Below are 72089 nucleotides of genomic sequence, written 5' to 3'. Positions count from 1 at the left end.
GGAGGCATGTTAATTCCATTCTAGCTCCAAAGATGCAAGAAGAGTTAATGAAGATTAGGGATGGGGGAGTCATCAAGCCTATAAAGACATTCCACTTGGGTATCCAATTTAGTGCTAGTGAAAAATAAAAATGGTGATATCAGACTATGTGTGTATTTTAGAAACCTTAATATTGCCTCCCTAAAGGATAATTATGGTTTTCCCAACATAGAGGCTATGTTGAAACATGTTACTAGCTTGGAACTAATGTTTATGATGGATGAATTTTTTGGTTACAACCAAGTACAAGTGGATGAAGTAGAAAAATACAAAATTGCTTTAACTACACCATGGGGAATCTATGTATATTTTAGAATGCATCTTGGGTTAAGTAATGTAGGGGAAAATTGACAAAGAGCCATGGATTTAACCTTTACATAATACATAGAAAAGTTCATGGTGGTTAACCAAGATGATTTAACAACATATTCTAAGAAAGCAGAGGATCACTGCAAACCCTTGGAGAAAATCTTCTTGAAATTCTTTAATATGGGGTTTCCTTGAATCCAAGGAAATGTGTTTTTGGAGTTATAGAGAGGAATCTATTAGGCCACATAGTGTGTAAGGATGGAGTAAATGTTGATCCGAAAATGGTTGTCACTATTGACAAAGTCCTCAAATTAGAAAATTTCAAAGGTATCCAATCATTTTTTGGCCAAATGAATTTCTTAAGGAGATTTATAATAAATTTTGTAGATATTAGTAGGCCAATTTCCAATATGCTAAAAAAAGAAGCAATGATCAAATGGGATGGAGAACCTTCAATTTCCTATCAAGAAATACATAATGTAATCAAGGATGCCCTTGTATGTAGGGCTCCATATTATACCAATCCAATGCATATATTTTCATTTACATCTTTTCACATGATTGCATCAGTTTTTCTCTAAAAATATAAAGAGGGTTTTGAACAACCTATTGCATTCTTTAGAAAATCATTGCAAGCTGCATAGCTAAAATATGATATAAATGAGAAGAGAGCTTATGCTTTGGTAAAATTAGTCAAAGATTCCAAATGTTATTTGGTTGGTACTATTGTTGTAGCTTTTGTTCCCGGTGCTACTAAGAAAGACATATTTTATCAAAAATAAGTATCTAGTAGAAGATGTTGATGGATAAACAAGATTCAAGAGTTTAACATAGATGTCCAAATTACAAAATTGGTTAGAGATCAAGGATTAGAAAAGTTAATGGCTCAATCAAACTTGGATACTGACCAAATAAATCTTTCTGATGAAGACCACTAACCCTATATGTTTGGTATGGAATATTGTGAGTGGTATAACAATATCATCTACTATCTACAACATATGGAAACTCCACCTAATTTGACTAAAAAAAAAATCTATAAAGTTGCAGACAATTATATATATCTTTATTCATGGGAAGCTCTGGCAGAGAAACTTGAAAGGATATTGTTGAAATGTGTGAACTATGAGGAATCAAATTATATATTAACTAAAATACACTCAAGAGTCTGTGGGTGACATTGCATGGCCAAGACAACCATAAACAAGGTGATGAGAATTGGTTTTTTGTGGCTAGGATTATTTAAGGATGCTCATTGTTTAGTTAGAAAATGTGACCCTTGTCAGAGATTTGTTGGAAATTTGAAATTTTATTGAAACACCTCATTGAGACTAGTAGAAGTTCAAGCACCTTTTCAATAGTGGGGAATGGATTTCATAGGAGAGATAGAAAACAAATCTAGCACTAGCTATTCATAGATCCTTGTAGAAACTAAATGTTTCACAAAGCGAGTAGAAGCCATCCCCATCAGAAAAGAAACTAGCAAGGTTGTAACAAATTTCATGCTGAATAATATAATCACTGGATTTGGATGCCCAGAAAGAATTGTAACTGATAATTCCATGTGCTTAATATCATATTAGTTCATATAGTTCTGTGATAAATCTAACATCACTAGATCAATGTCATCTCCATATCATCCACAAGGAAATGGGTAGGTTGAATCCAAAAACAAGAGCTTTTTGATGATCATTAAAAGGACTCTAGATTAAAATAAAAAAGCATGGGATTCTAGGTTACCTCTAGTAGTTTGGATTGATAGAGTAACATAAAGAAAAAAATAGGAGTGTCACCTTTTGATTTGGTATACAAAATCTAGGAAAGAATGCCTTAGAACAATTTGATTGGTTTATATAACTTTTTCTAAAAGCATGATGAGGATTTTTTAGATGATATGCAAGAAAGGATGGATGAACTTATTGGTTTAAATGAGCATAGAAGAGAAGCCTCTACCAAGAATGTTAAACTACAGTTGTTGATGAAACACTTGTTTGATAGAAAGGCAATTAAGGGAAAATTTGAGCCTAAAAACCTAGTGTTAATGTGGAACAAAAGACTAGAGGATAAGGGGACAAATGGAAAGTTTGACCCTATATGGCTTGACACTTATTTAATAGACTCTAGGTGGGGGGAAGATTCGTACATCTTGAAAGACCTTAGTGGAGATATTCTTGAACTTACATTTCATGGACATTTCTTCAAAAAGTACTTCTCATAAAAGGTACTCCTTTTTCCATGAACAATAGTTAGGTATTTTACATATTATTTCCTATGCATATAGGTATGGACTTTTTCTATTGTGTTTGTGTGTGTGTGTGTGTGTGTGTGTGTGTGTGTGTGTGTGTGTGTGTGTGTGTGTGTGTGTGTGTGTGTGTGTGTGTGTGTGTGTGTGTGTGTGTGTGTGTGTGTGTGTGTGTGCGTGTGTGTTGCTCTTTGTAGTATATTCTTTTCACATATGTGGTATGCTTTGTTTAGAGTTTCTGAACCTTTTTTATAAATGAGAATTTTTCATCATCTCCAAATAGATCCACTATTATCTACTCTTTGAGTCCCTTTGTTTCAAAATGATTTTTGAATTTTGAATTTCAACAATCTTGTTTTTATCATTCAAGGCAAGAAGGTTACAATAAACCCTAGGTGTAATATTTTTTTTTAAACCCCTCTTAATATTTTAATCCTTTGTTAAGGTTGTTACTTTTCTTAGTCTTTATTTTTCGAAGCAAGTGGTTAGTTCTTTTTAAATAATTGGTTTTATTTTACCTGTGGTCATGTCCTGATTTATTTGTGTGTTATTTAATTATGCTTGGTTAACCCAAGGGATGGGTTGTTTTACAACCTTTCAATTTATCCTAGATCTATGGTTTTTGTTTTATCACTATGCAAAGGTGTTATTTCTTTATTTTATATGAAAAAATGAGCTTTTGACACTTGTCCAGTGGGACTAAAGAAATACAGCAACCCTAATGATCAATATCAGCCCTTAGATGCCAAATAAATCAATGCTTGTCACTTTTTCATCATGAAAACTTGTGCTTGTTTTGAGCATAGTGATGTAGTGACTGTTGGAATAATGATACATTTGTCATTAGTTACAACACTTATTTGATTCTGAATTCTTACCGAGTTCATCACTCAGTTTACAGTTCATATCGAGCATTCGTTGGTTACCAAGTATGTTCAGCAGTGTTTACCAAGTCAGAAAGGTAAACAAAGGTTTTAGTGTTTACCGAGTCAGAAAGGTAAATGAAGGTTTTTGGTGTTTACCGAGTCAGAAAGGTAAACGAAGGTTTTTGGTGTTTACCGAGTCAAGAAGGTAAACGAAGGTTTTAATTTTTACCGATTCAGAAAGGTAAACGGAGGATTTAGTATTTACCGAGTCAGGAAGGTAAATAAAGGTTTCAGTGATTACCAAGACAGAAAGGTAAAAGAAGTATTCAGTGCTTACCAAGTGAATCAAAGGAGTTAGTTTCTACAGAGTGACACAATGTTTACCGAGTCACCAGTGGTTACCAAGTTCCAAGCTACTCAAAGTGATTAGTATGGACCGAGCCCCTACCTCTACCAAGTGCATGACGATGCCATGTAATGTAGTAGATGCCAAGTGTCAGAAGGTCACTGAGTGAGTTTGAGGAACCTAAGTTTTCTACTATCTGGCCGACTTAGTAATGTTTTGTCCACTTGTGTTTGGCCGACCTTGTTGCTGTAAATATTGGAATGGTATATATGTAATGTATTGTGCCATTTGCAATATAAGAAAATAGATATGATGAAGAGAAGTAATAGTGAAGTAAGAGCGAATTGAAAGAGAATCAGCAGCGGAGTATTCAACAAGGTTATGAAGGAGCAGCAAAGATATATCCATCACATCAAGTGATCAGTACATAAGATCTAATCAGCAAACCAGTTGCAAGTAGATCCACTGCTTCATCCTAACAGCTGAATCAATTTTGTAAATCCTTTAATAGGGTAGACTTAATAGTCTTTTGTAAATCTCCTAACAGAGTGCATACTTCATTGTATGTTTGTAAATCCTCTAACAAGGTGGATCTAGCAGTCCTACTTGCTCCTAACAGGGCAGATCACCAGAAGTGATCACTGTAAGCCTTAACCGGCCAACTTTATACTGCAGTATTGAAGTTTCATGGGCATCATCCCCACCCCAGTTTTACTTTCAATTTGAAAGGTTTCTGGGTCACCAAATCAGTGTGTTAATCTTTTTCATGCATACAGTAAAGTAGATGAATGCATGGTGAATTTGTTATTATGCTGAATTGGTTTAAATTTTAAAGCTTACTGATTCACCCCTCCCCTCTCAGTAACTTTGTTAGTCCTAAATATTTCCAACAATTGGTATCAGAGCTTTGTGGTTCTCAGGATAGAGCTTGATAGCTTGAGCAAAGATCAAGGACAATGGAGATATTCAGACTTGACAAAACTATTGAGAATGAGAAGCTAGATTTGGAGATGGCCATGGTTCAACTCAAAGAAGCAAAGGAACATCTTTCTCAATCTCTAAAAAGAAGAAAGGAACTTGCAAGACAAATAAATGACCATTTTTATGTTGAAGAAAGGATTGAAGATTTGTTACAATCAAGTAATACAGAAGAAGTTGACAAAGCAATCAAAGAACTTCTAGAAAAGAATGGATCACTATAAGAAGAGGTAAGAAAGCTTAAAAGAGAGCAAGAAATACAGTCAATTAGGCTATGTGAAGTTTTGGAACAAAGAAACAAAGCAAAAGAAGAGTTGGAAGATAGAAGTCATGAAACTCAAAATCAATCCCTTGAACATGAAGATCTAGCAGATCAACTATCCAATGCAAATGAAGAAATCAGGATTCTCAAAGCACAAAATGAAAGTCTACAGAATGACTTAAGAAATGAGAGACAAATCAATGAAAGCTTGGAAAATGATCTAAATATTGAAAAACAAGTCAATGAAAGGATGATGAAATCTCAAGCAGACATGAATCAATTAAATCAGCAAAATGAGCAGAATTTCTATAAGCAAAAAGATAAAGCTGGTCTTGGATACAAGGAAGAAGGTGAATCTTCTGAACAAGGTACCCAAAGGAATCAAAGACCCACTTGTAATCATTGTGGCAAGATAGGTCATACATCTAACAAATGTTGGAGTAATGGTAAAGGTAAATTCAATGGCAAATGTTTCAATTGCAATCAGCATGGTCACAAAGCCAATGAATGCAAGGAGAAACCAAAGTTTGAAGGCAAGTGTCACAAATGCAAGAAACAAGGACATAAGGCATCTGAATGTAGATCAAAATCACTCAATCTAGCAAAACAAATTGTCAAAGCAATATTTGGTTGGGATTACAATACTTGGTGTAGATGTCACTATTGTGGAGAATATGGACACATAGGAACAAACTGTAGAAGGCATCACCTAAGGAAGAAAGATACAACCATAAGATGTTATACTTGTATTGAACTTGGTCATATAGCCAAGAATTGAATGAATATAGGAAAGGTTGAAGATGAAAAGAAAACTAGAGCTGATAATATTCAAAAGCAAATGAAACAACAGTGGATTCCTAAGTCTACCGAGCAAGAAAATTAAAATGATGGAAATGTCACTATAAGAATGGGTGACTCCACCATTCCTAATTAGACTTATCAAGAAGGATAAGGGACTACATCTTCAAGCCATATCCTAAGTAGTTCCAAAAAGAAGGAGTGGAAATGATAAATCAGTATTGCAGATACAAGTCATAATTCACAGTGTTGCATCTACCGAGTAAGGTTGATTTTCAGACTTTACCGAGCTTGGTCGGGAAGATAAGAAAGTTTTGTGTGTTCACCAAGTTGCAAGGTTTACCGAGTAAGTCGGTGACCATTTATAAAACCCTAATTCTCAGCTACCTTCATACCTGAGCATTAATGACAGGATTTTGATCAAAAAGGCAGAATTTGATCTCATTTTTCACCGCGAATTCAGAGTTCACAGAGAAAATATATTTTCAAGTGCATCCAAGCGAGTTCAAGTGATTTGAAGTGATTTTCCAGCAAACAAATTGTGTTACAAAATCATTCTCTCACCGAGTAGCAATGGCATCCGCAAGCACCAGTGGCAGCAAGGCGAAGAAAGGTTCTGAAATGCTTGTGAAGGGAGTCGAATGGAAGGCGCCCAATTTCAAAATTGTTCCTGCCATCGCTGAATCACTCGACCTGCATGGAGCTCAATCACAGATCCCTCCAAAGGTACTTCTAATAAATGATATTCATACTCATTTCAAGTGTACTGTGCAAGAAATAGGGACACTAGATATGGATAGTACCCTAGCCGAGTTATGCATGGATGGAACCCTAAAACCCGAGTTCAAACATTTGAAAACCAAAGGTTTAACCCATATCCCGCATCTGCCAAGGAGTTTCCAAGTAAAATGGGTAAGGTATATCTTAAGCCATGTGCATAATGGACAATTGTGGTTAGAACAACCCATCCTCATAACAAAGAAGATGATCCACAAGATCAAAGGCTTATCAATGTTGACCAAAGCCAAAACCAACAAAACCCTAGGTCGAGATGACCTCCAGAAATTAACCCAAGTTGAATGGGATGGAAGAGGTTTAAAGCTCAACAATGTTTCAAATATAGAACTAAAATTTGGTATTTGTGTTATTGCATACAAACTGTATAGTTCTAGTAGGCTGAATAGTGCACCCTGTGAGGCTATAGATTTGGCATATAAGATTGTAAAGAAAAATATGGAGTTTGACCTAGCTGATGTGCTATTAAAATAATTGAATAAAAACAAGGATAGCGTAAGGACTGCAAAGACAAACCCTTGTAAATTTGGCTCTTTGCTAGTTTGTTTATTTTTCTATGTACAGAAATTCTTTCCATCTAAGGGTGCAGTTGTATGGAGGAAAGATACTCCAATTTTGTATCAAATAAACGAATTCATAGCAGAAATGGGTATGAATTTTTATAAGGTAATGGATAATTATTTTTAAGATTTCAAGGAAAGGATGAACAACAGGTTCAGGATACCTCCAAAACTTGTTGAAGAGTATAAGGATGATGTTTGTTTCATGGTTGACTGTGACAGAGTCTACATCTAGGTAGTCAAACCCCGAGTGGCATGGGTAAAACCATTTCCCTATGAGCTAAATATTGATGATGCCAGAGATATCATTGAGGCACTGGTAAATGAACTAGTGGATCCCAAGCTGCCTACATTTGGAACCTATGAAGAGGCAAAGATTAGAATAGAGCTTGAAATCAAGCTTCCTCAAGCAATATCTAAAGGCAGGAGAAAGATAGAAAAGCTAAAAGCCGATACTGGACCTCTCATGATAATAGAAGGGAGAGGAGAAGATGAAGAAAAGGAAGAAGAAGAAGAAGAGCCTCAACGAAAGAAAGGTAAGGTGACTGTCACCAAACCTACAAAGCAAATCACTGTAGTATTCTCCAGGAGAACAAGACAGGGAAACAAGGAACCTATATTTGTTAAGCCTCCACTCACCTTTGAAGCAAGACTAAAGCAATTAGATGAAGGAGGTAGCTTCACAAACTTCAAAGCATTAAAGTTCGAAACCAGAATAGATCAGGAGAAAATGCAGATTGAGGATCTGGTACTGAACAAAATGGGAAAATGGAAATACTCCCCGGACCAGACAACCTCTCTAATCTCCAAAGATCTATTGGAAAGATTGCAACCAAGATGGGAAGCTGTAACCAAAACTGTCAAAGACATTTATGAGCAGACCCTGAGGAATCTCCTGCCAAATCTCTCTAATGCTGAAGTGAAGAAATCACTGAAAGATCAGGAAGGCAATATGATGACTAGATTCCACACTTGTTTGATACTCGTCAAAGATATTGAGCATGTGGTAAATGATGCTACAAACATGTGGAAAAACATCTATCATCTACACAAACCCAATGAGGATACTGTTGAAATCACGGACAATGACTGCAGTGATGATAATGATGATGATGATGAGGGTGATGACATTGAAGAAATACCAGAAGACCTGCAATCAATAATGTTAGAAGTTGAAGAAGAAGCTAGAAAAGAAATTGAGAAAGAAGAAGCTAAAAGAGAAATGGAGGAAGAAGCAGCCTCTACTGGTGAGATTGTGAGCTCAATAGCCTCATCAATTGATCAATTTCCACCTGTCTCCTCTTAGCTCCAGGTTTCTGCAATGCAGGTGCCAAGCACTTCATCTACCGAGCTAGCAGTCACTTCTTCAGTTACCGAGCTTCCAAGCACATCATCAGCCACCAAGTCATCCACTGCAGCAGCTACTTCACTAAGTATATCTCTTCCACCTGCAGCTTGTACAGTAAGTCTTCCTAGTTTCTTACCAATTTTATCTTCCTCAGTCACATTGGCCCCAATTTTTGCTCCAGTCAGTTCTCCAACTGTAAATATACCAATATGTACATCATTTTTGAGTAGTACATCATTTTTGGGAAGTACATCAAGTTTTGATATAGCTAGCACTTCTCTTAGTTTACCTTTAGTTGGTCCCATTCTAGTTTTAACAGCCAGTCCAGCATCATCAACTATTGTTTCAATTTCAAAGGGCAAAGGTGCAGTCACTACAGAAAAACCAAAGAGATACATGTTTTCCAGTAAGGAAGTAGATGAAGAAATAGATCTGGATAAGGACATTGCCATTCCTAAGATAGATCTAGATATTGCATCAGTTGATGAAATGAGAATGATCAGTCAGCTATTAGAGTAGAAGGCTAGGCAAAAACAACTCAGGCATGAAAGAGACCAGGAGTATAGCATTATTGAAAGTGCTAAAAATATAATAACAAAGGCTATAGGTGTTGATGTGGATTCATCTCAATAAATTTTGTTACAACTAGAAGAAGCGGTGAATAAATTCAATGAGGATATCTCAGGACAAGAAAAATTAATAGAGAAGGCAGAGAAGAAATTTGACAATAAGGTGCTTGAGCACATTGCTCAGCATATTGCATTAAAATAGGTTGAATTAACCTCAATTTTGTTTGACATTGAAAATTCTTTTAATAATGTAACCTCATTTTTTACAAAACTTTGTGATGTTACCGAGTATACAAAGGAAGTAAAAGAAAAGTTGAATAAAATTGATGCAGATATGAAGGTCAGTGTCCAAATGCTGCAATCTGACCACAGTGCAAGTTTATCCCATCATCTGAGAATCAAATTTTTGTCAGAGAAATAGGCAGAATTATTGAGAGAGGAAGCAAGGATCAGGTCTACTCTGATTGACATCCAGAATATGATCCTTCCTATCATGAACACAATGCAGAAGCACATTGCATATTCAAAAACATTGATCCATGACAATAATTTCTCTATTGTAGACCATGTGATTGAACTTTTTGCAGAAGTTCAAGTATCTCTCTCCACATGTAAAATCCTACAAGACAATTGGGTTAAAACTCTGCAACTAATTCTTCAGGTACATTCTGAGTTTATCACACATTTTGGTGTCTCCATGTAAATACATTCTTTATTCTTTGGCATTATTGTCAAAAAGGGGGAGAAAGTAATATATAGAAGAAAATCAGACACAAAAGGGGAGAAGGTAATAAAGTAATAAAGAATAAAGTCATATAACTCATGTAAAAACCTTGTGTATATTGTATGGGGGAGTTATATGTAAGGTAGCCCATGTATATTCAGCACAACAGAATCAAATCAGTTTGTCAGATCTTGTATATAAATTTTGGCTCATAAGTGTTTTTGTCACTAATGCCAAAGGGGGAGATTGTTGGAATAATGATACATTTGTCATTAGTTACAACACTTATTTGATTCTGAATGCTTACCAAGTTCATCACTCAGTTTACAGTTCATACCGAGCATTCGTTGGTTACCAAGTATGTTCAGCAGTGTTTACTAAGACAGAAAGGTAAACAAAGGTTTTAGTGTTTACCGAGTCAGAAAGGTAAACAAAGTTTTTTGGTGTTTACCGAGTCAGAAAGGTAAACGAAGGTTTTTGGTGTTTACTGATTCAAGAAGGTAAACGAAGGTTTTAATGTTTACCGAGTCAGAAAGGTAAATGAAGGATTTAGTATTTACCAAGTCAGGAAGGTAAATAAAGGTTTCTGTGATTACCAAGACAGAAAGGTAAAAGAAGTATTCAGTGCTTACCAAGTGAATCGAAGGAGTTAGTTTCTACCGAGTGACACAATGTTTACCGAGTCACCAGTGGTTACCAAGTTCCAAGCTACTCAGAGTGATTAGTATGGACCGAGCTCCTACCTCTACCAAGTGCATGACGATGCCGTGTAATGTAGTGGATGCCGAGTGTCAGAAGGTCACCGAGTGAGTTTGAGGAACCTGAGTTTTCTACTATCTGGCTGACTCAGTAATGTTTTGTCCACTTATGTTTGGCCGACCTTGTTGCTGTAAATATTGGAATGGTATATATGTAATGTATTGTGCCATTTGCAAAAGAAGAAAATAGATATGATGAAGAGAAGTAACAGTGAAGTAAGAGCGAATTGAAAGAGAATCAGCAGCGGAGTATTCAACAAGGTTATCAAGGAGCAGCAAAGATATATCCATCACATCAAGTGATTAATACATAAGATCTAATCAGCAAACCAGTTGCAAGCAGATCCACTACTTCATCCTAATAGGTGAATCAGTTTTGTAAATCCTTTAACAGGGTAGACTTAACAGTCTTTTGTAAATCTCCTAATAGAGTTCATACTTCATTGTATGTTTGTAAATCCTCTAACAAGGTGGATCTAGCAGTCCTACTTGCTCCTCATAGGGTAGATCACCAGAAGTGATCACTGTAAGCCTTAACTAGCCAACTTTATACTGTAGTATTGAAGTTTCGTGGGCATCATCCCCACCCCAGTTTTACTTTCAATTTGAAAGGTTTCTGGGTCACCAAATTAGTGTGTTAATCTTTTTCATGCATACAGTAAAGTAGATGAATGAATGGTGAATTTGTTATTATGTTGAATTGGTTTAAATTTTAAAGCTTACTGATTCACCCCTCCCCTCTCAGTAACTTTGTTAGTCCTGAATATTTCCAACAATTGGTATCAGAGCTTTGTGGTTCTCAGGACAGAGCTTGACAGCTTGAGCAAAGATCAAGGACAATGGAGATATTCAAACTTGACAAAACTATTGAGAATGAGAAGCTAGATTTGGAGATGGCCATGGTTCAACTCAAAGAAGCAAAGGAACATCTTTCTCAATCCCTAAAAAGAAGAAAGGAACTTGCAAGACAAATAAATGACCATTTTTATGTTGAAGAAAGGATTGAAGATTTGTTACCGTCAAGTAATACAGAAGAAGTTGACAAAGCAATCAAAGACCTTCTAGAAAAGAATGGATCACTGCAAGAAGAGGTAAGAAAGCTTAAAAGAGAGCAAGAAATACAATCAATCAGGCTATGTGAAGTTTTGGAACAAAGAAACAAAGCACAAGAAGAATTGGAAGATAGAAGTCATGAAACTCAAAATCAATCCCTTGAACATGAAGATCTAGCAGATCAACTATCCAATGCAAATGAAGAAATCAGGATTCTCAGAGCACAAAATGAAAGTCTACAGAATGACTTAAGAACTGAGAGACAAATCAATGAAAGCTTGGAAAATGATCTAAATATTGAAAAACAAGTCAATGAAAGGATGATGAAATCTCAAGCAGACATGAATCAATTAAATCAACAAAATGAGTAGAATTTCTATAAGCAAAAAGGTAAAGCTGGTCTTGGATACAAGGAAGAAGGTGAATCTTCTGAACAAGGTACCCAAAGGAATCAAAGACCCACTTGTAATCATTGTGGCAAGATAGGTCATACATCTAACAAATGTTGGAGTAATGGTAAAGGTAAATTCAATGGCAAATGTTTCAATTGCAATCAGCATGGTCACAAAGCCAATGAATGCAAGGAGAAACCAAAGTTTGAAGGCAAGTGTCACAAATGCAAGAAACAAGGACATAAGGCATCTGAATGTAGATCAAAATCACTCAATCTAGCAAAACAAATTGTCAAAGCAATATTTGGTTGGGATTACAATACTTGGTGTAGATGTCACTATTGTGGAGAATATGGACACATAGGAACAAACTATAGAAGGCATCACCTAAGGAAGAAAGATACAACCATAAGATGCTATACTTGTATTGAAATTGGTCATATAGCCAAGAATTGGATGAATATAGGAAAGGTTGAAGATGAAAAGAAAACTAGAGCTGATAATATTCGAAAGCAAATGAAACAACAGTGGATTCCTAAGTCTACCGAGCAAGAAAATTAAAATGATGGAAATGTCACTCTAAGAATGGGTGACTCCACCATTCCTAATTAGACTTATCAAGAAGGATAAGGGACTGCATCTTCAAGCCATATCCTAAGTAGTTCCAGAAAGAAGGAGTGGAAATGATAAATCAGTATCACAGATACAAGTCATAATTCACAGTGTTGCATCTACCGAGTAAGGTTGATTTTTAGACTTTACCGAGCTTGGTCGGGAAGATAAGAAAGTTTTGTGTGTTCACCGAGTTGCAAGGTTTACCAAGTAAGTCAGTGACCATTTATAAAACCCTAATTCTCAGCTACATTCATACCTGAGCATTAATTACAAGATTTCGATCAAAAAGGCAAAATTTGATCTCATTTTTCACCGTGAATTCAGAGTTCACAGAGAAAATATATTTTCAAGTGCATCCAAGTGAGTTCAAGTGATTTGAAGTGATTTTCCAGCAAAGAAATTGTGTTATAAAATCATTCTCTCACCGAGTAGCAATGGCATCCGCAAGCACCAGTGGCAGCAAGGCGAAGAAAGGTTCTGAAATGCTTGTGAAGGGAGTCGAATGGAAGGCGCCCAATTTCAAAATTGTTCCTGTCATCGCTGAATCACTCGACCTGCATGGAGCTCAATCACAGATCCCTCCAAAGGTACTTCTAATCAATGATATTCATACTCATTTCAAGTGTACTATGCAAGAAATAGGGACACTAGATATGGATAGTACCCTAGCCGAGTTATGCATGGATGGAACCCTAAAACCCGAGTTCCAACATTTGGAAACCAAAGGTTTAACCCATATCTCGCATCTGCCAAGGAGTTTCCAAGTAAAATGGGTAAGGTATATCTTAAGCCATGTGCATAATGGACAATTGTGGTTAGAACAACCCATCCTCATAACAGAGAAGATGATCCACAAGATCACGGGCTTACCAATGTTGACCAAAGCCAAAACCACCAAAACCCTAGGTCGAGATGACCTCCAGAAATTAACCCAAGTTGAATGGGATGGCAGAGGTTTAAAGCTCAATAATGTTTCAGATATAGAACTGAAATTTGGTATTTGTGTTATTGCATACAAACTGTATAGTTCCAGCAGGCTGAATAGTGTACCCTGTGAGGCTGTAGATTTGGTATATAAGATTGTAAAGAAAAATATGGAGTTTGACCTAGCTGATGTGCTATTAAAACAATTGAATAAAAACATGGATAGCATAAGGACTGCAAAGACAAACCCTTGTAAATTTAGCTCTTTGCTAGTTTGTTTATTTTTCTATGTAAATAAATTTTTTCCATCTAAGGGTGCAGTTGTATGGAGGAAAGATACTCCAATTTTGTATCAAATAAACAAATTCATAGTAGAAATGGGTATGAATTTTGATAAGGTAATGGATAATTATTTTGAAGATTTCAAGGAAAGGATGAACAACAGGTTCAGGATACCTCCAAAACTTGTTGAAGAGTATAAGGATGATGTCTGTTTCATGGTTGACTGTGATAGAGTCTACATCTAGGAAGTCAAACCCCGAGTGGCATGGATAAAACCATTTCCCTATGAGCTAAATATTGATGATGCCAGAGATATCATTGAGGCACTGGTAAATGAACGAGTGGATCCCAAGTTGCCTGCATTTGGAACCTATGAAGAGGCAAAGATTAGAATAGAGCTTGAAATCAAGCTTCCTCAAGCAATCTCTAAAGGCAAGAGAAAGATAGAAAAGCTAAAAGCTGATACTGGACCTCTCATGATAATAGAAGGGAGAGGAGAAGATGAAGAAAAGGAAGAAGAAGAAGAAGAGCCTCAACGAAAGAAAGGTAAGGTGACTGTCACCAAACCTACAAAGTAAACCACTATAGTATTCTCTAGGAGAACAAGACAGGGAAAGAAGGAACCTGTATTTGTTAAGCCTCCAGTCACCTTTGAAGCAAGACTAAAGCAATTAGATGAAGGAGATAGCTTCACAAACTTCAAAGCATTAAAGTTCGAAACCAGAATAGAATAGGAGAAAATGCAGATTGAGGATCTGGTACTAAAAAAAATGGGAAAATGGAAATACTCCCCGGACCAGATAGCCTCTCAGATCTCCAAAGAGCTATTGGAAAGATTGCAACCAAGATGGGAAGCTGTAACCAAAACTGTCAAAGACATTTATGAGCAGACCTTGAGGAATCTCCTACCAAATCTCTCTAATGCTGAAGTGAAGAAATCACTGAAAGATTAGGAAGGCAATATGATGACTAGATTCCACACTTGTTTGATACTTGTCAAAGATATTGAGCATGTGGTAAATGATGCTACAAACATGTGGAAAAACATCTATCATCTACAAAAACCCAGTGAGGATACTGTTGAAATCACGGACAATGACAGCAGTGATGATAATGATGATGATGATGAGGGTGATGACATTGAAGAAATACCAGAAGACCTGCAATCAATAATGTTAGAAGTTGAAGAAGAAGCTAGAAAAGAAATTGAGGAAGAAGAAGCTGAAAGAGAAAAGGAGGAAGAAGCAGCCTCTATTGGTGAGATTGTGAGCTCAATAGCGTCATCAATTGATCAATCTCCACCTGTCTCCTCTTAGCTCCAAGTTTCTGCAATGCAAGTGCCAAGCACTTCATCTACCGAGCTAGCAATCACTTCTTCAGTTACTGAGCTTCCAAGCACATCATCAGCCACTGAGTCATCCACTGCAGCAGCTACTTCACCGAGTATATCTCTTCCACCTACAGCTTGTACAGTAAGTCTTCCCAGTTTCTTACCAATTTTATCTTCCTCAGCCACATTGGCCCCAATTTTTGCTCCAGTCAATTCTCCAACTGTAAATATACTAGTATGTACATCATTTTTGAGTAGTACATCATTTTTGGGAAATACATCAAGTTTTGATACAGCCAAAACTTCTCTTAGTTTACCTTTAGTTGGTCCCATTCTAGTTTTAATAGCCAATCCAACATCATCAACTATTGTTTCAATTTCAAAGGGCAAAGGTGCAGTCACTGCAGAAAAACCAAAGAGATACATGTTTTCTAGTAAGGAAGTAGATGAAGAAATAGATCTGGATAAGGACATTGTCATTCCTAAGATAGATCTAGATACTGCATCAGTTGATGAAATGAGAATGATCAGTCAGCTATTAGAGTAGAAGGCCAGGCAAAAACAACTCAGGCATGAAAGAGACCAGGAGTATAGCATTATTGAAAGTGCTAAAAATATAATAATAGAGGCTATAGGTGTTGATGTGGATTCATCTCAATACATTTTGTTACAACTAGAAGAAGCGGTGAATAAATTCAATGAGGATATCTCAGGACAAGAAAAATTAATAGAGAAGGCAGAGAAGAAATTTGACAATAAGGTGCTTGAGCACATTGCTCAGCATATTGCATTAAAATAGGTTGAATTAAACTCAATTTTGTTTGACATTGAAAATTCTTTTAATAATGTAACCTCACTTTTTGCAAAACTTTGTGATGTTACCGAGTATACAAAGGAAGTAAAAGAAAAGTTGAATAAAATTGATGCGGATATGAAGGTCAGTGTCCAAATGCTGCAATCTGACCACAGTGCAAGTTCATCCCATCATCTGAGAATCAAATTTTTGTCAGAGAAATAGGTAGAATTACTGAGAGAGGAAGCAAGGATCAGGTCTACTTTGATTGACATCCAGAATATGATCATTCCTGTCATGAACACAATGCAGAAGCACATTGCATATTCAAAAACATTGATCCATGACAATAATTTCTCTGTTGTAGACCATGTGATTGAACTTTTTGTAGAAGTTCAAGTAGCTCTCTCCACATGTAAAATCCTGCAAGACAATTGGGATAAAACTCTACAACTAATTCTTCAGGTACATTCTGATTTTATCACACATTTTGGTGTCTCCATGTAAATACATTCTTTATTCTTTGGCATTATTGTCAAAAAGGGGGAGAAAGTAATATATAGAAGAAAATCAGACACAAAAGGGGAGAAGGTAATAAAGTAATAAAGAATAAAGTCATATAACTCATGTAAAAACCTTGTGTATATTGTATGGGGGAGTTATATGTAAGGTAGCCCATGTATATTCAGCACAGCAGAATCAAATCAGTTTGTCAGATCTTGTATATAAATTTTGGCTCATAAGTGTTTTTGTCACTAATGCCAAAGGGGGAGATTGTTGGAATAATGATACATTCGTCATTAGTTACAATACTTATTTGATTTTGAATGCTTACCGAGTTCATCACTCAGTTTATAGTTCATACCAAGCATTCGTTGGTTACCAAATATGTTCAGCAGTGTTTACCAAGTCAGAAAGGTAAACAAAGGTTTTAGTGTTTACCGAGTCAAAAAGGTAAACAAAGGTTTTTGGTATTTACCGAGTCAGAAAGGTAAATGAAGGTTTTTGGTGTTTACCGATTCAAGAAGGTAAACGAAGGTTTTAATGTTTACCGAGTCAGAAAGGTAAATGAAGGATTTAGTATTTACCAAGTCAGGAAGGTAAATAAAGGTTTCAGTGATTACCAAGACAGAAAGGTAAAAGAAGTATTCAGTGCTTACCAAGTGAATCGAAGGAGTTAGTTTCTACCGAGTGACACAATGTTTATCGAGTCACCAGTGGTTACCAAGTTCCAAGCTACTCAGAGTGATTAGTATGGACCGAGCCCCTACCTCTACCAAGTGCATGACGATGCCATGTAATGTAGTGGATGCCGAGTGTCAGAAGGTCACCGAGTGAGTTTGAGGAACCTGAGTTTTCTACTATCTGGCTGACTCAGTAATGTTTTGTCCACTTGTGTTTGGCCGAACTTGTTGCTGTAAATATTGGAATGGTATATATGTAATGTATTGTGCCATTTGCAATATAAGAAAATAGATATGATGAAGAGAAGTAACAGTGAAGTAAGAGCGAATTGAAAGAGAATCAGCAGCGGAGTATTCAACAAGGTTATCAAGGAGCAGCAAAGATATATCCATCACATCAAGTGATCAGTACATAAGATCTAATCAGCAAACCAGTTGCAAGCAGATCCACTGCTTCATCCTAACAGGTGAATCAGTTTTGTAAATCCTTTAACAGGGTAGACTTAATAGTCTTTTGTAAATCTCCTAACAGAGTGCATACTTCATTGTATGTTTGTAAATCCTCTAACAAGGTGGATCTAGCAGTCCTACTTGCTCCTAACAGGGCAGATCGCCAGAAGTGATCACTGTAAGCCTTAACCGGCCAACTTTGTACTGCAGTATTGAAGTTTCGTGGGCATCATCCCCACCCCAGTTTTACTTTCAATTTGAAAGGTTTCTGGGTCACCAAATCAGTGTGTTAATCTTTTTCATGCATACAGTAAAGTAGATTAATGAATGGTGAATTTGTTATTATGTTGAATTGGTTTAAATTTTAAAGCTTACTGATTCACCCCTCCCCTCTCAGTAACTTTGTTAGTCCTGAATATTTCCAACAGTGACATGATGATATGTGGATATGGTGGGTTCATAAATCTCTAAGGATGTCACATCATCATAGGGTAGTTATCACATTGCAGTTGGTTCACAACTCAAGCCAAGCAATTTTAGGATGACTCCATGATCGTTGATCAAGATGAAGATCCACATATGTCATGTTATTGCCATGGAAAACTACCCAGGCTTTAAGAAATTTGATAATGCATTAATAAATTGTCACGTGTCTAGTGGGTCCCCAAGAGATAGTAAAGTATGCCATTTTATTAGCCATTGATATAAATGAAGATCAATGATAGTCGTATGATCATAAATTCAAGCTGCATGTTATTTAACTAGTGTGATAGAGTGACTATTTGGCATGTGTCCAGTGGGTCCACATAAGTGCAATGATGTTAGTGTTGAGTATCAATTATTGGATGGAGGCCAAATCTATGATAGTCTTATAATTGCCTAAGGAAAGTGTATGACCTTTAACAAAAGTGAGTAAGAGAAATGGTGATATGTGTCCTTGTGGGCCACACAAAAGGGAACAAAACCAAAGACTTATGACCTGTCCAATCAAAGAAAATCTAGGGTAGTCACTTTATCTAAATAAAATGATGCTCAAAAGATACAACATTTGAAAATGTGAGGACAAGCCATGTGTCCTTGGTGAGCCTCATCCTAAAATTAATTTTTTTTTTCGTTAGTCAAAGATAGATCAATGATTGTCATTATGTCGTTACCCAAAGTTATGTGGATTTTAGTCATAGTGACTATGTGAGCTTGTGATGCATGTCCTTGTGGGCCAGTGATATGATACATCAATGATTAGAACTGGACCTTCCAACATCCATTAGATCAATAGTAGTTGCATAATAGAAAAAGGAACATGGAGGATGTTCAATAGAAGAAAGAAACTGATTAAATGACACGTGTTCCCAATAGGCCTGCTTTATAAAGAAATACAAAAATAATCACAGTTATTCCTAATTTTATGATCAATAAGTGATCAATGGTTGTCGCTATATCACTGATTTAAGGTGCATAAGTTTTAAGTTTTGTGCAAATGTAGGAGGTTCTCACATGTCCCACCACTAGAAAGATGAATTAGTGACAATTTTGAATCACAACAGTTGAAAATATTTTAGATTAATGACTAGTTTTAAACTCTTTTGCATTGCATGCACAATCCAAATGTTGTAGACATTAATGATGAATTAAGACATTCCTCATGTGAATGATTTTAAAATTAAATGTATAGAGTGTTCCTCATTTCTTACAATGTGTGTTAGAGAAAGACAATGTGGATAGAGCTTGAGTTTTTGAGTATTTAGATTATAAATTGCTTTGATTAAGATGGTATTTGTTGTGATCAGAGTTGTGCAAGGATTGTCAGTGAGTACTTGAATGTTGTTGTAGAAGAATTTATGTTAAGCACTTTAAGTTAGTAAAGATTCCTCCCCAAAGGGATTTCTCTGGGAAGACAAAATACAACACAGGAATGTCCATGATAACTTCCTAGAGCAATTGGCCACTTCAAAAAATGAAACTGCCAAGGGTAGGGAATTGGTTCCAAAAAACCCTAGATCGAAGATTAATGAAGATTTATATGATAGAAGAAACTGGTTGAGGGATGCAAAGACATCAAGTGGTAGTTTGGAATTATTTAAGAGGTTGTTTTCATAGAGAAACTAGGACACACCATTTAACAATGTTTGGGATTTTGATGTTGGTAAGCTTTTTGTCCTACATTTATTTATGGATATTGATATGCTAACTATGTTGGATAAGAGGTATGACCCTGTGCTATAGGTCATGAAAAATTGTTTAAGAGATGGCCTTTTTAAATTTATAGCCAAATAATTTAGGGAGGTGTTCATGCTAAACCACAATACTACATTTCTTGAGAAAACAAACCTTGATAAGTTTCAATCAAGCTACAAGGCACATAAAGTATGTGGGGAAATTGACACTTGTCACACTGTCAACCCAGGTGCCATTGTTGAAGAAATATTTTAGCCCCAAGGCATAGGCTTTATATTTGTCTATCTAGAGAATTTTTGCTATGGATAAATATGAGCATGTCCTAGTGATAGCTCAAGTTTTGCAGTATGGGATGAGCTCCATTTTTTATTTTTTTTCCTATCTGGCTAAAGAGATACATAGGAGGTTGATTGTCATAAGCAAGGGTAAGGTAGATAAACTCTTTGGCTAGTATTACTTTCTTATGTACATGTGTATATTCAAAGGTGCTTCTATCTTTGGAAAGACATGAAATTGAAATGAGAAAGAGATGGTGAAATGATACTAGCCCAATTATAGAGTTTTTATATGACTTGGAAAGGCACCGATCTTGCTTTGTTTGATTTGATCAGTATTTTACATTAAAGATGAAGGCATTATTGGTCCAAGATAACTCTCAAATCCCCAAACATTTGCTGGAGTTGATAAGACCTAGGGATCATGCTAAGGGTTTAAAGGTTAGCCACAATTGGGGAGATATTATCCCATGCTTTATTTACACTAATTTCAAAATATATGGTTTCAAGGGAAGCCTCATGTCCTACCTTAACAAGTACCATTAAAGGTGGGTGTTGCTGAATTTTTATGGAAAATTGAAGGGTTTGAAGAAAGAGAGTTGGTGGGAAGATCTAAAGGAACAATTTTTTTGAACTTCACAATGACTCACATTTTGTGATAACAAAGAGAGGATGGAGACATCTAGGTAAGTTCCTAGACAAGTATTGAATGGCTTAATCTCATCCTAGGTTTATAGACCTAGAAAGATTTTATGAAATGTTTAAGGAAAGAACTAAGGTAGAAATTACAATCATGAGAATATAATTAGAAATGAGTTTTCTTTACAAGAATAGGAAGTAAGGAAGAAAAATTGGCGAGTTTTTATTAGAGTTCTTGAATTTGTTAATGCTTTAGATAGTCAGGATGATCCTTTTGGGGACATAAAATTTTGGGGATACAAAATAAATAAATTGATGATACATTTTGCTGGAATTATGAAAATATTAAATGAGAAAAAGGAGGTATTAACAAAGACATATCTAGATCAAGCCAAGGAGGTGGAAACAAGACTAGTAAGAAGAATTGTCATTAGTTTAGGACAATACACCCTCCAAAGAAAGGCTAGATATGTAATTGCAAGAAATGTGGAAGCACATCCTATGCCATCTTATCAGAGGAAATACTCTTAGATCCCACTTTTAGAACCATCAACTAAGAAGAAAAAATTAGAAGGGGGATATTTTTCAAGGATAGAGGAGTATCCATCTTCCTAGACTCCCATACATTTTGATAATGAGGATACATTAAGGCATCAATTAAAACAAATGGGAGGCCAAGAAGATGTTTTAATAAGAACATCATACATAGAAGAAGGAACACCTCAAGAACCCCCAATGCCTCTCTTAGACCTCATAGTAAAGGATTATAAGGGGAGGGAGATGGATCTTTGTTAGAAATAATAAAATTGAAATGAACTAAAGAATAAAGAATTATAATTTAATCCAAGAGATTTTGTGAGAACATAATTACCATCATTTATAAGAGCTTTCCAAGATCAACACAAAAGAGGATATAAGGATTTTGAAAGGGAAAAGTAAAGAAAACCCCTTGTGAATAATATGAATGAGGTAAATGCCTAAAGAATGAAAGAAAGAGAGAGAGGAGAGAAAATGGAGCCATAGGCTCATTACAAGAACTACATAGTGATTGTGTGTTAAGAATGAGAGAGAAACATCTCTTATAAAGAGATGAGAAGAGGAGTTATTTGTAACTCCCAAGTGAATGATTGCCACATTCATAAGTGTGTGCATAACAAGTGTCATAATCCCCACATGTAAAGGAGGAGTGAACAATAAAATTAGTTAAAACAATGTAATAAGAGACTCATGCAAGAGCTCACAAGGCAGCGTAATAACATAGACAGAAAACATAGAATGCAAGGAAAAATAATGCAGAGAAAACACACTTTAAAAAATGAAAAAATATAGGGCTTATAGTTTATTTTCTTAAAACTACTGTACAAAAAATAATGGGCTTATAGTTTATTTGCTTGGCTACTCTTCCGCCCATCCCCAAAATCACCCTAGAATAAAATATTGTTGAGTGAATGTTAAGAAGCTTTTGTAGATCTCCAGCCAACCCTAATGGGTTTTTTTTCAATTATTATTGGGTTTCTCACATTTTCTATCTCTACGTTCTCATATGTTATGTCACTTGCCACTCCAAACCTCCTGGCCATGTTTTGATTCTCAATTCATTCATTGTTGATTTCTAGTTGGCAATTTAGATTGATACTATATAGATGAATCTAGACTCTAGGAAGCTTCCAAATCAAAACATACAAGGAGTCTTATACTATATAGAGTACTTGATATAGATAGTGAAAAATTTGCACTCATGAATAAATAAGTAATTGATTTCAACCTACTTGTTGATAGAAAGGATAAAAATAATTCATTGATTTGAACACTAGGCTTGAGAAAGTGCTAGAATCCTATGATGAAAGGGGAAGGAAAATATATGAGATGGAAAGAATTATTGAAAAATTGGAGAAACAACAAGGAAAGAGGAAAATGGTGAAGTCTAGCCAACTCATGATTGCAGCATCCCCTACTCCACTTCCTCTTGTTGGACCTATCATTGATATTCCAAATACACCTCAGTATCAAGAGCTCTACACTGCAGATGAATTGAGTGAAGAAAAGGATAAACTCAAGGTAGCTCAGATAGAAGTATAGTTGAAATCTAAGATCAAGGATAGGGGTTAGGAATACAATTTTATTCTTAGTTGATAGAATAAATTGGCCTTTGTTCCATATAGAAATGTCAAAGCTAGTGGAGATTTGGAATGAGTTGAAGAATAATGAAACTACCTTGAAGCAAATTTTGGACAAATGGATTAGTAGAGAAAATGATATTACTACTTTATGTAATATTGTTACTGAAAAAATTGATGACCATATTGAAAAGACATATGATCAAGCTACCAATCTATTGGATTTTGATCTCAAGAGGGGAATGTTGTAGAAAAGGTTGAAAACATGTCTTTCCAGGTATCTTAGTAGAAGCTTTGATCTTTTTCCCCATATGATAAGAGACCTTAGTACTATTAATAGAAAAAAGGAATGGGGAAAAGAGTTAAAAGAGATAATAAGTGTAAGGATGAATGATGTTATCAACAAAGAAAATGACATCTAGTTTACAACAATTGTAGAAGAAGTGGTTAACATTCAAATATTTTTTATTCTTTCCACCAAGATTTTAAAGAAGTAAAGAAGCTTGGAAGAGATGTTGTGAATATAGAGAAAAAAAATTATTAATTTCAATTGGTAGGTGATAACATAGTTTTCAATAAGTGGATGGAAGAATATTGTTCAGCTTTGAGAGTTTTATAGTTGGCATTCAAGAATGAATTAGTAGACAAAGTTACAACCACTGAAGAGAAACAATTGATTTGAAAAGGTACACATGTCATAATTTAAGAAATAGAGAGGGTGGTCCACAATTGGCACAAAATGATTAAGACAAATCATCAGAAGTTGTTGAAGGACAAGATAGAGAAAAAATAGAAGAAACCCCTGTCCCACCACAAAGCACCTCATAAGTGGCTATCAAACAAAATAAATTATCATAACAAGATACTCACATGGGTATACCTTCATAAAAACTCAAGAAAATACTTTAATATCAAGTAAAGGATGCCACATATTTTCTTTTAGTTTCCTGTGTTGTGTGGATGGTGATGTTTTGTCCTTTTGTAACCTTTTTGTCAAAAGGACAATTGTCATTCTCCCTCTATGCATGAAGCTTTTTGCAAATCATTCTATATAAATGAGTTCCCAAGGCTAGAGGAGGGTTTGAATTTTTATTTATATGATGAACACATACTTTTATTCATTCTAGAACTATATTTTTGTATTTTTGTCTCAGAGAAGCCATTAATAGAATATATGAAGTCACATTGTTACTCATTATTGATTCTTTTTTTATGGATCCTGACATCTAATTGTATATTTTCAAGGGAAATAATACAAGAAGTATTCACATTATAATTACTTAATTTAGATCTTATCTCTTCTTGAGTTACTCTCAATTTGCTAGAACTTGATGATAATGTCTTTTAAGCTTTAGTTATAATTCATTCGAGTTATATTCTTTTTCCTATTTTGCTGATAATCTAATGGTTATTTAAATGATTGATATGAATTTGTTTAAGAATATTTTCATAAGAATGAGATCTACATTGAGTCTCATTCTCCTTCTTCACAAAGTGATAGGATAGATCTAGTCATTTGTGTGCTTTTTGGTGAGAAATAGCCCAATGGATGAAGCATTGGTTATTTTCAAGAGTTAGTGGATCTTGGGGATAAATTTATACAGTGAAAAAGTAATTAATCAAATCATTTTACTTTTCAATATTATGAGTTAAATGTATAAGATCACACTTGATTCATAATTTAGAGGTAGTGGTAATTAGCCATCTCTAATTTTCCCTCATTAGGTTTTTGAATTAGAAGAAGATAGGGCATATTCATCTCCTAAAATAGAATTTTTATTGTAAAATATTGACTATGAAGATTTATATAGTCCTAGGTGTATCCAAGTGAATTTTGCAAAGATCAAAGAGAAGAAGATTAGAGCAGTTTTGTTAGTTGGTCCTTTTAATATTTGTATTGGAAAACCCACTATGATTTCTTTTGGATAACTCCTAGTTTTTCCCTTGGATATTAAGAGGTAATTTAAATCTTGTCAAATTAGGAGCCAACAATTTCAAAAATAGAATAGATTTTTGTTCATTTTGCTCCTTATTTGGCTTTTGTCTTCATGCACAACTACTCTTCATGATGTACCTACATTCCAATATCACAAAAATATCATTATTATGATTACATAATAATAATTTAATTGAGTTTAAACAAGATAATCATCGGTTCACCGAATCATTATGAACAAAATAGCATAAGAAGTAAATATACCTAGTCAAGTGTTCATGTAGGGTCCTTTCTATGTTTTAGGGTCTCCAATAGGGCTTCATGATCAGCATTACTAATAGTAAAAATTACTTTTACTTTTGGTCTTCATTGATACTTCAACAAAAAAATTTCTACTATAATAAGATGTGAATATATGAGAATTGTTTTGTGCTTATGATAGTCTTCAAATGCGAGAATTCCACTCTTTCTAAGTATGTATGTCCACAGCCATGTTCCAACCAAAACAACTAAACCAATAGGATATATGAATCCATCATCATCTATAATTGGTTGTGCAAGATTTTGTTTACCTCTTATACAATGTACTAACCAATAATCCGATTTCTCATCATTCCCTTATGGTGCAACCAATGTAAAGACCTGTCTCGGCTGAAGAAAATCTAATAGATGGTTATGCTCAACTAAAATTTCCATGTCATCATTTATGACAGAGGGTATGATAGATAATGGAGTAATATAATGTGGATCCCATGTGTCCACCTACTCACTTGACTCATAGTGATCCCAATCAGACTAAAAACAACTAGGACAAAAGAAAGCTAACTATCATGTCAAAATGGTCCATGTATTAGAATCAAAGCTCTAGAATGAATGGTTTTTTTTATGAATCTCTAAAATCTTATCTATCACCTATGGAACCCTCCTCAACCAACCAAAATAACTTGTGTACTACTAAATGAAGAGTCCTCCTTGTGATAATGTTGAGCTACACCAATCAATAATGCTATGAGTGCTAAGAAGCTTTGCTCTTGAAATCTTCAATTGCTCCTTAAATAGAGCTCTCTTCACACATGTCCCTACTCCATGATGTTCCACTTTCCCATGGCTAGACTAAGAAAAACTCCAAATATGAGGCACCCCCCTCTCTATGTGCATCCTACACAACCAATAAACATAAGATCATTCTTGAATTGACTTGTGCAATTATCTAACCAAATGGTATGTCTATCCATAGCAATATCATGATCCTACAAGAAATCAAAATAATTCTCAAATTAATATTGCACAAAATTGTGAGAGTGAGATCTATCATCACTCATGTAAAAATGATACTCTTTAATAATCTACCGATTATCTTCCACACTATTAGGGGCATGTCTATATGTTATGTGAAAAAAAAGAGAAATATGAATAGAGTTGTAATACTGAGATTGTGTCTCATTTTGGGGCTACAATGTGCAGTTCTCTACAAAGTCAACAACTAATGTAATAGTTCCAATGGGAAAAGTCTCTTTACACATTCTAAATTGATGATCCAACCACTAAGACCTGTGACTATGCCTTGCATACTTATAGAAAATATTTGTCTTGAAATATGAAATAAAATTAGCCACATTGATTTCTTTTGCAATCAGATCACATCTAGAGTCCTCACATCCACTCTTTAATGTGTATTTCACCATTTCATATACCTCTTGTTTACTATTGTCCTCCCAAGATCTTGTTTGCACCCCTCATGGAAACATGTCTCAAACTTGGATAAGCCACCACATTCTAAACACTTCTCATTTAAGAAAACACTTCTATAAAAGAAACAACCATCAACTCTAGGACATAAAAAATTGATCTATCAAGTCTCTTGTATATGTTGGAACTCCACCAGCACCACAATTCTCCAACATTTCATTACTATGAAAAGTGGAATGGATGGAGCATATTAGTTTTTGTTATGTAGGAAAATCCACATGTATTTGCAACAACATGTATTTCAAAACTTAATTGGCACACAATAAAATGGCTTCAAGGATTCAAAAGTCCTTTGTGATACATGAAATCTTGGATGACTCTCTCTAAATTTTTTGAACACCATAGTTTGAATCACCTCCAAATAATGTTTAGGATGTGGTGTGAAATCTCTAATGCCAATTTTCAACTTTAACATGTCTTTAGCATTTGGTGAGACTCTTTAGCTAGAGTGTTGCTTTGCATCATCGGTTAGCTTGTTATCAAAACATGGAAGTCTCACACCAAAAACCCATGTATCATTTTGAAGAGGATCATCAATTATTTATTTTCTAGTAAGTTCTCTTCTCAAAGTAGTATGATTTAGGTTCAAGTCAATACAAGTTTCGCTCATATATCTACCCTTTTTCAAATGATGACTTACCAAAGAGGTTATAATAACCCTTCGATTATCTCTCTTATCCTTCTCCCTGCTATTTTTCCTAATTCTATTAAGAGCACTGAAAAGATTCTTCACAATAATGGAATTTCTTTCCATTTTCTTATTGACACAAACCTTCTATTTGGAAAGCATAGGTCTCATGTTTTCATCTTTAATAATTGCATAAAAAGTTGACATTGCTCAACCACTATCTTATTTTCATGAAACATCTTATATAGTATTGAAGCCCATAATCGAATGGTTCTTTGTGATTTTTTTCCTTCCAAATTATGAATAATCATTTCATCAATTTCAAATAATCATTTTGATTATAATTAGGAGATATGTAACATTCCTATGCATTTTAATTTTTGACATGGTCAATCTTGGTATACATGATATTATGAACTAGTAAATTTTCATCCTCCAAATTTTCAATCTCAATATTGTCATTATCAATTGTTACATTTTCATTCCCCAACTAAATGTATTCATTTTCTAACTTTATAATTTCACCTTCGATCAATACATCATCAACTTGATTGACATTTAACATACCTTGTCTCTTCCTTTTGTGATTTATCGTATCTCTTGCCTATATGTTTCTATGTCTTCATTTGATACCTTCCTTTTCTGTTTAGCCTTTTGACAACTACTACTCCCCATTTAGAAAATAATACTAGACACCTTATCAAGTTTTGTAGCCACATTTTCAAATAATGGGCCTCAAACAAAGTTTTATCTATAAAAACATAGTTGAACCCTGTGAAAAAGCCAAAAAAATGTGATTGATGGGTCTACAGTGATAGAGAATATTTTGGTAAAATTCTTCTAGTAAATTGATTTGGGTACCCACTCCCATTTTGGGTATCCAATCCCAAATCAGATACCCAATCTTATATCATGTACCGAAATTCATGCCCAAAATTTAGAGTGAAATCAAGTGGGAACAATTATATAAGTATCTATAATTACTTATTCTATATTATTTCATTTGGGGGTAAATCATGTGGGAACAATTATATAAATATATATAATTTACTTATTATAAATTATTATATAGTATAGTTATTATATATTATAAATTATTATATGCATTTATTATAAATTATTATGTATATATTATATAATAGAATACTAATATCATATATATTAGTATTTATTAATTCATGTAAATGTATATAATCACATATTTATATGTATTTTTAATCATACACATATACATACATACATACATACATACATACATGTATGTATGTATTTATGTATGTATGTATGTATGTATGTATGTATATATGCATTATAATCACATATTGTGTTATATATAAGTATTAATTATGATTATATAATTATTGATTGTATGGGTCAAAGGGGGCCATAGGCTAACCTATGACCCCCTTCGACCCATTTTTTCATGACATGTATCCCTAGAGGTCCTAGGACTCTTAGAGAAATATTGTCATTGATAATATGGGTTGAATGGGATCATAGGCTAACCTACGACCCCCTTCAACCCATTTCATCATGATATGTCTCCCTGGGGATTCTAGGACCCCAAGGGACAAATTGTAATTGATCATATGAGTTGAATGGGGTGATAGGCTAACCTACCACCCCCTTCAATTTATTCCATCACGACATGTGTCTATAGGGGTTGTAGGACCCCTAGGGACATATTGTAATTGATCGTATGGGTCAAATGGGGTTGTAGGCTAACCTATGACCCCCTTCGAGGGACATATTGTAATCTATCATATGGGTTGAATAGGGTCAAAGGCTAGCCTACAATCCTCTTTCGATCCATTTCATTATGACATGTGGCATTGGGGGTCCTAGGACACCTAGGGACATATTGTAATCAATTGTATAGGTCAAAAGGGGTTGTAGGCTAACCTATGACTCCCTTCGACCCATTTCATCTTGACATATGTCTCTAGGGGCCCTAGGACCCCTAAGGACATATTCTAATCAATCATATAGGGCAAAGGGGGTCATAGGATAACCTATGACCCCCTTTGACCTATTGTATCATGAAATGTGTCAATGGGGGTCTAAGGAACCCTAGGGACATAGTATAATCAAGCATATAGTTTGAAGGAGTTTGTAGGCTAACCACCAACCCCCTTTGAACCATCTCATAATTACATGTGTCCCTTGGGGTCCTAGGATTCCTAGGTACATATTGTAATTGATCATGTGGATCGAAGGGGGTCATAGGCTAACCTATGACCCCCTTTGACCAATTTCATCATGAAATGCATCCCTAGGGGTCCTGAGACCCCTAGGGACATATTTTAATCAATTGTATGGGTTGATGGGGGTTGTAGGCTAACCTACCACCCCCTTTGACCCATTTCATCATGACATGTGTCCTTGGGGGTCTAGAACCCCTAGAAACATATTATAATTGATTGTATGGGTTTAATGGGTTCATAGGCTAACCTACAACCCCCTTAAACTTATCTCATCATGACATGTATCCATGGGAGTCCTAGGACCCCTAGGAACATATTGTAATTGATCGTATTAGTCGAGGGGGGTTGTAGGCTAACCTACAACCCCCTTTGACTCATTTCATCATGAAATGTATCCCTAGGGTCCTAAGACCCCTAGGGATATATTATAATCAATCATATGGGTTGAAGGGGGTCATAGGTTAATTTGATAATGACATCTATAATGCCCTACCAAGGAACCCAAAAGAAATCAACCTAAAGTTTCACTAGGTTTGGCAAACATTTTTTTAAGATAATAACATAATAATAGATATAAAATAGTGAAAGCGATAACATACACATAAACACATACCACAAAACAAATTACAATTCTTAGGGGTCCCACAAAATTTAATCACATTTAAGTTTAATTAACACTAAATCCAATATATAATAAATCCACATCAATGAATTATGTACAAATATGAGTCCATTTAAATAATATAGAATTATCTTGAATGTCACTTGGCAATAATCATAATGTGCCATCATCCACTATACAGGTCATAAGGTATGAAGGGATGAAAGAATATACAACATAAAAATAGATTAGAACAACATCTTATAAGATTCACAAAATCAAATATAATACAACAAGAATAACCATCCATCATAGTACACAAGAAAAGAATGAAAGAGATACCAAATAGGGAACTTGAGCCATGACAATCAAACTATTAGATCTCAATGGTAAAAGTAAATAGCACTACCACTTGACCTTGTGGTAACCCAAAAAGGTCTACTCCCACCACACTTAGGAGATAGTCTCAAGTCCTAAATAGGATAACAAACTCAAAAGTCAAATTCAACATCTAAGTAAAGAAAAACCTAAAAGCAATCTAACTCAAAGGTACTAAGATACAAACGACATTTAAACCTAGAGGAAACAATGACATGTAGGAAATCTATTATGCAAGTGGGAAAGCATCATCACACGAGCCAAATCTAAGGTTAGCTGACTAGTCTTTTAATCCTCTAGCCCCCTAGTGACTCTATGTGGCACTAGTATTCGTTTGTATTGACAAGGCATACTAATGATGCAAGGTCACAACCAAGCATCCTTTTTAGTCCCATCCTAGCCTATACTAGCACTAGAGGCATGGGTGAGAAAAAATAATAATGGCTCTTTTTAATTCATTTTACTCTCATTTAATGTAGTATTTTCACTTATTAAACAACTTGTACAATGGGCTACCCACACAACCATGTGGGGCTCTAGCCTCCATTGCAAGCCACTTCCTGACATCACATACAAATTATGTATCCTAGGATCATAAAAAGTACAACTTAAAGAATAACAGTTTTCACCTTAGCCCTAAACAAGTGACTAAAAAGCATCAAAAGACAATTCACAATAACACCTCAGTCCTTTACAAGAAACTGGAAAGCATCCAAAAATAATGAATTGAGGAATCAAAGGTTATATTAGAAGAGATACACCATTCACCTTAGTTTCACATAAGATCATTGGAAAACAATAACCATCAATAGATCAAACTCCTCATAGAAACACATGACACATTACCAAGGTTGGGTATAAAAGATAAGATTCAAAAGCACCATCATGACATCTCAGAACAAACTCCCAAGCCTTTGGTAACATCTTGATTTGGTCAAAGCACTAAGTCAACCTAAAACCCAAAGTAAAAGTAGTTTTGATAGTGTTGTTTTGTAGTTCTGTTTAGTTTTGAAAACACACAATTTGAATTTACAGTAAGGTTTGTGTCTTATATTTTGTTGCTAGTTTTCAATTTGCTAAATTTTAGAAATTTCCAAATTTACTTTTCACATACAATATCATAATCCATTTATTCCAAATCATAATTAAATATTATTAATTTTTAATCAATAGTCATTAGATTACTAAAGATGATAATCAATAATTTATTAATAAAATAACATAAATTAAATTATTAATAAAGTAGTTATTGATCTAATAATAAAATAATAACTATTAAAAGAAAATAATAATAATATTGTTATGTTATATCATTTAATAATTATAAACATTTATAAAATTTAAAACTAACATTTATTAATTTAATAATTTTTTTTTAAATCACATTTTATACAAATACTATTAAATTATATTAATTTAATAAATTTAAATTTAAAAAATTAAAAACAAAACTTACCATAAAACTTTTAAAGCTCATAGGCTAGGTCCTTATCATGGCAACTCTAGTGTCGCGATAGTAGAGTATTGCCTATGATAGTACCTTTGGTGTCATGTCAGCAGGGTCTACCATACGTAGCCATCAATGGCCACCGACAACTGATGTAGGAGCTTTTAGTAGTTTTTAAAAGCTTTTAAATTTTTTTATTTTTTAGAAAGTTGGTTTTTATTAATAACCTCAAAATATTAATTCCAATTTTGAATGTTAGTTGGCAGTTCATCTTATCTCAGTTTTAGGAAGCTTCATGAAAAAAATCAGCTTTTTTCAAGTTGTTTTAAAAATTACCAAAAATGCTAATTTTGGATTTGTATTTAAAACTGTAATTTCTCACACTGTAGGAGGAAGAGAATTGGGAAGATAAATAAAGAATAATTTGGAGTTTTATTATTTATTTTTATGTTCTTCCTCTCTTATGTTTTTTTTAATTATTTGAGGAATTTTGGTTGCATCATCTAGTATCAGAGCACAAAAGTTCTAAGAAATGGAGATTTTTGTGGTTGTGTGGTTTTGAGTTTATGTTTATGTAGGTTGAGAAGAGGAGCTAGTTTCTTGAAGACTAGATAGAGAAGATAAAATACCTAGGTTGAGGCAAAGGAAAAGAAGAAGCAAGGTTAATGGACTCGTTTGAAGAACTAAATTTATTGATGAAGTATTTGCATAAGAGGAGAGAAGAAAATAAAATAAAAGAGAAAGAGAGGAAGAGGAAGGAGGAAGAGATGAGGTGATTAGAGTTGAAAGAAATGTTAAGAAAATTACAAGAAAGTTGGCAACAATTAAGAAAGCCAATGGAATTAGAAATGTAAAAATGGTACCTACTAGTCAAGAAGAAGATCACATGGCCTGTTAAAAAGATTTTTTAGAAGAGGAAAATGCAGGAAAGAAAAAATAAAGTATTGCAGGAGGAAGAGGTAGAAAATGAAATGAAAATTATACCTATGATTTTCTCGACATCAAGCACTGAAGAAGACATGGTAAATATAGTCATAGAAGAGTCTTCCTATCATTCTCAAATATTTGAATCTTATGTTCAGAATGAGAAAGTGGAAGTGCATGTTTATAAGAAGGTTTCTAATAATGATGTTTCAAAATTTTTTTTTGATATGGAATATATATATTTTCAAGAATATTGTGAAAATTGTGGCAATGGAGAATATGTTGATATATTATGTGTTGAAGACATAAATGATTATGATGCAAAGGTTTATATAGAAGAAATGGAATTTTGGATTTTAAAGGCTGGGAAGATGTTGAGCAGAATATGGTTTAAGAAAAATAAGAGGAAGAGGGATCTTGTGACAGTTGCAAAGGTGAATGATAAAATGCCAAAAAAAATTGGAAGACCAAGAAAAAGGAACAAACTTGCATTCCTCTCAGTCAATAAAATCAATGTTTGGTACAAGGAAGGAAAAATTCTAAAAAGAAACTACACACATTAAAAAACAACTTGCAGAAGTTGTGTTCTTTCAACCAAAGGAGAATTATGTAGGAGCTCTTAGTGGCTTTCTATACATGAGCTTTTAGTAGTTTTTAAAAGCTTTTAATGTTTTTTTCAATTTTTAGAAAGTTGGTTTTTATTAATAACCTTCAAATATTAATTCTAATTTTGAATGTTAGTTGCCAGTTCATCTTATCTCAGTTTTAGGAAGCTTCACAAAAAAAATTAGCTTTTTTTGAGTTGTTTTAAAAAATACCAAAAATGGCAAAAAATAGTTTTATGAAAAAATTACAAAAAATGGTAATTTTGGATTTCTATTTCAAACTATAAGTTCTCTTACTGTAGGAGGAAGAGAATTGGGAATATGAATAAAGAATAATTTGGAGTTTTATTATTTATTTTTATGTTCTTTCTCTCTTATTTTTTTTAAATTATTTGAGGAATTTTGGTTGCATCAACAACACTCTTGCTTCTGTGGCTAGGGTAGGGAGAAAATGAGGTGGGTGGAGGGTTGGTGGCCCCGCCCACCAAAAACATATTTTATTTTATTTTATTTACTTTAAAAAATAGTGCGCCCCCCATTTTAATAGTTTATATATATTTTTTTTAATAAAACTGTGAGCAATACTTTGATAGGGAAACCTGGAAAAAAAGCATTCGAATTTACATTCTAAAATTTGATTTTAAAACCAAAACTCATTTGATTAAAATTTAAAAGAATGAGGGTTTCAAAAAAACTTCATTCCTCAAACACAAATAACCTCAAAACAAAAATAAACTAAGATTCACAACAAGAATTTATCAATGATATCAAACAATCTACAAATTTTTGAGAGTGGATTATCTAGACACAAAGCGGATAGAAGATTAGCAAGATGGAAATTTTTTTGCATAAATTAATTAGAAGATTCTACTTGAATCTTATGCTAACACACAAATACAAAATCCCACAAAGAACACAAGAAAACCCCTTTCTTCTAAAAACTTCCTTCTCTGAAAATTGCTTCTCCAAATCTCGGTTATTGCAAAAATGAGCTCTAGATCTCTAATAAAGAGTTCTCCCCTAAATTTTGGGCTTCGATTGTGCAATCACATAAGAAGACACATTGATCTTTATTAATTAATTAAAATTTAATATTCTTGCACAACCTTTTAGATATTTAATTACAAAATATCTTTATTTAAATAATTAGCGTTCTCTCTTTACTTGATTTTTGAAGCATTTTTGATAAAAATAGTTATTAACTTAAGTAACAATTATATTTAACATTTATTTAAAAATGATCTTCTAAATATATTATTATTAAATTAAATAACTATTAATACACTCCAACATTAGAACTATAACTTTATCTTTAAATTTAATTCATTTATTTAATTAATTTTTCAATTAATTAAATATAATTAACTATTTAATTTTCTTAATAAAATTCCCATTAAATTTAATCATTAAATATTCTTTTAGTTCGATTTGATTATAATAGAAAATAATCATAGACCCAAAACAATAAAAATGAAAACCCATAATAAAGTACAGAAACTAGATCAAACTTAAGGGTTATAATCAAGAATTTACGTCACTTGATAAATTTTGAAGGTAGAAAACTTAGATTCTTGCCCTACTATTTAGGAAAAATGGTTTAAGGATATGATTCAGACTCAAGAGTTATCTCCCCTCTCTTACCATTGAGATATTACAATAGGGTACGTTCATCCTGGCAATTCAAGGAAGTCAATACCTAGTACCTCCAATCTGCATAAAAACCACATATGTACAAACATATATATTCTAAATTAAATAGGAAATGGTAGGAAGTGGTACATCGTGTAGATCCTGACTAGCATGTGACTATGACTCCCTTCCTCAACCACATCAAAAATGTCAAACATAAAAAAAACACACACACGCGCGCGTGCGCACGCACGCATGCACACACACACACACCATACACTTGCAAGTATGAGGTAAGTATCCATAGAAACCACATAAAAATCATTCATCTAACTAACATCATTAAATAACTAAAAATCACTACATGAACATATATATCATCATCGAACAATCATGAGATAACTTAAATAACATACCAACTCAATATATATTTATCAACTGAATATGAAGTAATATCCACCAATCTAGAAAATAAATGTCATTGATCATCAAGCATAAACATAAAGCTAGCCTGAAAAAGTTTGGCAATAAAATCAAAAAGGTTATCTAGTGGTAGGCATTACATCCACCCCCCTAGACTTAGGCTTACTCCTACAAGCCTATACAAAAGATAGAACAAAAGAACTCACTATACAAGTCCCATTGGACCCTTCCCCCCAATAGGAGGATATGACTCATCTAAGAACACTCTCTATGACCTACACATGTCTCTAGGTGTGTCAAACTAGTGATAACTACTCCCATTAGCAAAAGGTTAAGTACTCTATGATGAATGGTCAAACTGGTTGCATTTTTTATCCTTAGCATTCCTAAAATAATGACCATCTCCACCTCTTTGCACTGAAGGATATGATCCTCCTTGATGCTTCTATTGATTACCTCTAGAAGAAAGAGGCTTCCTACCACTACCCACTCCCTAATTAAATTTGGACCCTGAGGTTACAAGTGCTCCTACAAAGCCACCATATCCAAAGGTAATGCTCTACTCTACTAGGATAGCTTGATGTACTGCATCCTTCAGGGTTTTAGGTTTGAAAACTTTTACACCCCAAATAAGATGGTTCTTTAGACCTCAAATGAAGTGATGAGCCATCACTGGTGAATTCCCACTAGCTCTGGAATAAGGCATGATCTCATAGAATTTCTACTCATACTCTATTATGGTCAAAGTAAACTGTCATAGGCTATGAATTTCATCATCCCTTTGTAGGTGCCATTCCTTTGGTAGGAAACGTTCAAGAAAGTTCTTGAGGAATAAATCCCATGTAATGGTGCTCATGTTTATACCCTACTTCTTCTCTTTGATGTCCCACTAAGTTGCCCCAAATAATTTTGAGGTTGGTAATGGAAAACCTTGCTTTGACATTATAGTAAGAGTCCTAAATAGAAAAACAACTATCTAGAGCCTTAAGCCATTTCTCGACTACATAACCTAAACCTAGCCCATTGAAAGATTTGATCTTGGACCTTTGAAGGTCCTTCATCTACTCAACTATGACTAACCTCTTTCTAACAAAGTGAAGGTCCCTTTGATGACTCCTAGACCTATTCCTTTTCTCATTCCTCGCATGGTGTGACTCCTGATGATTAGCACCAAAAGGAGGAGGCAAGTGATGCATGATGATCCTCATCATCTGTTGCAAGTCAAGTTCTTTTGAATTGACCTAATACTCACTATGGTGCACTTCCATGTTCTCCTCTTGGACGAGACCTTCATGGGTAGATTCATGCACACTAACATCCGTACCTTGCCCACGACCTCTAACTATCAATCTCATCCCAAGTACCATCGTACAATAATATCCAAGAACAATGAGATGCTAAAATAACCATAAGAACATAATACTATAAAGCTTACACATAAGGAACATGTTTTTAATACGGTACAATATTTCAATTCAGTTTATCTACTTCTATGTTTAAGTACATTTCAATTTGAAGTTCAAGTGTTTAAAGTTTGTAATAGATACATAACAGTTTAAGTCTGGTTTCAGTTTGAAGTTCAAGTTTATAATATATATATATATATATGTATGTATGTATGTATGTATGTATGTATGTATATATAATAGTTCAAATTTTGTTTTAATTCAACTAGTTAGCAACTAGTGGCATTCCAATATACCTAGAGCTCCCAATATAGAAACTTAGGCTCTAATACTAGATGTAATGCCCCACCAAGGAACCCAAAAGAAATTAACCTAAGGTTTCACTAAGTTTGCCAAAAAAAAATTTTAAAGATAATAACATAAAAAAAACATATATAAAATAGTGGAAGCAATAACATACACATAAACACATACCACAAAACAAATTACAATTCTTAGGGGTCCCATGACATTGAATCACATTTAAGTTTAATTAACAGTAAATCCAATATATAATCAATCCAAATCAAAGAATATTGTACAAGTATGATTCCATTTAAATAATATAGAGTTATCTCGAATGACACTTGTTAATAATCATAATGCACCATCATCCACTATACAGGTCACAGGGTATGAAGGGCTGAAAGAATATACAACATAAAAATAGATTACAACAACATCTCATAAGATTCACAAAATTAAATATAATACAACAAGTATAACCATCCATTATAGTACACAAGAATAGAATGAAAGAGATGCATAATAGAGAACTCTAGCCATGACAATCAAACTACTAGATCTCAATGGTAAAAGTACTACCACCTAACCTTGTAGTAACCCAAAAATATCCACTCCCACAAGGCTAAGGAGATAGTCTCAAGTCCCAAACAAGATAACAAACCCAAAAGTCAAATCCAACATCTAAGTAATCTAACTCAAAGGTACCCAGATAAAAACAACATATAAACCTAGAGGCAACAATGACATGTAGGAAATCTATTATGCAAGTGGACTAGTGTCATCGCATGAGCGAACTCTAAGGTTACTCGACTAGTCTTTTAATCCTCCACCGCCCTAGTGACTCTATGCAACACTAATATCTTTTTGTAGTGACAAGGTGTACTAAAAATGCAAGATCACAACCAAGTGTCCTCTCTACTCCCATCCTAGCCTATACTAGCACTCGAGGCATGGGCGAGGAAAAAATCAATGACTCTTGTTAATTCATTTTACTCTCATTTAATGTAGTGTTTTCACTTATTAAACAACTTACAATGGGTTACCCAGAAAACTAATTAAAGCTCTGACCTCCATTGCAAGCTACTTCCCAAGATCACATACAGATTACCTACCCTAGGCTCATAAAATTACAACTCAAAGAATCACAGTTTTCACCTCATCCCTATACAAGTGACTGGAAAGCATCAAAAGACAATTCACAATAATACCTCAATCCTTTATAGGAAATTAGAAATCAACCAAAAATAACTGATCGAAGACTCAAAGGTTATATCAAAAGAGATGCATCATTCACGTTAGTTTCACATAAGAATACTTTTAAGCAATAACCACCAATAGATCAAACTCCTCATAAAAACACACAACACATTACCAAGGTTAGGTATAAAAGATTGGATTCAAAAACATCATCATGACATCACAGAACAAACTCCCAAGCCTCTGGTAACATCCTAATTTTGTCAAAGTACTAAGTCAACTCAAAAACCAACATAGAAGTAAACATACAATAGACAATGTAATTTTGTAGTTTCGTTTGGTTTTGAAAACACATTGTTTGAATTTATAGTAAGGTTTGCGTCTTATATTTCATTGCTAGTTTTTAGTTTGTTAAAGTTTACAAATTTCCAAATTTACTTTTCACATACAATATAATAATCCATTAATTCCAAATGATAATTAAATATTATTAATTTTAATCAATAGACATTAGATTACTAAAGATGATAATCACTAATTTATTAATAAAATAACATAAATTAAATTATTATTAAAGTAATTATTGATCTAATAATAAAATAATAACTATTAAAAGAAAATAATAATAATATTGTTATGTTATATCATTTAATAATAATAAACATTTATAAAATTTAAAACCAACATTTAATAATTTAACATTTATTTTAAAAAATAACATTTAATACAAATACTATTAAATTAATTTAATTTAATAAATTTAAATTTATTTTTTAAAAACTAAAAATAAAACTTACCATAAAACTTTTAAAGGTCATAGGCTAGGTCCCTATTGCAGCAGCTCTACTGTCATGATACTAGAGTACTACCTACGACAGTCTTGTGCTATCATAGCAGTAGGGTGTGCCATGCACAGCCATCAATGGCCATTGACAACACTCTCACTACCAAGGTGGGGGTAGGGAGAAAATGGGTTGGGTCAAGGGTTGGTGGCCCTGCCCACCAAAAGCATATTTTATTTTATTTTATTTACATTTAAAAAAATAGTATGCCCAATATTTTAATTGTTTGTATATATATATATATATATATATGATAAAATTATGAGCAATACTTTGATAGGGAAACTAGAAAAAAGCATTCAAATTTATATTCTAAAATTCAATTTTTAAACCAAAACCCATCTAATTAAAATTTAAAAGCACAAGAGTTTCAAAGAGACTTCATTTCGCAAACACAGATAACCTTGAAACAAAAATAAACTAAGATTCACAACATGAATTTATCAATGATATCAAACAATCTACAAATTTTCAAGAGCAAATTTATCCAGACACAAAGCATACAGAAGATTGGAAAGATGGAAATATTTTTGCGTAAATTAATCACACAATTCTACCTAAATCTAATGCTAACACACAAATACACAATCCCAAGAAGAACATGAGAAAACCCCTTTCTTCTAAAAACTTCCTTCTCTGAAAATCGCTTCTGTAAATCCTAGTTATTACAAAAATGAGCTCTAGATTCTAATAAAGAGTTCTCCCCTAAATTTGGGGCTCTGATTGTGCAATCACATGAGAAGACTCATTGATCTTTATTATTTAATTATAATTCAATTTTCATGTACAACCTTTTAGCTATTTAATTACAAAATATCTTTATTTAAATAATTTGCTTTCTCTCTTTAATTAATTTTGTAAGTGTTTTTGATTAAAATATTTATTAACTTAAGTAATAATTATACTTAGCATTTATTTAAAAATGATCTCCTAAATATATTATTATTAAATTAAATAATATTAATACGCTCCAACATTATAACTATAACTTTACCTTTAATTTTTTTTTTTTATTGAATTAATTTCTCTATTAATTAAGTGTAATTAACTATTGAACTTTTTAAATAAAATTCCCATTAAATTTAATCATTAAATATTCTTTTAATTTGATTTAATTATAAGAGAAAATAATCACAGAACCAAAACACTAAAAATGAAAACCAATAATAAAGTACAGAAACTGGATCGAACTCAAGGGTTATAATTAAGAATTTACGTCACTTGACAAATTCTGAGGTAGAAAACTTAGACTCTTGCCCTACTTTTTAGGAAAAATGGTTTAAGGATTTGATTCAGACTCAAAAGTTATCTCCCCTCTCTTACCATTGAGATATTGCAATAGGGTATGCTCATCTTGGCAATTCAGGGAAGTCGATACTCGGTACCTACAAATTGCATAAAAACCACACTTGCACAAACACGTATATTCTAAACTAAACAAGCAATGGTAGGAAGTGGGACATCATGTAGATCCCAACTACCAGGTGATTGCGAATCCCTTCCTCAACCACTTCAGAAACATCAAACATAAAGAAAACATACATGTACACCATACACATGCAAGTATGGGGTAAGTATCCATAGAAACCACATAAAAATCATTCATCTAACTAACATCATCAAATTTCTGAAAGTCACTACATGAACATATGTATCATCATCAAACAATCATGAGATAACTAAAATCTCTCTCTCTCTCTCTCTCTCTCTCTCTCTCTCTCTCTCTATATATATATATATATATATAAACTAAATATGAAGTAATATCCAACAATCTGGAAAAAAAATGTCATTAATCATCAAGCATAAACATAAAGCTGGCCTAAAAGAGTTCAACAATAAAATCAGAAAAATTATCTAGGGGCAGGCATTATAATTGTAATTGATCGTATGGGTCGAAGGGGGTTGTAGGCTAACCTATGACCCCCTTTGACCTATTTCATCATGACATGTGTCCCTAGGGGTCTTAGAACCCCTAGGGATATATTGTAATTGATCATATGGGTCAAAGGGGGTCATAAGATAACCTATGATCCCTTTCAACCTATTTCATCACATGATCCATTTCATCACAACATGTGTTCCTGAGGGTCTTAGGACCCATAGGACATATTGTAATCAATTTTATGGGTTGAACAAGGCTACAAGCTATTCTATGACCTCCTTCAACCCATTTCATCAAGACATGTGTCCCTAGGGGTCCTCGGACCCCTAGGAACATATTATAATTGATCATATGGGTTGAATAGGGTTGTAGGATAACCTAAAATCCCCTTCAACCCATTTCATTGCGACATGTATCCCTAGGGGTCTTAGGAACCCTAGGCACATATTACAATTGATTGTATAGGTCAAATGGGGTTGTAGGCTAATTGTTAACAAAAAATGCCTTCTCACCAAAACATTGAATTTAAATGCCAGAGCCCACCCAACGGTCACTTCCACATTTGAATATTGAATACCAATGGAAATACAAAATAACCAAACAAAAACATTATTTTATTTCCATATGAATATAATTTTATTTCTATGGGGCCACAACTTTCCCTACTGTTAGATCTTCCTAGATCTATGACCATTGCTTTGTTTCTTTATGAAGTCACAAGGGTTTTATGGAAAGTGACAAAGTGATGTTGTGACATGTGGACCTTGTGACTTCATTCCCCTTGGTGGGCCAATAAAGTAAAGACTTGTTAGACTAGGTGGATTAGTGTTAGACAATTGGCCAAAAAGTAGCATTCTCATTGGTCAAGTTCTAACATGAATTGGTGTGTTTTTTGGAACTATTAGATGGATTATAATCAAGTTGTTGTCACCTTGTCACTAATGAAAGTTGCATAAAGGATACCCATAGTGACATAACAAGGTTTTGACACGTGTCTAGGCTGGTGAAGGAGTAATGCAATCTTACGATGTAGACTATTTTCATGAGATCATAGGAAGAAAAGTTTAAGTTATCAATGTTATGATATCTATCTATCGTAACATCATAACAACAAGTGATCATGAAAAAGTTAAAAAAATGGATGTGATCTTATGATAACCATGTTGTAAGATCATAGGTAGTGTCAAAGGGTCCTCTAAAGCTATGAAGAAGCATTGTTTTGTCACAACAAGGTAGATCATAGGATCATAAGGGCAGATTATTAGGCTCTTGATGCTACAAAATATGGGTGTGTCATAAGATCATAAAGGAGTTTCAAGAGGGGCTTGATGTTAAGATAGGTTAACAATCATGAGATCATAAGGGCTAGGCTCCAAGTTGAAGATGATACAACGGTTTTGACCTTGTTTGATGAATGTAAGATTGTAGGAATTTGAGTTGACCATGAAGGCACTTCACTTTTCTAGGCTAGAAATTTAAGGGATCTTCGACCAATGAAATTATAGGAAGGGTACAGAATGAAGGTTGAAAATGTTTGACTTACTCATAGATCTGAATTGGCAAGCATTGAGAATAGAAAAGATGGCTCTTAATGATTATATCAACCTTTTTGATCATCTACAACTACCTTTTTCTTTCTCCAAGCCTGATGAATGAATTTTTTGTCTTCTTAAGGTTGTGGGTTATCCATCTACCCAATCTTCAGTTATGGTTATCATTTTTCTCCCTTCTAGAGTTGAATATGCATGTGGATATTAGACCCTTTACATATGGGCATGCACTTGAGAAAATCCTTTTGTGTCAGCATTAATTTCTCCTTGCAACTTGATAATAGTGATTGATCTCTTAGCTTTCATTAGAACTTTCTCAGTTAAGCTTGAACTATAAAAGTAAGTTTTGCACCCTTTCAAAGGGTTATTATTTATCTTTCTTTGACTCTCTAGTATTTCTTTCCATGCATACAACTATAATTTCTTGTGTCCCTAAGCCATTGTAATTCTTTGATGTATCTCTTTTAGCCATTAACACACTATGCAAGACTTCTTTGTCACTGGTTAATGTTCTTGTCTATATTCTTCAATTTGCATAATTTTATCTATTTTGGCATTTGAATGATATTAAGTGAAGCTTCTTCCTATACCATTCTTTTGTTCTCTGATTTACATGTGGTTGCTAGATTAAGCTAGGTCTGAATCACTATTCTTTGAGGTTAGAACTAGTTAACTATGCATTTATGGCTAGAGATAAGATCAAACACTCTATGTTGGTGCATCACCTCCTAAGATTAGATTAGGTAGTTTTATTCTATGCATTCCTTATCTCTTTTCCTCTCCAATAGTAGTTAGGTTCATCTTGATAGTAAAGGAAGCTAACCTTCTCTAGAGACTCAGCCTCATAGTTTAAGTCCAACAACTTGGAGGTTGCTTCCATGTTTCACAAGGTTTTCCTTAGGTAAAAAATTTGGACAAGGGTGCAAAATTTTGTGACAACATTTTTTGGCATGCCCAATGGGACCAATATTCAAAAGATTTCAAAACCTACTAGTGTAAAAAAGAAGAAGTTCAAGATGATGCTGAGAAGAAAGTGTGCTTCTAGTATTCCAAGCCTTCAAGAGGCTCATTTCCACAAAGCACTTGGTGAGTCTACATCATTCACATCTAGTTTCAAACCATAATTGTTGTGATTCATTCCCAAAGCTGAAACAAGGGCATCTTCTAAAGATAAATTTTAGTACCAAGAGCTTTCATTTTCAATTCCTAGAAGAAAAAAGACTAGAGTATGTTTATCACTAGTTAGGAGTATAGAGGAAATACATACCCCTAAGATCAATCTCCACTCCTCTTGCTATGAGATCTCAACATAGAAAGCCATTAGCTCATATCAATAGACCACTTTATTATATGGCTAAAGCTCATTCTTTTTCCACCATTAATGGTGGAAGTCCTCTTTTGTTAACCCAAAGAAATGATGTACCAGTAGCTACACCTAAAAGTATACCTAAATTTGTTGGTGAAACTTCCATCTCTCCCTTAGACCATGTTCAAGAGATTGAAAATTTTTATAGTATCCATGGTATTATAGAAGATGATGTGGCTATTAGATTCCTAGCTTCATCTTTAGAAGGGAAAGCCCTACAAGGGTACAAGGGTCCATCAAAGGGTTCTATAATAGATTGAGATGGGTTAGGAGTAGGACTATGTAAACATTTTGATGCGAAAAGTGACTATTTCTCACTTATAGAAAAACTACCTACTAAAAAAGAGCCCCCCATGAATGTGTGACTGATTTCAACTACAAATTCCAAAAGACATGGGACAAAATACCTACTTCAATGAAGCCCACCCCTAGTAATGCCTTCATACATTACCTTAGAGATTTTAACAATGATATTTCCACTACAATCCAAACCATGGGAGGAGACACATTACCTAATGCTTATGAAATAGTAAAAAAGGTAGAAAACATATTAATACAAGGGGTAAAGTCAGCTCCAAGGCCTCCTATGCCTTTCTTCCCTAATATCTTAAATCATTAGCCAACAATAGCACCTATTCCCACACCTTCCATATCACAAACCATTGATCTAGCTCCTCAAGCTTCCATATTTTCAAATGGAATAGATGAAATCAAGGAGATGATGTAGTCTATGATGTTGAACATAGATAAAATATTACAAGGTGAAGAAAAGAAGTTGGAAGATAGCTTCTCTGTGATGTAAAAAGTGAGCAACAAAGTGGTGACTTTGAAGAGATAGCAAGCTCAGGTAATAAGGCTCCTCAACTGCAATATCAAACTCCAAAAAATGGTAGGCCTCCAAATCAAAATCATGGAAACATTTCTTTTGATCATAGTAGGAAGAAGAATCATGCCTCTACTTCAAGTGCAAATCAAAACAAGGCCATAGTCCCTCAAATCAATATGGCTCAAGATCTAGATTTTTGCCCCTCCTACAATTATTCCTGTGTCTATTATATGTGTTAAAAGGCTGAATATTATTTTGTTTTGACAACTCAAGAGCCTATAGTAGGATAGTAATATAATGAGAACCAACCCAAAGTTGCATCGCATATGCGAAAAGAGGGTGATTTCTCCTTCATGAATCATCAAGTGAAGCAACATTGTAATGTAAACCATTACTTCATTACTCATAATACTAGGAGAAAAAGAAGGGCTATTGAATATGTTGGCCCTCCTTCTCCTAATTAAGCTTCAACATCAAATGTAGTATCTCATGTACAAGCAGTGAATGATCAAGCCAATGCCTCTAAACAATAAAGACAGAATAATAGCAGAGGATATGTGAATGACCCCCAAGCTATTCCATCTCAAACTCTTACACAACTATCTCTTAAGGCTCCTACCAAAGCACCTAATACCTCATTTAGTGTGGTAGATAAAATAAAGAAGAAAATGTGAAATTTTCTATGTGGGATGTTGTTACTACTATACGTATACAAAAGAGGTTGTTGTAACAAGAATTGGAGAGCATTGAACCAAAGGATCAACTACCTATCATGGAGAGTACCATAAGTCTTGTACAACCATCAAAGGAAGGATAAATGAGTAAAAAGGTTAGACCTCCTCCATTTTATGTTTCTCTAATTATGGGGGATAAACCAGTCCATAATTGCATGATTTATTTAGGGGCTAGTAGTTCAATGATGACTAAATTTGTTGTGGATGCTTTAGAAATAAAATATGAACCCATTGTTAAGGATGTATTGTAATTATATGGTAGTTCTATCAAGACTATAGGAATCCTTAGGAATGTTGAAATGGCCCTACATGCATGCCCTCATTGTACCATGACTCAAGATATATCAGTTGCTAAGGTCAAGCCACACTTTTCCATTTGTCTTTCAAGAGACTTCACTACCCAAATAGGTGGCTACATATCTTCTGATTGGTCATATATGTTTTTTAGAACAAGATATGGAACCAAGACTTCAATCAAAGTAGAGCCTCTATCCCTCCATCATATTGAACTCTACAGCCCTAATCTCATCAATATGAACTGCACCATCTTAGAGATAAATGAGAATGATATAGCAGATGAACCTACCACTTCTCTAGTAGAGATATCTTATTTCCTCTTAGATGAATGGGCTAATGCATATTAGTTTGATTCTATATTAGAAACTCTTAAGACAAGCCTTGGTACATACTATGTATCAAAAAAGGATGCTCTTATCCCCAACCTTATGAAGACCAAAGAAGATATGAGTGGGATATTGCATATGTACTTTGATGGATCAATAAATAAGAATGGGTTGGGGGCTAGCATGATGTTGATTTCTCCTACACTAGTAATGTATTACTTCTTCCTTAGGCTCCAGTTTAGTTGTACCAATAATGTAGCACCCAAGTATGAATGCTTGATTCAAGGTCTCCTACTTGCTCAAAAAAGAGGAATCCAAGCCTTAAATGTATATGGAGATAGCAAGTTGGTGGATAATCAAGTGAGGAATCAAAATGTCACTAAGAATGGTTTGCTCAAGTCTTATAAACATAGAGTATGGGATTTTCTTGAAAGTTTCAATGCATCTAATATTCAAAGCATCCCTAGAATGAGGAATAGACATGTTGATAGATTTGCAGTAGTGGGTGCATCTTATGATGTGCCAAAGAACATTGAAGTTGAAAGGAAGAAATAGATTAAAGTGGTAGTGAGGTCTCCTATTCCTGACAACAACACCAATTGGCAAGTGTTCAAATCTAATGCACAAATTGTAAGTTTCTTGCAAAATGAGGCAGAATTATTTGAAAGAAATTGGTCAACATTACATGGCCAATATGGTGATTAGATCATTAATATAAGTTCCAATAAGTTTCCTAAGGGTCTCATTACCTTAGAGAGTGTCTTCAACCCTAATTACCAAGCAAGAGATAGAGGCATGAACCTAGCTATTGCAAGAAAGGATGATCACACACCAATCAAGGTTGGTAATGGAAAGACCTTAAACATGGGAAAGTTATGCTCTAAAACTAAGAAAGATAATTTCATTAATCTATGCCAATAATTTAATGATGTATTTTATTGGAATTATGATGATTTAAAGAGTTTTTACCCTAGTTTGTTTTAGCATACCATAGATTTAATTGATAATGTCAAACTTGTAAGATAGAAATAGAGGCCAATGAATCCCAAGATTGAACCATTAATGAGAAAAGAGCTATCTAAGTTGATTGAGGATAATATAATTTCCCCTATCAAGCACTCATCATGGGTAGAAAACCTTGTCTCTATTAGGAAGAAGAATCGAGAAATTAGATTATGTGTAGATTTTAGGGATCTTAACCAAGCTTCCCTCGAAGATCATCATCCTTTCCCTTCCATGGAATTTTTTTTGTCTAAGGTTACTAGTTTAGAAAGTTTCTCTTTCTTGGATGGATTCTTGGGTTATAACCAAGTGCTGGTCAAAGAGGTCAATAGATATAAGACTATATTCACAACTAAGTGGGGCACATATGCTTATAGTAAAATGTCTTTTGGACTAACAAATACAGGTGCCACATTTCAAAAGGTGATGGAGACAACCTTCAAAAATATGATTGAAAGGTTTGTATTGGTCTACCTTGATGATATCATAGAATATTCAAAAAATGTGGCAGACCATTTGGGCCATCTCAAACAAGTGTTCATAAAATGTAGAGAGTATGGATTATCTTTGAACCCAAGCAAGTGTGTCTTTTCTACTAGTCAAGGAAATTTTTTAGGACATATTGTATCTAAGGATGGTCTAACCATTGATCCAAAGAGAATAGAGGCAATGCTTGCTCTCTCTCTTCCTATCCACAAGAAAGGGCTGAAAATTTTTCTTGGTAGAATAACTTTTGTGAGGAGATTTACTCCTAATTTAGCTACCATGGTGAAACCCCTTATAGCTATTCTTAAGAAGAATATAGTCTTTACATGGACTCAGCAAGGGAAAAAAAGTTTTGAAGAGATCAAAGCAACCATAGCCTCAACTCCTACTCTCATCAATCCAAATTTTGAAAAGGATTTCATTCTTTATACCTTAGGTGGTGAGTCAAGTATCTCTGTTGTTTTGATTCAATCAAATGGTAAGAATGAAGAGCAATCCATTGCCTTCTTTAGTGAAGGGTTTAAGGAATATGAAGACAAGTACAACTATGTAGAGAAGCAAGCCCTTACAGTCATAAGATCACTAAAGAAGTTCATACACCTTCTATCACACAACAAGATCTATTTGCTAATGCCCCATACAAGTGTGAAGGATTTTCATTTGAGTAAAGATATTAGAAAGAAGAGTGCTAGATGGGTCACTAAGGTGATAGAATATGATGTGGACATTTAGATTACCAAGTTGGTAAGAGGAAATGGATTATGAAAATATATGATCTCATCTCAAGAATCAAGTTTGGAAGTTGTTATGGTATTAATAGAACAACAAGAAGCAAGAAATGATAGTCCAAGGAGTTGGATAGATGACATGAAGACCTTATTAGAAGGAAATGGATATCCTCAAGGGTTGGATAAAGGATAAAGGAAGATAGTTCAAATTGTAGTCAATCCCTTGTGATATAGTTGATGGTATTATATTTAGGAGAGACTTCAATGGAGCTTTGCTAAGATGTATTGATGCAAATCAAGTTAATAGAGTGATCAAGGAGCTCTATTATGGTCATGATGGTAGCCACTTTTTGGCAAGGATAAATGCAATTAAGATTATGAGAGTTGGTTATTACTAGCCATCCTTATTCCATGGCTATCATAGACATGTGAGGAAGTGTGAAAAATGAACTTTCTTTTTTGGTAGGCAAAGACTTGAAACTCTTTCCTTTCATCCCATTCAGGTGGATGACCCTTTTTGTCAATGGGGATTGGATTTCCTAGGCCCTATCAATCCACCTTCTAGCTCTAGTCACAAATGGATTCTAGCTACTAGAAGTTACTTTACCAGATGAACACAAACAATTGCATTAAAGGATGCACAAAATCTTTAGTTGTTGAATTCCTTGATGGAATTATAACCATTTTTGGTGCCCTTTAACCATTATTTTAGATAATGCAAGATCTTTTGTAGGAGCTCAAATTTGTGTATGGGTGGTTGATCATAATATCTACTTACATACATCCTCAAACTACTATCCTTAGGGAAATGGATTGGTTTATTAATCTAACAAGAACATAATCAAGACTATGAAAAGGACTATAGAGGATAAGTAGAAGTGTTGGCATCAAAAGTTGAAAACAACACTATAGGCTGACAGAATAACACCTAAGAGATCCATAGGAAATTCCACTTTCACATTGGTATATGGTAGAGAAGATAGACTTCCTATCTCATTAGAATTTCCTACTCTTGAGTTGGCTCATCAGTTTTAGATAATTAAAAATGATGTTGTCTATAAGAATGGTAGAACTAGTGGAGCTAGAAGAGAAAAGAAATCAGGGCATACAGACCCTAGACACACATCAACATAAAGTCAAGAAGTCCTTTGATGGGAAAGCTAAGGTCCAAATTTTTAGAGAGGGTGATATTATGTTAAAATGGGATGCAGATAGGGTGAAACTAGGGAGACACTCAAAATTTGATACATTATAGAGTGGTCCCTATGTGGTTATCCATTGCAAACATGGCAATACTTTTCAGTTAAGTAGGCTTGATGGTGAAATATTGCCTATTCTAGTCAATGGAATATATCTTAAACCTTGTTTCTAATAAAGGTTAGGGCTTTTGTTTATATAATTAGAATATTTTTCTTTCCATTTGTTCCTATTTTCCAAGAAGTGTTGACCACATGTTTTCTTTCAAAGAGTTTTGGTTCCAGGTTTGCAAAGTTGCAAAGGTAGAAGGGCAAGTTTTATGGCTCAGAATGTGTCAAAGGTGATGAAGTGGATATGTTCTAAAATTTAGTGACTCTATATCCCAATGGATGTGTAGGCCATTGGTCATATGCATAGCAGGCTAGCATCCCCTTTGAGTTGCCAGAATTGTTAACCAAAAATGCCTTCCCGCCAAAAAAATTAATTTAAATGCCAGAGCCCACCCAATGGTCACTTACAAATTTGAATATTAAATGCTAATGGAAATACAAAATAATTGAACAAAAATCTTTATTTTATTTCCATATGAATTTTATTTTATTTGTGCAGGGCCACAACTTTCCCTATCATCAGATCCTCCCAGATCTACAGTTGTTGATTTATTGCTTTATGAAGTTGCAAGGGTTTTATGGAAAGTGAAAAAGTGACATTGAGATGCATGGACCTTCTAACATCATTCCCCTTGGTAGGTCACATAATTAAAGACTTGTTAGACTAGGTCGATCAGTGTCAAACAATTGGCAAAAAAGTAGTGTTCTCATTGGTCAAGTTCTGACATGAATTGGTGTGTTTTCAAGACCGTTAGATGAATTATAATCAAGTGGTTTCTGCCTTGTCACTAATGAAAGTTGCATGAAGGATATCCATAGTGAAATAATAAGGTTTTGACATGTGTCCAGGCTAGTGAAGGAATCACACAATCCTACAATGTAGACTATGTTCATGACATTGCAGGAAGAAAAAATTAAGCTGTCGATGTTATGATATGTGGTTATCTTAACATCATAACAATGGATGATCATGAAAAGATTAAAAAATGGGCATGATCTTATAATAACCATGTTTTAAGATTTTAGGAAGTTTTAAAGGTTCCTCTGAAGCTATGAAGAAGTATTTTCATTGTCACGACAAGGCAGATCATAGGATCATAAGGGTAGATTGTTAGGCTCCCAATGCTACAAAATATGGGTGTGTTGTAAGATCATAAAGGAGTTTCAAGAGGGGCCCAATGTTAAGATAGGTTGATGATCATAATATCATAAGGGCTAGGCTCTAAGTTGAAGATGATCCAAGGGTTTTTACCTTATTAGACAATCATAGGATCATAGGAATTTGAGTTGACCATGAAGGCGCTTTACTTGTCTAGGCCAAAAAGGTAAGGGATCTTCGATTAATAAAATTACATGAAGGGTATAGGATGAAGGTTGAAAATGTTTGACTTACCAATATATCTAATTTGGAAAGTGTCAAGAACAAAAATGATGGCTCTTAATGATCTTATCAATCTTTTGATCATCTGTAACTACCTTTTGCTTTCTCTAAGCTTGATGAATGAATTTTCTATCTTCTTAAGATTGTAGGTTATACATTTACCCAATCTTTAGTTATGGCCATTATTTTTGTCCCTTCCAGAGTTTAATATGCACGTCGATATCAAATCCTTTGCATATGCATGTGCACCTAAGAAAATCCTTCTATATCATCATTAATGTCTCCCTACAACATGATAATAGTGGTTGATCTCTTGGCTTCCTATAGAAGTTTCTCAGTTATGTTTGAACTATAAAAGAAATTTTTTTACCCTTTTAGAGGGTTGTTGTTGATCTTCCTATGATTCTCTAGGATTTCTTTCCATGCATACTATTGTAATTTCTTGTGCCCTTGCACCATTGTAATTCTCTTCTATATCTCTTTCAGCCATTAACACAATGTGCAAGACTTCTTTGCTTCTAGTTAATGTTCTTTGCTATATTCTACAATTTGCATGATTGTATCTATTTTGGCATTTGAATGATAATAAGTGAAGCTTCTTCCTATACCATTATTTTGTTGTCTAATCTACATGTGGTTGTTAGATTAAGCAAGGTCTAAATCTATATTCTTTGAGGTTATAACTGGTTAACTATGCAGTTATGGGTAGAGATAAGATCAAATACTCTATTTGGTGCATCGCCTCCTTAGATTAGATTAGGTAGTTTTCTTCTAGGCATTCCTTCTCTCTTTTCCTCTCCAATAGTAGTTAGGTGCATCTTGATAGTAAAGGAAGCTGACCTTCTTTGGAGATTCAACCTCATAGTTTAAGTCTCACAAGTTGGAGGTTGTTTCCATGTTTCACAAGGTTGTCCTTAGGTAAAAAATTTGGACAAGGTTACAAAAATTTGTGACAAAATTTTTTGGCATGCCCAGTGGGACCAATATTCAAAATATTTCAAAGCCTATTGGTGTCAAAAAAGAAGAAGTTCAAGATGATGCTAAGAAGATAGTGTGCTCCTAGTATTCCAAGACTTCAAGAGGTTCATTTCCACAAAGAACTTGTTGACTCTACATCATTCAAATCTAGTTTCAGACCATAGTTGTTGTGGTTGATTCCCAAAACAAGGGCATCTTCTAAAGATAAATTTTAGTACTAAGAGCTTTCATTTTCAATTCCTGGAAGAAAAAAGACTAGAGTATCTTTATCACCAGTTAGGAGTACAGAGGGAATACATACCCCTACAAGATCAATCTCCACTATTACTGCTATGAGATCTCAACCTAGAAAGCCACTAGAATATATAAATAGACCACTTTCTTATATGGCTAGAGATCATGCTTTTTCCACCTTTAATGGTGGAAGTCCTCATTTGTTAGCCCAGAGACATGACATACCAATAGTTGTACTTAAAAGTATACCTAAATTTATTTGTGAAAATTTCATCTCTCCCTTTGAACTCATTCAAGAGGTTGTAAATGTCTACAATATCCATGCTATCCCAAAAGATGATGTGGCTATTAGACTCCTAGCTTCATCTTTAGAAGGGAAAGGAATACAATGTGTTGGTTATACATTGGTTTTGACAATTGAGTGTCAACACACTTAAGAAATTTCTAAGTTGATGCCAAGTATAATATAGATATCAAGCTACAATTTGTGCTGAGCCAAAAATTTAATAGGTGCCAAGTTATTCTGGTGCTGAGCAAGTTTCAAGTGCCAAGTGACAATAGATGTTGAGCCAGTATATGTGCTGAGTAAACTATAGGAGCTGAGCAAGACATAATTCCTATATGTGTCGAGTATCAGCAATCAGTAAGTGTCAAGTAACATAGAATCAACATAAGAGTTTGTGCCCTCAAAAACTCAAATGTAAACTATTTTTTAGCCAACTCAAGATGAATCTTGAAGGATCTAAAAGATAAGATTGAATCTATTACATTCCCTATGCAATCAGAATGCAACCAATCAAAAAAATGGAAAGAGCATGCAACAAATCAAATAATGGAAAGAATTGAGAGGGAAAGATGGATGAATCTCAATCTTAGATTCATACCTAACCCTAAGTCTCAAAACCTCTTTAACGAGGGTGAAACCCCATAATTCAATGTCATGTGGATTGTTTGGAATGTAAGGAGAGAATGCTAGTGAAGTTTAAAGGGGTGTAAAGACTTAGAAAAGAACAACATTGGAGAAATAGTTATTAGAATAGAGCATCAACACTACAAATAGATTTATATTAGATCAAGAAGGATTAGATCAGATTGGATAGAACAAGGATCCGAAATCAACAATTGAGGATTGTAAGTTATTAGGTCAACACATTGTACTATACTTTCTAGCCATTGTATTAGGAGAATGAAATCCCTATGAAGATAGGCTGGTTTAACAACCATTTTGTAAAACCTTTAACAAGATGTTAAATCCTTTAATGACATTCCAAGTAAGTGTTTGTAAATCCTTTAAATATGTCACTTTTAATAGGGTGTTAGAGCCTTTTATAGGGTAGAACATTGATGGTGGTCAAACTCTATAACCTTGACTAGTTACATATTTCTACAGTGATAAGTTGTGGGTGTCTTCCCCACCCTAGTTTTACCTTCTCATTTTGGAAGGTTTCTAGGTGATCAAATCTTGGGTTATCTATTTTCATGCATGCCTTTACTTTCATGTTAATTAGAGATGTTAGATGCATGTATTGATTTCAGTTAAAAAGTTTTATAGCTCAAAATATTTTTGCTTCTTATTCACCCCCCACCCCCCACCCCCCCCTCAAAAGTATTCTTTCCACTTGTGAATTTTAACAATTGGTATCAGATCTAAGTTCTCACAAGGAGAAGCCTTATAGCTTGGAAAAAAAGATCTAGAAATGGAAGTCTACAAACTTAGAAACATCATAGAAAACTAGGAGATTGAGATACATCTCATTCTAAATTCTTTGGAAGAAGCTACGAAAGAATTGAGGAAATCCGTAAAGAGAAGAAGAGAGATTGCCATAGCTAAGAATGATACATCATACAAGGAGATGGACACCTCAAAAGTGTTTGCAAATGGAGATTCCAAGGAGTTTGATGCAGCAATAGTATACCTAATGGAGAAGAATAGAGCTCAAGTAGAAGAGATTAGAACTCTCAAGATTGAACAAGAATCTCAAGCCATGATGCTTTGTGAAGTGACTAAATAGAAGAAAAGAGCCATTGAAGATAAGGCTATGATAGAAGATGACAAGAGAAACCTTGCCAATAGATTGGAGGAAAAGTTAATTGAGCTTGCAAGAATTTCCAACATGCAACTAGACACCTTAAGCTAGATGATGAATGCCCATCATGAGCTAAATGATAAGGCCATTGAGATCTCCACACTAAAGATGCAAAATGAACAACTGCAAAATGACTTGAAAAGAGAGAAGGAAATTGCAAAGAGCTTTAACAAACCTAAAAAATCCATCAAGTACTTTGAACAACTTCTAAAATCACCAAGATCTAGTAATGACACTTCAAGATTAGGATACACTAGCACTAAAAAAGGAGAGTCATCTAAGACTACAGAAGAAAGAAGTGACAAAGGTAAGACCACTAAACCCACTTGTCATTTTTGTCGTAAAAAGGGGCATACCTCTAATATGTGTAGGAGAAAAAATTCTAATCAACATGAAAAACCTAAAAACATGGGTCACTGTCACAAGTACAAAAAGCAAGGGCATCAACCACATGACTACAGGGCTAAGACCATTAGAACACCAAGATTTGAAGGTCATTATTACAATTGCAAGAAGTATGCACATAGAGCTTTTGAATGCAAATCAAAGCCTATGTGGAAACTAGACCTACCAGAAAATACCAAAAGTCATGGACATCATTACAATTAGGATTACAACACTAGGAAAAGTTGTCACTATTGTCAAGAGTATGGACACATCCCTGAAAATTGCATAAGAACACATTTTAGTGGAAGTTATAGTAGATGGTTGAGCCAAAATACATGCTTTAGTTGTTTGAAGATTGAACACATTAGCAAGAATTTCCCAACAAGGTCAAAGGCACCCAACTCAGAGTTCAACAAGGGAAAAGGGAAGGTAGATGTTGAACACATCAGAGTAGAAATGAATAAAACATGGAAGAAGAAAGATGGAAGTAACACATCCAATGGAGGGATCACTTCACCTAAAAGGTCAAGTGGTCATACTTCATCCAACTAAGCAAAAGAAGGTATGTGAGAGTAATATTTAAAAAGCTTTATCATACATTAGTTCCAAGACAAGTATGTATGGAAAAGAATATATCAGCATGAATAGAGATGCAAAGTTAAAACTTCAAGTTTTCACAAGTGTTTTCGAGTAAGAAAAGCTGTCCTCAAATGTCAAATTATCTACCAAAGTTAGTAGAAGTTGAGTGATTAGTTGTAGCCAAGTTTGTAGTGGATACTGAGCGAGGGGAAATTTTTATTGAAGCTAAGTAAGTGAAACTCTAGTGTATTCCAAGTGTTGGAAAGACAATGGAAACCAAGTAAAGTAGAATTGCTTAAGGAGTTGAGTGGATAGTTGTACAAGCAATAAGAATTAAATGCTATGAAATAGAGGGTATATAATTAAGTTTTTTTTATGATTTTTCACCATCATGAGCAAAGAGAAAAGATGAGAAGAGTGCAGAATGATTTCCAAGAAAAATTTCAAGCATTTGAGTAGATCTCAACACAAATTCAACACAATTTCTTTGAATTCAAGGTATTTATACTTGTGTTGAGCTACATAGTTACGAAATTTCTTCGTGTTTAAACCCTAGTTTGATGAAATAGCCTCTAGCTCTAGAAAAACCCATAAAAAAGAGTTGTTTGAAGTTGAGTTAGTATCAAATGAAGTCAAATAGCCTAATTTTCAACCTATTCCTAAAGTTGCATACAAAAATTACCCTATCGAAGCTTTATTCATAATTCATCCTAAGATTAATGGTTCAAGATGTTAGGAGATGCTATAACTGTAAGATTGGTGCTATTGGAGACATGGAAATTAGGGAGGCATACAATAAATTGTATGAAAATGGGGTCTTGAAAGAAGAGTTCCAAATCATTGAAAAGAATGGCTTAACCCATGACCTAGATTTCCCTACAGTGTTTAAGACCGAATGGATTAGAATTGTGTTAAGTAGGATACATGATGCTAGTTTGTGGTTGGAAGATGGACCAGTCAAAATCTCAAAAATAATTATTCATAGGGTGACTGAGTATCTAACCCTAGAATGGCCCAAAACACTAAGGAGTGATTCAAAAGAAGTAGTTGAGAAGAATACTTGAGCTAAGTGGAACAAGAGAGGCATGGCCATTGATACCATTAAGGATCCTCTTGTTGAATTTGCAGCCAAAGTCATTTCCCACAAATTTTACCAATCAAGCCTACTCAATAGTGTTCCTTGTATTGCAATAGATGTTGGTTACAAACTTGTCAAAAAGGATCATACTTGTGATCTAGCTAAACTGCAAATACGACAGACTATGGAAAATTTGGGAGCTATAAGAAGAACAAAAGGAGCCCAATGCAAACTCGGAACAATTTTGATATGCATATTTTTCTATGTACAGAATGAATTCCCTTCTTTTGGAAAGGCAAGCTGGAAGACAAACAAGTCTATAGTAGTCTAGGTGAATGAATACATAGAACAAATGGGAGCCAATTTTGAGACTATCATGACTAGTTATTTTGAAGATTTCAAGAAATCAATGAAATAGAGACTTACGATTCCAGTGTCACTTGTGGAGTAGCATATAAATGATATTTGTTTTCTTATTGATATTGATTACACCTACATCCAATCATCCATACCAAGGGTAAGATGGCTTAGGCCACTTGGTTATGAGATAATTATTGATGAGGCATCTACAATAATTACATCATTGCTTACAGAAGAAGTAGATAAATGTTCCCAACACTTTGGCACATATGATATTGTTAGATCTAAGGTGGATATGGAATTGAAAACTACTTCAAAACTAAAGAAAAATGACAAATTAGTGAAGAAGCTTAAGGCCAAATTTGGAGAAGGGGTTGTAGAAGTAGAGGAAGAAGAAGATGATGATGAAGAAGAAGAAGAACAGGGCTAGGAGCCACTAGCACTAACCCAAGGCATAAGTGAAGATGCTAAATAACAAGAAGGTGTCGAGGAAGAAGAGGAAGCACCTAAGTTAGAGGCTAAGAAGAGGAAAGCATAGAAATAGCCTGTTGCTCAGCCTAAAGGCAAGAAGAAAGCTAAGAAAAACCTAACAAAACCTACCACTAGGGAAAATACAAGGGCTACAACAAAGGTGGCCAAGGAACAAGAAAAGAAGAAATCCATAGAGTAGGGAGGACCAACAGAGAAAGTATGTGGCACCTCTTGAATAAGATGAGGAGAGGATAGAGTTTGATGAGAATGGACAATTTAGAGTGGTAAGTCACACCACTAAGTCTAATCTAGAGAATACATATGACAATATAAGAGATAATATAGACTTGTCTAGGTTGAAAAGTATTGATTTTAATAAGTTGAATAGAGAAGAATGAATCATAGTGGAAGACTCAATTTACACTATGATGACAAAGTTTAAGAATACTCCACTTGAACTAGATAATACTATGCCTAAGGAGTTATATTCCATTGTAGAGAATAAATGGAATTATTTCTTCAATATGGAGAAAGAAATAAGGGAGTCAACATTGGCTTGTGTAATGCCTAAACTCGCAAAAGGCCAAATAAGAAAGGATAATAAGAAGCATGGAAGCAAATTTGCACCCAAGTATAGAGCCTTCAACATATTGTAGAATAAAATTAAAAATGTTGTGAAGAAGTATACTTTAATGTGGAAAGTAATTTATGGCCTCACAACTATAAAGGAGGGACAAGAAGATCCCTTTGAGGGAAGAAACAATGATGAAGAAGTGGAAAATGATAAGGAAGAAGAAGGAGAAAAAGAAAAGGAAAATGTTACGGTGGAGAAGGAAACACAAAAGATTGATATGGAAACTACTAAGGAGCAACAACAATAAAAAAGTGCTCAAGACACACAATTTCCACCACCAAGTCCTCCACCTATAATTCCCACACCTGTAGAAACAGTAATTGTAAAAGATGTTCCTAACACCTCAGGTCAGAACATCAACCCATTGACAAAGAAGGATCAAATATTGTTGAGTAGCAAGGAAAGGATCAAATAGGATAGAAGGATACCTCTACCATTATAACAAGAACAAGGTGCAACCCCTTGAATCACAATTATTGATCAAGGTAGAACTAAACAGGACACGGAGAGACCTAAGGAGAAAGAAGAAGAGGTAATCCAAACATTGATGAACTTGACTACAATAGGGACTCCTAGAGGAACAACTCAACAACCGAGCATTGATGTAGTAACTTCAAATATCTACTCCAAGATTGAGGTCTACCAAGGTTGCAAGGGTATTTCACTATGGAGACCTTGCTCTTGATGAGGAGATAGTCATTCCAAGGTATGACTATAAAACTATGAACATAGACCAAATTAATGAAGTGCAAGAGGCACTAGAGAAGAAGAAGAAACAAGAGATACTTAGAAATGAGTATAAACAAAGGCAAGATTTGATTGAAATTAAAGATATATTTTTAGATGCATTTAGCTTGAAAGTACTTGATGAAACCAAGCCCATAATGGAGAAATTAGCCAATATAATGGACTAGGTACAAAATGAAGACCTAGACACAAATGCAAAATTGCTAGAATTGTCTAGAAAAAAGTTCCAAATGAAAGTAAATGAATGAATATCAAGTGAGATAGCATTGTCTCAAGAGGAGCTAACAAAGAAGGTTGAAAAGGTAAAATAAGTACATGAGATCATATTCTCATTGTACTCCAAATCATGTGATCCATCAATTTTCACACAAGAGTCCAACTAAAAGATAATGAGCTTCGAGAGGAACTTGAAAATATCAAGCATGCAACTACCCAAGAATCCAACTCAGAGTGAGAAGAATTTTGCTACTATGCTTCATACTCAAAAGGAACTAGCTATGCTAACATCATATGAGGCAAACATAAAGGCTAAATTGATACATCCACAATCTGCTATCCCCCCTCACATGGAAGTTTTGCAAAAGGAACTGGCCTATGCTGAGAATGTTTTAAAGAAAGACCCCAATCTTTATACACTAGAAGGACTAGTTCACCTTGCAGTAGAGACAAAAATCCAACTTGAAGCACTGGAAATTGCACTAGATAATTGGGATTCTGGTTTGAAGATCATAATGGAGGTAAAAAAATCCTTTTTGGCTAAGTATTCAATTAATGCATAGAACCCTTTGACATAAGTGTCAAAAAGGGGGAGATAATAAATTAGGAGACCCAAAAGGGGAGATATAATAAATTGGGAAAGATAATAAAATTTTGAGTTTTGAGAAGATAAAACTAAGGGAGAGACAAGGAGATAAAGCTAAAAGGTTGCAAAAACTACAAGGGAAGATGTGCAAAAGGGGGAGTAAAAATAGAGCAAATAGAAATAGGGTAGACAAAGTAAGGAATGAAAAGGCAAAGATAAAGAGTATTAGAATAATCAGCATGAGAAAAATCCAACATAAGGAGTTTTGGATACAAGAATGGCATATTAGCTTAGGGGGAGCTACAATTTTGAGGTATCTTCACAAAATTTTGAACATTTTTGAAGTTTTGTAAATATACCAAACAAGATGTATATTAAACTCATAGAGATCAGATTCATAATGTATATTTAAGTGTTTTTGACACTCATGTCAAAGGGGGAGATTGTTGGTCTCAGATTGGTTTTGACAATCGAGTGTCAACACCCTTAAGAAATGTCTAAGTTGATGCCAAGTATAATATAGATGCTGAGCTACAGTATGTGTTGAGCTAGAAATTCAATAGGTGCCAAGTTATTTTGGTGATAAGAATGTTTCAAGTGCCGAGTGATAATAGATGCCAAGCCAATATATGTGCCAAGTAAACCATAGGAGCTAAGAAAGACAAAATTCCTATATGTGTCGAGCATCAGCAATCAATAAGTGTTGAGTAACACAGAATCAACATAAGAGTTTGTACCCTCACAAACTCAGATGTAAACCATTTTTGAGCTAACTCAAGATGAATCTTGAAGGATATAAAAGATAAGATCAAATCTATTACATTCCCTATGAAATTAGAATGCAACCAATCAAAAAAATGGAAAGAATTGAGCAGGAAAAATGGATGAATCTCAATCATAGATTCATACGTAACCCTAAGTCTCGAAACCTTTTTAAGGAGGATGAAACCTCATAATTCATTGTAATGTGGATTGTTTGGAAAGCAAGGAGAGAATGCTAGTGAAGTTTAAAGGGGTCCAAAGACTTAGAAGAAGAACAACATTACAGAATCAAGTTATCAAAATAGAGCATCAACACTATGAACAAAGTTATATTCGATCAAGAAGGATCAGATCAGATTGGACAAAACAAGGATATGAAATCAGCAATTAAGGATTATAAGTTATCAAGTCAACACATTCTACTATACTTTCTAGCCATTGTATTAGGAGAATGAAAATCATATGAAGATAGGTTGGTTTGACATCCATTTTATAAAACCTTTAACAAGGTGTTAAATCCCTTAACATGGTGACATTCCAAGCAAGTGTTTGTAAATCCTTTAAATAGGGCACTTTTAATAGGGTGTTAGAGCCTTTAACAGGGAAAACCATTAATGGTGGTCAAACTTTGTAACTTTAACCAGTTACATATTGTTGTAGTGATAAGTTGTGGGTGTCATCCCCACCCTAGTTTTACTTTCTCATTTTGGAGGGTTTCTGGGTGATCAAATCTTGTGTTGTCTATTTTTATACATTCCTTTACTTTCATGTTAATTAGAGATGTTAGATGGATGTATTGATTTTAGTTAAAAAGTTTTATAGCTCAAAATATTGTTACTTTTGATTCACCCCCCCAGAAGTATTCTTCCCACTTGTGAATTTGAAGAAGAATGGTATAGGGGTCTATCACATGGTCCTATAATAGATTGGGATGGGTTAGGAGTAGGACCATGTAAACATTTTGAGGGAAAAAGTGAGTATTTGTCACTTCTAGAATAAAAAACTACTATAAAAATATCCCCCCATGAATATATGATTGATTTCAACTACAAATTCTAAAAGACATGGGATAGAATACCTACTTTAGTGAAGCCCACCCCTAGTAATGCCTTCTTACATTACCTCAAAGCTTTTAATAGTGATATTACCACTACAATCTAAACCATGGGAGGAGACACATAACGCAATGCTTATGAAACAACAATAAGGATAGAAAACATATTAATGCATGAAGGAAAGTTAGCTCCAAAGCCTCCTATGTCTTTCTTCCCTGATATCCCAAATCATCAACCAACAATAGCACCTATTCCCACACCTTCCATATGACAACCCCTTGCTCTAGCCCCTCAAGCTTCCATGTTTTCAAATGGAATGGTTGAAATAAAGGAAATGATGTAGTCTATGATGTTGAACATAGATAAAATATTGCAAGGTCAAGAGAAGAAGTTGGAAGATAGTTTCTTTGTGATGTAGAAAGTGAGTAACAAAGTGGTGACTTTGGAGTGACAGAAAGCTTAGGGTAATAAGGCTCATCAACTATAATATCAAATTCCAAACAATGGCAGGCCTCCAAATTAGAATCATGGAAATGTTTCTTTTGATCATAGTAGAAAGAATAGTCATGCCTCTACTTTAAGTGCAAATCAAAGTAGGGCCATAGTCCCTCAAAACAATATGGCTCAAGATCTAGATTTTTGCCCCTCCTGCACTTACTCCTATGCCTATTGTATGTTTCAAAAGGCTAAATCTTATTTAGTTTTTACCACTCAAGGTCCTATAACATGATAGCCATATAATGAGAGCCCACCCAAAGATGCCTCACATATGGAAAGATAGGGTGATTACTCCTTCAGGAATCCTTAGGTGAAGGGACATTGTAATATAAACCAAGACTTCATTGCTCACAATACTAGGAGAAAAAGAAGGGCTATTGAAGATGCTCCCCCTCCTCCTCCTAATCAAGCTTCAACATCAAATGTAGTATCTCATGTACAAGCGATGAATGATTAAGCTAGTTCCCCTCAATGACAAAGACAAAATAATAGCAGAGGAGAAGTGAATGACCCCCAAGCTATTCCATCTTGACCTCCTACACAGTTAGCTCCTAAGGCTCCTACCAAAGCACCTAATACCTCATTTAGTGTGGTAGAGTAGATGAGGAAGACAAGTGTGAAAATTTCTATGTGGGATGTTGTTGCTACTATACTTATGCAAAAGAGGTTGCTACAACTAGAATTGAAGAGCATTGAACCAAAGGATGAACCACCTATCATGGAGAGTGCCACAAGTCTTGCAAAACCATAAAAGGAAGGAGAAATGAGTAAAAAGCTTATACTTCCTCCATTTTATGTTTCTCTAATTATGGGGATAAACTAGTCCATAATTGCATGATTGATTTAGGGGATAGTACTTTAGTGACACCTAAGTGTGTTGTTGATGCTTTAGAAATGAAATATGAGCCCATTGTTAAGGATGTATTGCAGTTAGATGGTAGTACTATCAAGACTATAGGAATCCTTAGGAATGTTTAAATGGACCTACATGCATGCCCTAGTTGTACCATGACTCAAGATATATTAGTTGTTGAGGTCAAGCCACACTTTTCCATTTGTCTTTCAAGAGACTTCACTACCCAAATAGATGGTTACATATCTTCCTATTGGCCATATATTTTTTTAAGAACAAGATATGGAACCAAGGCTTCAATCAAAGTAGAGCCTCTAGCCCTCTACTATATTAAGCCCTACACTCCTAATCTCATCAATATGAACTACACCATCTTAGAGATATATGAGAATGACATAGTAGAGGAGCCTACCACTTCTCTAGTAGAGATACCTTATTTCATCTTAGATGAATGCATATCACTTTGGTCCTACATCAAAAACTCTTGAGACAAGCCTTGGTACATACTGTATCCTACAACCCCTTTGACTCATTTTATCATGACATGTATCCCAAATAATTAGTTTTATGGTTTGAATGGGGTCATAGGCTAACCTACAACCCCCTTTGACCCATTTCATCATGACATACCCCTAGAGATAGATTGCAATTGATCATATGGGTGGAAGGGGGTCGTAAGCTAACCTACAACCCCCTTGACCCATTTAATCATGAAACATGTCCCTAGGGGTCCTAGGACTCCTAGAGACATATTATAATCAATAATATGGGTCAAATGGGCTCATAAGCTAACCTACAACCCCCTTTTACCCATTTCATCGTAACATGTGTCCTTAGGGGTCCTAGGATCCATAGTGACATATTGTAATCAATTTCATGGGTTGAATGGGGTCGTAGGCTAAGCTACTACCCCCATCAACCTATTTCATCATGACATGTGTCTCTAGGGGTCCTAGGATCCCTAGGGACATATTATAATTGATCGTATGGGTTGAATGGGGTCACGAGCTAACCTACGACCCCTTTGAATCTTTTCATCATGACATGTGTCCCTAGGAGCCCTAGGACCCCTAGGGATATATTGTAATCAATCATATGGATTAAAGGGGGTCATAGGATAACCTATGAACCCCTTTGACTCATTTCATCATGACATGTGTCTGTAGGGGTCCTAGGAGCCCTACGGACATATTGTAATCGATCATATATGTCGAATGAGATTGTTGGCTAATCTGCAACCCCCTCCGATCCATTTCATCACAACATGTGTCTCTTGGGGTCCTATGACCTGTAGGGACATATTGTTATGTAATAAACTATACAATACTATATAATTATTTGTAATACTATGTTAAAATATATATTATAGTAGTATATTTAATAATATATTTTAATATTATATATAATAATATATAGATAATATTTATAATACTACATATGATATAGAATATTATATAATAATAATATGTTATCTAATCATATTTATAATGAAGATGTTTGTAAAGTGTTGATTGACATAGTGATTGAAAAATAACTATAACTTTCAAATGGTATAAAAATTTTGAAATCCAAAAGTTGCATCAGATTTAGGCATGGGTCTACTTTTTATATCTATAATTATATTAAAAGAATATTATTAGTTGATTTTGATTAAGGTGGTTAGACATACACCTACTTTTTATTTTTGCCCTAAAGTTTTTGTAGCACTGCACTAAAATCCAAAATTTTGACCAACTAAATAATTTTTTCTCTAGATAAACCCTAGAATTTTAGGAACTACATCCAATTTCCTATAGAATTTGTTCTTACAAATTTTTGATATAACGTCCATAACTACTTTAAAATTATGTGTCAAGTTGACATAACCCTAATTTGCTTGTTTTTCACTGCCACTTAAGACCATAATTTAGTTGACCATCATCCTGCACATACCCTAAGTTACTATTGTATAAAAAAATTCAAAAAATTGATGAAGAAATTGAGAAAGAAAAAGAAGAAATCATCAACAGTTAGAAGTAAATGAAACAATGAAAATACATCACATGAAATGTTCATTAATTAGATGAAATTTAAGAAGATATAGATGATAATACCTCAACTGATGAAAAAATGAACAATTAAGATGATGTACCATACAAATGGAAAAATGAGAACTACTATCCCAAATTGGACTTACTAGTACTGTTAACTTAAATGATCTTGTAATGCTAGGTTGATGTGATTTTGATAATAACAAAAATTTAGAAAACCACAATGTCCCCTACCTTTGCATGAATTGCACCTAACTTTGTAGGCACAAACAAGACTTATGAATAACATACACAAATGATCATAGATGTGCACATTTAGAACAACGCCTTATCTTTAGAAAAAGAAAATGCACTACCTATCATTAGAAATCATTCACTAGCTATCTCTTCCAACCAACCATTATATATGGTCATCAAAGGAATAATATGAATAGGGAAATAATATCTCATCAATTGCATTAGAAATACACTACAAAGACAAGGACATAAAGAAGCAAGCCCACTCCTTTCTCTTTCTCCAACAATAATAATTTCATATAACATACAAGCCTCAATAATACATGCAACCCTAAAGATTCCAATTAGAGACATGTGACCTCTTGAAGCACAACCATTAACATCTCTCTATTGTGATGTGGAGCCTAATAAAACTCATAGGTTTATTCAACATGGTTTCCCTCCAAATTATTTCTATGGGGGTTTGGGGAAAGCACCCCCAAGATAGGATCAAGGGGCAGTGCCCCTACAGGCTCCTAGGGTAGCATCCCAGGTGCACTCCCTATTGCAGTATAGGGTGGGGTCAAGGGGTAGTGTCCTTGAATCCAAAAATTTACCTTATATTGTAAAAGGTGTTGACTACTATTTTTTCTATTATTCTAGCCCTAATGTTGTAAGAAACAAAAGATTGTATAAAAAGGCTTAGGGTTAGAGATTTTCTATGTGATGCAAAAATTGGTTCTTGTGGCAGTATTGAGCTATAAGGGATTATGGATTGTCATATGGTTGTAATCATTAGATAATAATAATATTGGACTTTTTGTTGGTGGACGTAACCTAGGGATTGGGTGAACCACATTAAATCTTGGTGTCTTTTGTTTTCTTTTATGCAATCTACTATTTTCTGGTATTGGTTATATTTGCATGTAACTATTATTTCTGTCTAAGGTTAATCCTAACACTCTCCAAGAAGAGATAAAAAATATAAGATGTGTTATCATCGATGAGATGAGCTTCATTAGGCCAAAGATGCTTCTAAGAATTGATAGTAGGTTATATGTGTAGAACAAGATTTAGTGTGCAAAGAACATTATCAATAAGAGAAACATTCATAAACTAAAACTAAATTCACATATAAGTTGAGACAAAGAAAGCAAACTAAGGAATGCAAACCTAAGAGAGGAAACAACCCATGCTTCCTTGATTTGGTAGATGTGTCCTTTTATGTGGATGTATGCTCAATATGCTTGCTCAATTGCTTCAATGGTGGAGATGGGTAATGGAAAATTGGTAGCTTTGTGAGCTCTCAATTTGGCATTATAAGGGTATGGTGTATGGATTTGGCTCTCAAGATAGCATTATGACTTTACTAAAAGGATTGTGATGAAATGGCTTGGGAGGGGATTCAATTTATAGGCCAAGGGGTAGAGGGATGGATGGCTTAGATGCAAGGAGAGATGAAAGCTTAAGGAGGGCTAGGATGCACTCAAAGGAGAGCACATGGATTGTGCTTGTTTAGCACCAATGGGAAGGTGACACTTGTCACAAGGAGGATGAGTGTGAGAGGATAGGATAAGGGGTTGGTTAAAGGCTTGATGAGGGAGGTTGAGTATGTAAGAGGGATGTAAGAGTCATGAGTGGGAGAGGTGTAAGAGTCATGAGTGGGCTTGTAAGAGCATTTAAGGGTTTGTGGGCTTCATCAAGTTTGTGGTTGGGATATTTTGAGGGGAGACTTTGGTTTGGTTTCAGAAAGTCTTAAACTTGTTTAGGGAATGTGACAACATTAGGGGGTGGATTAGGCTTGGGTTTAGGATTAGATTAGGGATGTTAGATATGTGCAAGTGGATGGCATTAATGAGGTTGGGTGAGTTAGTGGCTAAGCTTGGTTAGTATGGGTTGATGGGGTGGATTAGGCTAAATGGAGGATTAGGGATAAGTTAGGGGTTTTTAGATTTGAGGGATTTATTTATCAAATAGATTTATTTAATGAATTGGGATTTTGGAATTAGATAGGAGAATAGGATTTAATTGATAAATGATAGGTTATTTGATTTATCAATTAGGACTATAGATGATTAATTAAATTAATCAGCTAGAGGATGGCCAAAGATTAATTAAATAAGAATTTAATTAATGATGCCTTTAGAGATGGCTAAATTAGATTACCAAAGCAGTGTAATCAAATTTACGTGTCTACATTTTGCCCCTCTTTGACATAGTGTTGAGACAAAACTATATCAATGAAGTTCGAATGGAGACGACACGAGGAAGATGTTTTTAGCAACAAAGTTGCCCCAATCTTGGATAAGAAGAGGAGAGACTACACTTAGAGATGCCCCCTCAAAAAGGTGGCAGGGAGAGAAATTGAGGCTCGACAGTTTCTTGAAAAAATACAAGAATCTGAGATGTGCAAGGAGACTCACGTTGGCAAAGAGAAGGGACTAAATTAGCTCAAACTCTCACTATGGGAGAATGATAAAGAGAAATTAGATGCACAAGCTTAAGACTTTCTAGGATTGGGGGGGGGGGGAGATGAAGGAGTAGAGCGCTATAAAAGAGGAATCTAGGATAGGGAGATGGATGATGGGATGATAAAGATGATGCAACAGGATTTGAAAGAGTCAGATTGGCAGAAGATGGGTTTCGGAGATCCCTAGGACTAGGATTGTGGATCTCGAAAGATGAGGCTTGGTGGATTGATTAGATTGGTGGATCCCTAAGACTAGGATTGTGGATCCCTAAAGCTAAAGGTGAGGAGTGATTCAAAGAGATACTAATGCATAAGCTAGGGGAGGAGTGATAGATGCTAGAGATGGATGGTGGATAATGGAGATGAAGGGAATCCATTGAAGCTTTTTTGAGTGGGGGGATACTTCAAAGAGAAGTACCACCATGTAGTTAAGCACTAGATTTGCTATAGGATTGTTGGTTAATTTCTAAGGTTACCAAGAACATCAAGGCCTTTTCACCAACCATCTAGAGGACTGACAAAATGACTCAAAACAAACACACAAGGATTGCCCCAGTATCACACATGAATCCAAGAGGAAGCAGTATGGAAACAACACTGGGTAACCCACAAGCAGAAAAAAAACAAGCAAAAGACATGATCAAGACCTAACACTCAGATTGCCCCATTCATAGTATAACATGATATGGGAGATCGTGGCAACCTTGAGGAGGGAACACAAAGATTGCTTGGAAAAGATACTTCAAAACCCAAAAGGGAAGATTCCAAATCAAAAGAAAGTGAAAATCCAAAAGAGAGTCATTTGCCAATGAGATGGGTAGGATGAGGTACTAACGGACCAAGATCAGACATGAGGAAAGCTATATCCTGAAAGGATCTATCGAAGAGCACCTATGCTGATGGATTTGAATGAGTGATGCGTCTGGCAAGCTGAACTAAGAAGGACAACACTTTGGTGATAGGAGATCTAGCTAAAGGATGCATTGGAATAACTAACCAAGGGTTGTGTGATGTGTGCAAGATGCTGATCAAGGAGGAACTGACATGAAAGATGGATTGATACAATGGTACTAAGCTAAAGAGGATGTACAAGCTGACAGACCAAAATATGTTACAAATTTACAAGGTTGTTCATGTTTTAGTTTTTGTCAGATGGAAATGTTCATGAAAGGTGAGATGTCTTCAATAGTTGCTAGGTGGATAGGTAGATGGTTTGCAAAAAGCTTAAGGAAAATGGAATTCTTTGTGTGCATGTGATAGGATACAAGCTAGGATACAAGATTATTTACAAGCTGGAACATGGTACAAGCTTTGGACAAGATTAGGATATACAAGGTATGGTACAAGATTTACAAGCTGAGGTACAAGATTTATAAGTTGTATAGGAGGTATTTACAAGCTTCATTAGATTTTGGATATTTGGTTGGAACACCAGGGGAACAAGCATGTGTTTTATGGGATGGTGAATGGATGGATGAGGGATAGGATAGTGATAGATAATGGATTAGTCTCAGTACATGAGGCACCTGAATTACTAGGTTTTCACCAAGGTACCTATCCAAGGTGCTTGAATTGCCAAGTTTTCACCATTGGACATTTATTTCTCTTTACTATTTTTTTTTTTTTTTTGTATTTTTCAAAAGCTGGGTATACCAAGGATCTTCAAGCATAGAACTTCTTGAGATGAATGATGTTAGTAGGATCATTCAAGAGTTCTCCTTCTGATGTAGATATCTGATAGGCTCTGGAGCCAAAGGATGCAATGACAACATAAGGACCAAGCCAAGTAGGTTCAAACTTGCCTTTCTTTTCTCGATCTGCTTGGACTTTCATGTTTTCTTTGAGGACCATGTCGCCTGGCTGAAAGTGTCGTGGAAGCACCTTCTTGTTGAAATTCCTTTTGAGACGAGTTTGATAGACTGTGAGATCATCATTAGCTTGTTTTCGCTTCTCATCTAAGAGATCTAGCTGGGTGAGCCGAGCTATTCTGTATTCTTCATCTGATATTTTCCTTCACAAAGATATGCACAATGAGGGAAGTTCAACCTCTATGGGTAGTACCACTTTGGCACCATAGACCAGGGAGTATGGATTTGTGCCTATGGATGTATGAAAGGAGGTTCAATAGGCCCATAGGGCTAGATTTATTTGTAGGTGCCAATCGCGGTCAGAATCATTGACAACTTTCTTTAAGATTTTGAGGAGGGTTTTGTTAGTTGCCTCTGCCTGGCCATTACCTTGTGGGAAATATGGGCTATAAAAGTGGTGATGGATGTAGAGGGAAGTGTATAATTCTTCCATGTTGAGATTTTCAAAGTTACCTCCAGGGTTGGTGAAGATGGTGGATGGGATGCCAAAGCGACAAACAATGTGATACAAGATGAACTTGCAGACCTAAACTCCTATAGCTGAGACTAGGGGGACTATTTCCACCCACTTAGTGAAATAGTCTATAGTAGTTATTATCCATTTAAGTCCATCAGATGAGAGGAGTGTGATAGTTCCAACTAGATCAAGGCCCCAACAAGCAAAAGGCCAAGGTGGTGCAATAGGCTATAGATCCTATGCTAGATTGTGCACAAGATTTGTGTGCTGTTGACATGGAAGACACTTTCTAACAAATTCATAGGAGTCTTCTTCAATGGTAGGCCAATAGTAGCCTGCTCTACAGATTTGTCATGCTAGGACAATACCACTCATGTGGGCACCACAAATTCTAGAGTGTACTTCTTTTAACACCATCATGGCCTCATTTTGGTCTAAACATCGAGAGAGAGTATCGTGATAACCCCGATGATAAAGGGTATTGGCTATGATAACATAGCGGGATGATTTTTGAATGAGGTTTTGGAGTTGGGTGCATGTGAGGTGAGGGGATATGATACCATTGTTAAGGTAAGCATGAATCTCATGGTACCAAGGGGATTGGGGACCAACCAAGATACAAACATAGTTTGAATCCTCATTCGTATAAGTGGGTGTGAGGAGTTTTTCTACTAAAAAATCATACTGTATCGCTGCTTGGGGAATTTCTAAGAGTGAGTTGATAGTAGCCATAACATCTGTTGCTTTGTTCTGCATTCGAGGCACTTGTGTAAACTGAATCTTTGTAAAATGTTGGGTTAGCTGATCAACTAGCTCTTTGTAGGGTAATAGCTTTTCATCTTTGGTTTGATATTCATTTAGGGCTTGCTTGATGATGAGCTGAGAATCGCCAAAGATTTGTAACTTAGTGATGTTCCATTCTACAACTATCTTTAATCCTGCTATGAGAGCTTCATATTCTGCTATATTGTTGGTGCTAGGGAATTTTAGCTTGAAGGCTTTTGGAATGTAATCTCCCTGAGGTGTAACCAACAATATTCCTGCCCCTGATCCATGAGATGTGTATGAGCCATCAAAATAAAGTTTCCATGGGGGTTGTTCTTCAATTAGGCAGATATGCTCATCTAAAAATTCTGTGATCAAAGGATATGTATCTACTAGAGGCGCATCAGCTAGATGATCTACTATAGCTTGCCCTTTGATTGCCTTTCTGTCCACATACTAGATGTCAAATTTGCTAAGGAGCATAACCCATTTGGCCAAATGGCCTGTAAGTGCTGTTCTAGAGAGCATATACTTGAGGGGATCAATTTTTTATACTAGTTGGATGGTATGACTCAGCATGTAGTGGTGAAGCTTTTGAGTTGAGAAAACAACTGCCAAACAAGCTTTTTCCATAGGCGTGTAATTGAGTTCATAGCCAACTAGGGTTCTACTAATATAGTAGATGGCTCTCTCTCTGCCATAGTCATTGAGCTGTGCTAGAAGTGCCCCTAGAGTAGTAGGCATTGTTGATATGTACAAGATCAAGGGATAACCAAGAACTGGTGGAACCAAGATAGGGGGATTGGTGAGATACTGCTTGAGCTAATCAAAGCTACGGTGACATAAAGGATCCCACTTGAAGTTCTCATCCTTCTTTAGTAAATGTGCAAATGGTGTACACTCATTTGCAAGCTAGGAGATGAAGTGTCGAATGGATTGAAGCTTTCCCTAAAGAGAGTAGAGCTGTCACAATGTCTAGGGAGGAGGCATGTCTAAGATAGCTTTGACCTTCTTGGGGTCAATCTCTATACCTCGTTTAGAAACTATAAAGCCTAGAAGCTTGCCAGATGTGACCCCAAAGACACACTTCTTGGGATTCAGCATGAGATAATATTTGGCTAACCTATCAAAGACTTTCTCCAAGTCAGCAAGATGATTCATGAAGGTATGAGATTTGACCAAGATATCATCCACATAATCCTCCAAAATTCTATGGATGAGATCATGAAAAATGGTAGTCATAGCTCTTTGATAGGTAGCCCCTGCATTCTTTAGGCCAAAAGGCATCATGTTGTAGCAAAAGGTTCCCCAAGGGGTAGTGAATGTTGTCTTATGTTGATCCTCTTCTACAATCTTGATTTGACTATACCCAAAAAATCCATCCATGAGGGACAAAATTTTATGTCCAGCTGTAAGATCTACAATCATATCTATGTTGGGCAAGGGAAAATCATCTTTTGGACAAGCTTTGTTAAGATCTCTGAAATCAGTGCAGATTCTGATGTCACCGGAAGGCTTAGTGATAGGAACCATGTTGGAGATCCACTCTAAGTAGTCAATAGGTCAGATAACCTTAGTAGCTAAACATTCTTTCTAATTCAGCTTTGACCAGTAATGCCACCTTGGGGTGCATTTTTCTAAGATTTTGTATGACGGGCTTGATCTTTGGATTGACTGCAAGATGATGAACTACAAGCTTTGGATCAAGTCCTGGCATGTCCTGATATGACCATGAAAATCAGCCAGTGTTCTCTCTTAAGACCTCAAAGAGGAGGTTAGCTTAGGCTTGTGAT

The sequence above is a fragment of the Cupressus sempervirens genome, chromosome 6, assembly GCF_028749045.1.
Source record: "Cupressus sempervirens isolate cs-2001-9-10 chromosome 6, ASM2874904v1, whole genome shotgun sequence".
Classification (NCBI taxonomy): Eukaryota; Viridiplantae; Streptophyta; class Pinopsida; order Cupressales; family Cupressaceae; genus Cupressus; species Cupressus sempervirens.
This window is presented reverse-complemented; position numbering follows the sequence as displayed.